General features: G+C 40.6%; 3 protein-coding genes across 14 annotated transcripts in view; all 3 read right to left on the bottom strand.

The window, feature by feature from the left end:
* Positions 1-2,338: 2,338 nt before the first annotated feature.
* LOC103723654 (translation initiation factor IF-2) lies at positions 2,339-5,716 on the bottom strand. Its single transcript, XM_008814628.4, has 2 exons — positions 5,597-5,716; positions 2,339-3,820 (listed from the first exon to the last, which is right to left on the bottom strand). Exon 2 carries the CDS (start codon positions 3,796-3,798, stop codon positions 2,545-2,547), a length of 1,254 nt encoding a protein of 417 aa, XP_008812850.2. The 5' UTR covers positions 3,799-3,820; positions 5,597-5,716; the 3' UTR covers positions 2,339-2,544.
* Positions 5,717-22,176: 16,460 nt separating this feature from the next.
* On the bottom strand, positions 22,177-58,653 carry LOC103724017 (equilibrative nucleotide transporter 3-like). Of its 9 annotated transcripts, XM_039117981.1 has the most exons (12): positions 58,021-58,116; positions 57,779-57,886; positions 56,029-56,092; positions 55,795-55,899; positions 54,384-54,539; positions 54,127-54,270; positions 53,928-54,033; positions 53,180-53,355; positions 52,910-53,070; positions 52,209-52,467; positions 39,560-39,612; positions 22,177-22,515 (listed from the first exon to the last, which is right to left on the bottom strand). In XM_039117981.1, exons 3-11 carry the CDS (start codon positions 56,068-56,070, stop codon positions 39,592-39,594), a joined length of 1,170 nt encoding a protein of 389 aa, XP_038973909.1. In that variant the 5' UTR covers positions 56,071-56,092; positions 57,779-57,886; positions 58,021-58,116; the 3' UTR covers positions 22,177-22,515; positions 39,560-39,591. The 9 variants fall into 9 exon arrangements, with proteins under 9 accessions (XP_038973909.1, XP_038973908.1, XP_038973910.1 ...); XM_039117980.1 differs by lacking the exon at positions 39,560-39,612; XM_039117982.1 differs by lacking the exons at positions 22,177-22,515; positions 39,560-39,612 and adding an exon at positions 49,805-51,639.
* An 8,865-nt stretch (positions 58,654-67,518) lies between these two features.
* Positions 67,519-72,089, bottom strand: part of LOC103724016 (equilibrative nucleotide transporter 3-like) — a 7,927-nt gene continuing 3,356 nt past the window's right edge. For 2 of the 4 annotated variants that reach the window (XR_005507871.1, XR_005507870.1), the window contains 3 exons: positions 69,925-70,081; positions 67,906-69,818; positions 67,519-67,799 (listed from right to left, as the gene is read on the bottom strand). Coding sequence is in view for 1 of the 4 variants with exons in the window: in XM_039117973.1 (XP_038973901.1) it covers positions 68,120-68,165; positions 69,628-69,814; positions 69,925-70,081 (390 nt within the window). In the remaining 3 variants the exon portion in view is untranslated. The remainder of the gene's footprint in view (positions 67,800-67,905; positions 69,819-69,924; positions 70,082-72,089) is intronic. The other 2 variants (XM_039117973.1, XR_005507872.1) reach the window with 2 other exon arrangements.

The following is a 72,089-nucleotide window of genomic DNA, read 5'->3' as shown; positions in this document are numbered from 1 at the left end:
GGCAAAAACTCTCCTGCAGACAACTTCTTCATAGAGGAGGTATTTTAAGGGACAATACGCAGCTTTGCGACTTATGTCCTAATGATATTGAAGACTGCTCACATGTTGATATTATTCATTGTTCATTTGCCCGACAATTTTGGCAGCAGCTATCAAGTATTGTAGGCATAGGTTTCTATCCTAATTCTCTGCCGGCATTGTTACATTTCTTAGCTAATGCCATGCCATGGTAGAGATCCCTTATAGCCTTCATTACTTGGAGGCCGTGGACAGCTCGAAATGAACGACCATTTCAGCATGTTATTACCACCCCGGCCCAGCTGGTAAGGTATTCTTATCTCTATTCGATGGATATGATATCTCTCCAGGCTAATGAGGATTCATAAAGCACATTCAACGCCCTAAAGTAGATTCTCTAATGAGGATTTAAATTAAGTAGCTTAATGGTTTTATTCAATGGCTACCCCCTCCCATTGGTGTCGTGAAAATAAACTTTGATGGGCCCATTCAGAATATGCAGGCTGCAGCTGGGTTTATGATCGATCATTAGAGATGCTTACTATTTGGGCTCCTGGCCCGCGCATGCATTCTACTTCAGCAGCCGCTTGGGAGGGGTCAGATAGGATAGGCTATCCTTCATTTTGAGGCTTCACAAATTTGGATAAAAGTGACTCCTCTACAGTGATTGTTTGGATTAATATAGGTAATAGTTACAAAGGAGCTGCCAATCCATTATTCAAGGACAAAATGCAGTGGAGAAGAGCCTTATTTGCATTCAAAACCCTTAATTCAGGATGCAGTGGACGCATTCTAGAGAACGAGAAGATGTAGTAAATGATCAGAATTCGGCACCATCGGACCTTGGATGTATATATATTACCGGCTTATACTTGGTGTATGTTACACTACTCTTTAATTCAGGATTAGCCTCCGCTTTCGTACAAAAGAAAGTCCGTAGGCCACGACAGCCATGAAGAGGGAAAGAAGCACAATAAATTTGGTTCACTACGGACCGTGCATAGGCAAATTTGTTGCTAGTGGAATTGCGTGATGTTGGCAAAGTCGTTTGTTTCTTTATCTATTATATCCTATACAAAGGCACACGTAAAATTCGTCTCGCATGACGCAAAAGTGGAGAACTCTGGGAGTCATTTTTTTAAACGATACAAATTCTATTGGAGAGAAGATTGATTAAAAAAGTTGAAGCTCAAAATCATTTATAGGAACAACACAAATACAAATATGGATGTTATGTCTTTGTATAAAACCATGGTCATTGCAGGCCTGGTCCTTTTTTTTTTGCCCAAAACAAATACCAATAGGGCCTAGCGGCCATTAATCATCCATGCAGATGAATGGATAATGGAGTTTAGAGTACTTTGAGATCTGTGCATAAAAAAATCTAATGATTGGCTAAGGAAAGAAGAACCACATTCATATACTCATGGCATCATGCTCTCGTAGATAAGAATTTATGCTAGTTATGCCTTCCAGAGTGGAAGTTGATTCGGTGGTTGTTATGTTGATGCGTTGCAACTTGTTTATGGTGGTCCAATGACTTAAATTAGGGGCTCCTGATATACGCACATGATTAGTTCTCTTGCCATGTGGCATCAGTTGGCGCATCTCAAATTATTCGTTGCCAGCGACCCTTCATTGGTGATTGGTGGAAGGAAAATGCTTGGGGATATTGATGAATTGCACGTCACCGTCCATCAAATTGGCCTGCCATGATTGACGATAAATCCTTAAGTTGCACCAATCCTCTTCAGCCACCTGGTAAGAGAATTGTCCATGCTGAGAGCTTTATAGCATTGCTCCGTGCACTCCATGATGTACTATTTTTGATTTTCTTAGCTGTGTCTGTACACGTTATGTATGATACTTTCGTTTTCAACCAAAAAAAAAAAGTGATCCTGATCGGATGATCCTTCCTTTAAGCTGGTGCGATAGATTTGGCCTTCGGCTTGGCCAGCACTCCTAAAGGGCCCCGGAAGCGCCAGGGGCTTTCAATAGTAACGTAGCGATGTATGTAACATGGTGTTGTTCTTTGTTAAGCCGAACTGGGAGGTCACCTAGGAACCGCCCGTTAGATCAAATGAGCATAATAGGCATTCGTTTGCCATAGGAATATCAACAACCAAGTGAGCAAATGGTAATCTCAAAGTCCATTTAACATTGAACTATATATTTTTTCTGAAAAAAAAAAGAATTCCATCGTATTTAGCTCTCACTTTAGTAGAAGCAAGGAATTATCATTGTACAATTGGAACAAAATACAGAAGCTTTGTTAAGAATGCGCCACTGATGCTTCTAACGCGATTCATTTTATTAAAAATTTAATCAATATTATATCATAGTATTTATTAATATTTATATTGATTTACAATCAGTTCTCCATACATTAGATATTTGCTTACAATAAACAAAGAAAATAGAAGCATATAACCAATACATCCATCACCACATAGTTACTTGTTTACCCCAAAAAATAAAAAGAAAATCACCAAAGAACAGAATAAGGAACACTCTGACCATAAAATGCTACTGGGAAGCCCTTCCAATTCTCCCGCTGGAACCGGAGGAGTCTCCTCCGACTGGAGAAATCCCCGCCGTTGGATACACCGGGGTCGCCCCAGGATACCTCATCAAACCTCCGCCTGCCGGCACGTCATACCCACTGGCCCCCACTGGATACTTGTACCCCTCGGTCACCGCCGGCCGTCCCGTCGGTGGACCGTCCACGTAAACCGTACCAGCGTGAACTGCATTAGCCATGACCCGGTGAACCGGTTGCTGATACCCGACCGGAATTTGTCCTCCAGGCATTGGTGCTACAGGGTGAAGGTATGGAGCGGGCATAGCAACCGGCCCGACCGACAAGCTCCCTCCACTGACCGGACCAGGCACAAAGTAAGCCGGAACCGGCTCAGGCATGTACTGCCAGGCTGGGTTGCTGACGTATCCTCCCGGCTGGTTGACCTGCGGTTCGACCGGAACGTCCCGATTTTCCTCGCCGTCCGGTTTCGTCTTGACCGGCGGGATGGGTGGTGCGGACGAGGCGGAGCGGTAGTGAGGGGATGGCGTGGCGGGAGCGGGCGAACCGGGGTCCGAGGCGTTCTCGTAGGCCGTCCGGGTTTTGTATGTAGGCGCCGGCTCGTCCGAGTTGGTCTCGAGGCCGAAGAGGTAGTCCGGGACCTCGGAGACGACGGAGGAGGCCTCGGAGCGGCTGCGCTCGAGGCCGTTGAGCGCGTCGACGAACCAGTGGTGGCGGGCGGGGCCGGGGCCGTCGATGACGGAGCCGAAATGGCCGGAAGAAGGGTCGGAGGGGGAGAAGAGGAAGAGGCGGAGGCGAGGGGTCCTTGAGGAGGCGGCGGCGCCGCCGCCTGGGGAGGAGACGGAGAGGCGGTCGTACTCGTCCATCATATTCTCGACGTCCTCGTCGGAGGAGACGGAGATGAGGGCGTCGAGGTCCTCGTTGGGGAGCTGGTACCTGACAGCGAGTAGGTGGGGGTCGCCGCCAGCAAGCTTGGAGAGCTTGGACAGGAGGGCAGAGAAGGTGATGGAGCGGGGGACGGCGACGATGCGGGTGTCTCCGCCGACGTAGCGGAGCAGGTGGTCGTGGGGGCGGGGGAGGATGCGGCCGCCAAAGCTGCACATGAGGCGGACGCGGGGGGCGGAGGGGTCATCGAGTTGCCACCGGGACGGGGGTGGTTGCCGGGGGTTGCCGGACACCGGAGTGGAGGCGGCGGAGCCCGCGGCGGAGGAATCGAGGTCTGACGGGTAGTGGGAGGTCATCGATCCGCTGGAGGAATAGGTCCTGTATTGTTCCCACAAAAAGCCCTTGTTAGATAAAAAGAATGACGTGAATGCTTTTTTTCCCTTTTTTTTTTTGGGGTGCTCCTTTGGATGACAAGGTATGATGGGGTTGGTGTCGGCGTAAAACGAAGTAATAGAATATTTTATTCTTTTTATAATGATTGGAGGCATCTTTTGTGATGATGAAGCCGCTTTCCCCTTTGTTGTATTTTCAGGTTCTCACATACTAAAAGATAAAAATGTGGTTTCCGTTGCATTTGCAACGATAAGCGAAGGGGGAGTACTTGATGGAGGCTTGGATTCCATCTACCTATGTGAGATTGGATATGCCTTTTTCACTGCTAGATTTGTTTGATAATGTTTTAAGTGCACTCGTATAAAGAAATGCTGTCATGGCTCATAACAAGAATAATCTTCGCAATCGACCTACAATTCTTATGTGAGCTCGCAAATTCAAATGTGGGCAGCTAAATGGCTGATAAGTTTTGTTGACGAGAATTCTTAAATTAATACATTTGTCAAACATTGTTCATTACAATATAATTATGTGCATGCATGTAATTAACAAACACAGAAAAGGATTTATAAATGATCATAACACATTCTTATGATGATCTCCTATTGGTGATTAATAATATAATCAGTTCAACTTTTCTTTTGAGAGTGATACAGAATGTGATTATAAATCTATTACACAATTATCTCTGGCCTTTGATTTAAGACAAGAGACCTATTTTGTGTGTTTTTATTTTTATTTCAAAATGCTCTACCGTCATAAGTAGACTAATCAAATGATTTGTAGATAAGGTGTGGACGCAATTAAAACCTCCTTAACCATCGCAATACAATAAAGGTTCCTGCCATAAACGATGCACGCATGGCTTATTAATTTTGTAGTATATGACAATCTGATTGAGATCAAATCGAAATCAACTTGCAACTTGATGCTATTTTGGTTGCTATATATAGCACCAGAATTTAATTTTATTATATTTCATTGATACGTTACATGGTAGGTAATGCTATGATTGATAAATAAATTAACTAATAAATAGTTTAAGCATGCAAATTCTACTGTATTTGATTTGGTAGGATAGGAGATGTCTTGAATTATTACAGCCGGCATGCTATCCTCGGATGTATTGTAGCAGGACTGAGCTTAGTATCCCTCAGGTATTACTCTCCTTAAGCCCTATAAATTCTAAGGTAAAACCTACTGTGCTTCTTCTACAGGAAAATCCAGAAGAGGCTTAATTTTGCTGGATCCAATATTCTAGTATTCAGGTAACTAAAATGGAAGATCAATAAAACATATTGACCCCCTTACCCAGCATGATCTCTTGATGGTATAGCTACCTATTTTTGGATCTTATCCACACCCCTGCAACACAAGAAACCCAAACCACAGAAAAGACCTGATATGTTGATGCAAAATACCATGATGCCAAAAAAACAAAATATAATATTTCCACCTCCACTTAGAATAAATACTAAAGAACATCAATTATGTGCAATTTATAGATATCACTGAAGAACCTTAAGAGCTCTCCAAAAAAAAAAAGGACTCCTCAGGAAAATAAGAAAAGATGAGAAACAGAGGAATCAAAAGCATATGAGCAGCTTTCGGAGCCATTAGTATATAGAACAATCAAACCAGAAGAGGAAATTTTTTATAATCATGCTTCCCTCTACGGAGAAAAGAAATCAAAAATCAACTTTATATATGGAGCTATAGATACCTAAAACTTTGTTTCCAAAAAAAAACCCTCAAACTTACTTGCAAGAGGTTGAACGGTGGCTCCTCTATGATTTGAGCTTTTGCAGACACAAACACAGAGGCAGAGAGAGAGAGAGAGAGAGAGAGAGAGAGAGAGAGAGAGAGGTATGATGAGAGTGGAGGGTTCTGCTCTGGCCTACTTTAGGAAAAAAAGGCAAGTGGAGAGGAAAAGGTTAAGAGATGGACGGCTGGCTGGTGCGTGGAAGTGGGCCCTATGCCCTTCTAAAATATCGGGCATCGTGACGTGGCGTCAGTTGGTTTGCCTTTTGTGAGGCGGTACGGTGGGGCCAGTCCGCTCGTGACTTGCATGCGTGGAGTCCTACTGGCTTTCGGATTTGGACGTGACCGGGGAGCTCAGCGTTCGCTAGTCTAAACTATAACCGACCGGTGGATCGGCCTGAGTCCTTTTCCATTAACCCCGGCCGACCCGCAGAAAGAAGAACAGAGCAGTGCAGCTCTAGTTGAAGAGATGTGGCGCGCCTAGAAATGGATGCCAACGCATTTCAAAAAACAATATGCAAGATTCTCAAGTGAGAAATCTCACTCTGTAGGATGTCTCACAGCCTTACCTGGGTCTCACAGTTTGGTTTCCCTAGGACATCTCTGTTTGACTATAAGATCGGTTAGTCATATTAATTTAACATGCTAAGATTTAGAATTACAAATAATACCGTATTCAAGTTTAAGGGATATACCGGCGGAAGACATATTGAATACGTTCTTCAATCACCTGGAATAATAACGGCTGGATCTTCCCTTCCTTGCTCCTCACAAAAGATAGCCGTCAATGGGGCAAGCTATCAACCATTATGGAGAGGAGAGGGGGACCTAGCCTATATATAGGAAACATAGAGGAGCCTTCCCATTAAAGGCTCCAAAACCCTAATTGGGTTTCCTGGCCTACATACCAAAAGTACCACAATAAATAGGACTCAATCCTATACATCCAAGGTGCACCAAAAGCCCATAAAATAAAATGATCACACATCATATTGGGCTTAACCATAGTACCATTCTGAGTCATACGTCTAACCCATTTTATAAAACAAAAATACGCAATCAGTGTAAGCCCATATTTTGAAATTATTCTAACATTCTCCCACTTGGGCGAACACGGATTGTCATATTAATTTAAAAACTTTGTTTTGAAAACGACTCTCGGGTTAGACTACAAAAGTGGCCACACATATAGCTCAAATGATAATCACCTTGGATACATGATCCGGTCCAACAAGAACATCAACATTGAGCATGGAAGTCGTTACACCATTTAATCGATGTAAGACCACTCCACAGCTACAAATGCTAACATCCTTATCGACATGGATCCCCATCCTCCAACCAATGTGGTGGTATGTAGTATAAAATTAGCACCAAAATGTGATCAAAGGTGTGCTAATTCATATCGGTCCTCATAAATACTTCAAAAGAAGCCATATGTCTCAAAAGAGACTCACATCATGTCTTTATGCATTATATCTCGAGATCAAAATGATATCATAATAAAAGACATATGTGCAATGCATGATCAAACATAATTATAATTTCTGTGCACAAAATACAGAATTATAAATAGGAAGATAAATATTTTTTTTATAATTGGAAGAGGCTGTACCCGAAGCATATGGGTTGCCTACGTACCTCGTAAAGAGGATCAAGCCAAAACGTAGTTCTTTTACATAAATAACTCCCACTAACCCAAAATATCAAAAGTTTCCACAATGCCCATATTGGCAATATGTGTCTTAAAGACTTTCGGTGCGAGTCCTTTAGTCAATGGGTCTGCAATCATTACCTCTGTATTTATATGCTCTATTTTTGTCTGCCCTTCTTTAACTTTATCTCTGACTACCAAGTACTTGATGTCTATATGCTTAGAGCCACCAGAACTCTTGTTATTCTTTGAAAAGAACACCGCTGCACTATTATCACAGTAGATGGTAATTGGTCTCGAGATGGAATCAACAACTTTTAGTCCAGAAATAAAATTCCTTAACCAAATGGCTTGGACCGTAGCTCCATAACATGCCACAAATTCAGCCTGCATAGTAGAAGAAGCCACTAGAGTTTGCTTAACGTTTTTCCAAGAAATAGCACCACCAGCCATCATAAAAACATAACCTGAAGTTGACTTCAGATCATCTTGACATCCTGCAAAATCAGAATCTGAGTAGCCTACCACCTCAAGATGATCTGTACGCTGAAAGGTAAGCATATAACCTTCAGTCTTTTTCAAATATCTCATAACTTTCTTAGCTGCTTTCCAATGCTCATGTCCTGGATTCGATTGAAATCTACTAAGGACGCTTACTGCATAGGCTATGTCAGGTCTAGTGCAAACTTGAGCATACATCAAGCTCCCTACAGCACTTGCATAGGGTATGTTCTTCAAAGATTCTCTTTCAAGTTCATTTCTTGGACACTGGGCTTCGCTAAACTTATCCCCTTTTACTATAGGTACATCACCGGGTGCACAATTTTGCATATTGAACCTCTCTAGGATGCGTCGTATGTATGTCTTCTGTGAAAGTCCCAACAAGCCACAGTCTCTATCACGCTGTATCTCAATTCCAAGTACAAAGGAAGCTTCTCCAAGATCTTTCATTTCAAAATTAGCAGATAACATTTTCTTTGTCTCATGAAGTAACCCTAGGTCACTGCTGGCAAGTAAAATATCATCCACATACAAAACAAGAAAAATGAATTTTCTCCCACTGATCTTGAGATAAATGCATTGGTCCACTGTATTTTCAACAAAACCAAGAGAAGTCACAACTTCATCAAATTTCAAATACCATTGTCGGGATGCTTGCTTGAGTCCATATATGGATTTGTTCAACTTACACACTAAATTTTTCTTTTCCTCTACGACAAAACCTTCAGGTTGCCTCATGTAAACTTCTTCATAGAGATCTCCATTTAAAAACGCTGTCTTAACATCCATTTGATGAAGCTCCAAATTATAGTGTGCTACAAGTGCCATGATAATTCTAAAGGAATCCTTGGATGAAACCGGTGAAAAAGTCTCATTATAGTCAATGCCCTCTCGCTTAGTGAACCCTTTGGCAACCAGTCTAGCCTTTTGTCGTTCAACATCCCCTTTTGAGTCTAACTTGGATTTGTAAACCCATTTGCAACCTATAGCCTTAACATGTGGTGGAAGTTCAACAAGTTCTTAAACTTTATTTCTCTTCATAGAAAGCATTTCATCTTCCATGGCATTCAGCCATTTATCTGAGTCAGGTCTTGTTAATGCTTCATTAAAAGAAACAGGATCAATATTATGCCCAATATTAAAATCACTCTCCAGTAAGTAGACAATATAGTCATTAGGCAAGGCAGATTTTCTTTCCCTTTGTGATCTCCTAACTTGTGGTTCAGAAAATGACTCTACTGGTGTTGGAGGAGGAACGTGAAGTTCTTCTTGATGCTCAGGTTCTTCATTAACTATTGTAATTGGCTGAGAAATAACTTTTTCTTGTACAACAGGAATTAGAACCACAACTTGATCCGGTTCAGCAAAAATTTTATTTAACACGGAGCTCTCACTATTACCAACATTATTTCTAAAAATTTTGCTGTAATGGACTCAACAATTCTGGTGCCACGATTAGAACAATAGAACTTGTAGCCTTTTGATCTATCTGGATACCCAATGAAAAAACCAGGTGTGGATTTGGGGTCTAATTTCTTTTCATAAGGATTATAAATCCTAATCTCAGCTGGGCAGCCCCAAACTTTAAATGGGCTAAACTGGGTTTACGACCTGTCCATAATTCAAAAGGAGTTTTCTCAACAGCTTTACTAGGAACCCTGTTCAGAATGTACATGGCAGATTTCAATGCTTCACCCCATAAGAATTCTAGCAAATTTGTTCTACTCATCATACTCCTGACTATATCCTTTAGAGTCCGATTACGCCTTTCAGAAACACCATTTTGCTCAGGTGTTCCTGGCATTGTGTATTAAGGGACTATCCCACTTTGCTGTAAAAATCTTGCAAAATCACCCATGTTCTGACCAGACTCGTCATACTTACCATAGTATTCACCACCACGGTCAGATCTCACAACTTTGATACTTTTCTCACATTGTTTTTCAACTTCCATTTTAAATATCTTGAATTTTCAAGAGCGAGGGATTTATCATTAATTAAGTAAACATAACCATAACGTGAGAAATCATTAATGAAGGTTATAAAATATTTGTTCCCACATATAGTAGAAGGTAACGGTCCACTAATATCGGTGTGAATTAGATCCAAAGGACCATCGCTTCTAGTGGATCCCTTTCTTGTAGTTTTAGTCAGCTTTCCTCTTATGCAATCTATGCAAGTGTCAAAATCCGAAAAATTTAGAGAGGGTAGAATCTCAACTTTCATCAATCTCTCCATTCGCTCTCTTGAAATGTGCCATAAACGCTTATGCCATAATATAGAGGATGATTCACTAATTAAAGCCCTTTTCTTTCCAACTTTAGTAACACAAGAGATTTCATCAACAGGAGCCAAAATCAATTTGTATAAACCATCACACAAAATGCCATGTCCAACCATACGAGAGTCATAAAATAGTTCAATCATTCCATTACTAAATTTAAAAGAAAATCCAGTCTGATCAAGCTTTGACACAGAAATTAAATTCCGTCTCATCGTCAGTACAAAAAATATATTTTCCAAAATAAGAGAAAAACCAGACTCCAAGGATAACTTCACTGCTCCTATAAACTCAACTTTAACTTGAACTCCATTTCCAACGCATAGGTTCACTTCATTCTCACTTGGCCTCCGTCTCCTTATTAATCCCTGTAAGGAATTAGTGATATGAATACTTGCACCAGAGTCTATCCACCAAGAATTTAAAGGTACATCTATCAAATAAGACTCAAAACAAACCAAAACCAAGGAGATACCTGATGAAGTCTTCTTCTTCTCCAACCAAGCCTTAAACTTAAAGCAATCCTTCTGCCAATGACCATTCTTTTTGCAGAATTTACATTTGTCATTCTTTTTCATAATTCCTTTAGGACCACCAGAAGTCTGCCCACCAGATCCTTTGTTCTGCTGATTGTAGTGAGGTTTGTTGCCCTTATGGAACTTGCCCTTACGATTATGAGAAGACCTCTTGTTTTGAGAAGGCTGATGCGTCAGTTGCACAGTTTCAACAGTCTCACGACGTATTCTATACTCCTCTTGGGCACACACAGCAATCAAATTATTCAAATCCCATTTGTCACGCTGGGCATTATAAGCAACTTTAAGCTGATTAAACTGGCTAGGAAGGCTATTAAGAATATGATAGATAAGAAAAGGCTCTGCAATGGGAACTTTGAGGGCTTCCAATTTAGAACTTATGTGCAGCATTTTCATGATGTACTCCCTAACTCCACAAACACCATCATATTTCATATTCATAAATTTATCCATTAGGTCCCCAGTCTCAGCCTTATCGGACTCAACAAATCGCTGTCCTATAGCATCCAAAAAATTCTTAGCATTGTCGTGGTCCGGTATAGCACCCATAATGGAATCAGATATGGAACGCTTGATAATCTTCAAACATAGCCTGTTAGCTCTTTCCCATTTGACATACTCAGCCTTGTATTCGATAGTGCTCTTATCTGTTGGTTTTGAAGGCTGCTCCTCCAAAGCAAAATCTAAACCCAAGAGACCCAGTGCTATGTCTATGTCTCGTTTCCAGTCAAGGTTTGAACAGCAGACAATTGGCTTGATAGGGAAGAGGCATTCAAGACTGCGGAAACGACATATTTTATTTAATATCATCCAAAAGTGATGCATGCAATCAATGGATGATAACATATCTATCTAATCAACTTGGGCTATTAATTAGATAGTCCGTAATCAACTTGAAAAAACATATAAGTCTAATTACGGTAAGAGCCTCGGTGCATCATTGTAGAGTCGCCTTTGGGCTAACAACACAATACGCTATAAGGTACTCTTAAAACATATCATGAAGCTAATTAACAAAATCACATCAGCTTTCGAAACACCATCACCTTTGGGCAGAAGAATGATTCTAAGCTAATGCAATCCCATTAATCACTTCATGTCATTTTTCCAAATCATCATACACAATAACACCTTCGGGCAAGATATTGCATTCAATGATTTGGCAAAATGCAATGCTACCCTCCTTTTTTTTTGTTAAGAAAATCAGATAAATATCAGTGAATGTGCCACTTTGGTGACTACCACCCACTTCAATTTCAAAATATTCTCTTAATGGGAAAATAAGGATAGTCTTTATGCCCAACAAATTTTAATCACAAAATAATAGTTATGTGACAAAATCATAACCATTAAACATGCTATAATCATAATCAAAATCACATGTGATTTAAACAAAAAATGTTACTCACAAAATTCAAGGCATATATGATAGCAAGAAATGTCCAAAATTTAACAATTTAATAATTAATATGCATGAGGGCCTAATTCAAATTATTCAGTATTTAAACAATAATTAAATGGGTTACTAACTCTTAGCCCGGGTCCAAAATTCATTATGGTCCATTAAATAAAATTGGGCTGGTTTATAAAAGAGCCCAACCTGCAACCATGGACCCATTCTGGTCCATTAAAATGCAAAATGAAATAAACATGGGCTGACTAAATAAAAGGGCCCAACTTGCAATTATGGACCTATTCAGGTTAGGCTTAGTAGGACCAAGCCCAATCAAGGGAAAAACCCTAAATCCCTTTTTTTTTTTTTTTTTTTTTGACCTTTCTTCTTCCTCTGGCCGCCGCTGTTCCCCTTCCTTTTTTTTTGTGTGGGAAGCAGCCCGTGGCTGTCCCATGGTGGCAGCCCGCGGCTGCCACCCATGGCCGCCACCCACGCCGGCCACTGCGAGCGGCCGGCGAGGCTCCCCGGGCCGCCGCGCGGCCGGCTGTGGGGTGGCCCGGGAGAAAACCCCCAACTCTGCGAGGCCCCCACGGCCTGCGGCCGGCCGTGGGGTGGCCGGAAGAAAACCCCCGATGCCGAGAGGCCCCCACGGCCAGCGGCCGGCCGTGGGGTGGCCGGAAGAAAGCCCCACGCCAAGAGGCCCCCACGGCCTGCGGTCGGCCGTGGGGTGGCCGGAAGAAAGCCCCCACGCCGCGGGACCATGCCGTCTGCCTCCCGGGGAGGCCGAACGCGAGTCCGGGGAGGTCGGACGCGAGTCCAGGGAGGCCTTGCCTCTCCTTCCCCCACCTTTTTTTTTGTTTCATGGAAGAAGAGCTCACGGGAAAGAAAAGGAAGAAGATGAACAGTGAAAATCTTTTTTTTTTTTTTTAATCCGAAAACAATATGCAATCATGTTCTGAGAAATTTAAATTAAAATCAAATCAGATATTTGATTATCAATGAAAAATCTCTGTACGCAGATTTATGCAGAAGATCCATTCACCAATGCATAAAATTAATCCGTAAGTCTAGATGAAATCATAATTGTGTATGAAGGATTCTAATCCTAGCATGGAGGCTCTGATACCAATTGTTAGTCATATTAATTTAACATGCTAAGATTTAGAATCACAAATAATACCGTATTCAAGTTTAAGGGATATACCTGCGGAAGACATATTGAATACGTTCTTCAATTATCTGGAATAATAGCGGCTGGATCTTTCCTTCCTTGCTCCTCACAAAAGATAGCCGTCAATGGGGCAAGCTATCAACCATTATGGAGAGGAGAGGGGGACCTAGCCTATATATAGGAAACATAGAGGAGCCTTCCCATTAAAGGCTCCAAAACCCTAATTGGGTTTCCTGGCCTACATACCAAAAGTACCACAATAAATAGGACTCAACCCTATACATCCAAGGTGCACCAAAAACCCATAAAATAAAATGATCACACATCATATTGGGCTTAACCATAGTATCATTCTGAGTCATACGTCTAACCCATTTTATAAAACAAAAATACGCAATCAGTGTAAGCCCATATTTTGAAATTATTCTAACAAGATCGGCATATACTCTGTCCCAAACATATGAGGGAAATAGAAGATTCATGCTAAGCAATGCATGATATAAATGATGGAGTGGTGATGGAACTGTGGACTCGTTTGGCTCGTAGAAAAAAAAAGAAAAAGTGGGTCAACAGGAATTAAAAAAAAAATTCTTATTTGATTTAGAGTTTTCAATAGAGAGATATAAAAAAATAGCATTTCCATACAAAATAAGATTTCTATATTGCATGAGAAAGAAAAACGATATACACGGCTCGTTTTCTTCGAGCCCTGCTTCTCCCTTCCCCCTCTCCCCAGGGACCGACCGTATGGAGTATAGCCAAGTGGTAAGGCATCGGTTTTTGGTAAAAGCTACTTTTCCACGGGCTAGTGTTGGGATCTTTTTTTCCAAACTACCTTTAAACCATCAAAATCCATGAATAAGGTCTTCTTTTTATTAAAGGTATAATAAATATTTTATGTAATTTTTTTAAGAAAGTAGATACTCAACCAAATATAAGCTATTCTGAGGTGTACCACTATTTCATGGTGAACAAAACATGCCAAAATCATTTTTCTAAGCATCATATTTTTAAAAATCAGTTTTCTAAAAAAAATATTTTGGTGAAGAAAAATTGAGGAAAACAGAGGAGGTTTGAGAAAGCCTCCTACGCCGTTGTTTGCGAGTTGACTCGGAGACAGACGTGGGCGAAGGTTCGTCAATGATTAGCCTGTCCCCAGCCCCTCCCTTCCCGAAAGGAAGAACGTGAAATTCTTTTTCCTTTCCGCAGGGACCAGGAGATTGGATCTAGCCATACAAGAGTGACGGGAAGAAAAAACCAATTGACAGGATTAGTTTAGTTCAATTGAAAGTTCTTGATTCATCAGCTGTGACATCGATCGGCCGAAACTTCTAATTCTTATTACAAGTAGAACTTATGTCATCAAAGAAAACACCATTCATTTTAGTTTTTTTTTTGAAAAATTAGATTATTCAGGAATACACATTGAATGCTGAGATTACGCATTGAATTTCTGGTAGTAGATCCATAATAAAAAAAGTTTTTGTGATTGTTCCAGAAGAAATGAAACAAAAGATACGGTAGAACTAGGACAGTTATTGTATGAGGTCTACCCAATGGGGAATTGAACCAGTGCATGGTGGATTCACAATCCACTGCCTTGATCCACTTGGCTACATCCGCCCCTTATCTAGCTAAAGGATTTTCTCTTTTTTTCCATTCATCATTATTGTATTTATTCTGACCTCCATACTTAGATCGAGATAGACATAGAATGCCAATCTTTAAAATGTAAAAAAAAGGAGTAATCAGCTGTGACACGTTCACTAAAAAAAAATCCTTTTGTAGCTAATCATTTATCGGGAAAAATTGAAAAACTCAACATGAGGGAGGAGAAAGAAATAATAGTAACTTGGTCTCGGGCATCTACCATTATACCCACAATGATTGGCCATACAATCGCTATTCATAATGGAAAGAAAAATTTACCTTTCTACAAACCAAATAAGTCCAAGTCATATTCAGAAGATATGCTGATATGTTTTGATTTTGTGGTCATACAAGATGAAAATTGCTATTGTTTATTTTTTTTTTTTTAATGTGCAGGCATGTTTTTTATTTTATTAAGTAGAAAATTTAATTAGTCATCAACTAATTTCATTTCTTCGTTTATAGGATCAGAGAATTGACTTTTTGCCATAATATGAATTAATTTATGTATCTGCTTTATTGCAAACCTAATTACACCAATATGGGACAGTAGAGGAATTGATTTGTTGGTAAAGATCAGTTGGATTAAGCGGGGCCATTTAGTTTCCTTCTGTAAAATGGTTCGCAGATGGATCCCGCCTCATCATAATTGACCTTGGCTAGTAGTATGTAAGGCTCATGATTGTGCTTTAATTCTGAATCAGTTAAACCACTCCTTTGTTACATCAGCGCTAAGAATGTTTTCCGAATTAATATGTCGTCCTATATTGTTAGATATCCATGTTGGGCTCTTATGCCCAGAGCTGATATTTTTCGCGATATCCAAATTTGGCCAACCGGTTTTCGTCATCTGTTAAACCTTCAAACCACCCAACCGCCATCCTTTGGTAAAAATATCTGTTAGATAGTCATTTGTGGAAAGTGAAAACAAATTAATTTTTTTATCTGCAATTTTCTCTCTAATGAAGTGATGATAAACCTCAATACTCTATTTTCTTGCGTTAAATAACGGATTTCTCGTCAATCAGATAGCACTCTTATTATCATAATATAGAGGATACGATGTTAGATTATTTGACTTCACCTTGCAAGGTTAAATTTTTTGACCAAATTTTCCATGTCTATGGCAATTCTCCTTGAATTTATTATTTTTCTTCTAAATAGGATTTTTTTCTTCTCAAATTCTTCAAGGAGTCTTTTTTTCTAAATTTTCAAAATTATTATCAAAAATATTTTTCAATTCTGCTAATGTAATTATTTAGCCCACCATAAGTATCATACTCTTTATTGAAGCCATCAATCAACAATCTCCACTATTTATTTTCATCATATCGAGAATTTTCATCAGGCATGCCAAGCTCATCAAATAATTTCTTTGCTTTAAGAAAATATTGCAAGATTATAAGTATATCTTGTTTGAGAGGACCAATCTTTTTTTCTAAAAATTGAAGCCGAGCCTTATTAGACTTTGAGTAAATAGACACAGGAATATCCCGTGCTATCTTTGGATCCTCTATATCTTGAATATATTGATAATTATCTTCATCCACATTGATTTGAAAAATATGCATAGCTATTCAAGCTTTGATTCTCTTTCCATACTTCTATATTGTCAGGAATTGTATCGGTCCCATTCACGATCTTCCGCAAATCTTGTCCAACTAAATAAGACTTGATGTAGGACCTCCAATAAACATAATTGGTGCTCTTCAATTTTTTGATTTCAATGAAAGAGATGATAAGAGCAATGATTATTATGATTCACTTATGAATCATAGAAACAAGAGCCCATACACTTGCACTGCCGCATAATGAATTATTAAAATCTCTAATTAATTCAAACAATAGTAGTGGAAGAAAAATTTAGAGAGAGAAAAATAAATTTATTTTAAAAAAGAAAGATCTAAACAATGAGTTCGGTTTTCTCTCACAACGATGCCTCACCCAAAATGTTCTCCTCAAGAGCTGCTATACTATCTTTCTCCCTTAAACTCTCACTAAGAGATGCAAGAAACCCTAGTAACTTTCTACACATCACTATGTTGGATTTTATGGACCACATGCAAGAGATTAGAACACAAAAAGGCCATAAATCAAACCATAAAATTCAACATATGGTATCAGAGCTAGAAAGTCATCAATGAAAATAATAAAATGCCTACTACTATAAATAGTAGGATCTAGGGGCCCACTAATACATGTATGAATGAGTTCTAAAGTTTAATATTGTATGTGGACTCTTTTCTTTTAGATTTCGTAAACTTGGACCTAAGGCAGTCAACAGAAGTATGAAAATCACCAAAATTAAACGAAAACAGAATTTCATCATCAATTAACTTTTGAATCCTCTCTTTAAAAATGTGACCCAACACTTTTTAGAGACAATACCATCTACATGCATGGTTTTTTTCTTCTCTAGTTATCTTTTATGCTTGAAACATTCAAATATCTTATGACCCTTCCTTTTACAAAAGAAGTACTTGAGAGCTTTCTTAATAGCAGCTTGTAGGCCTCTAGAATTCTAATTTTACTTCAAAACTGTGAGTCCAACCATCTCTTTTGGAACTATTTTTCTTTTTCTTATTATGTGTGAGATCCTTAGGGCGTGACTGATACACCAAATTAACACTCTCACCCATTTTCCTAAGATAGTTTTCTTCCTCTTAAACACAAGCAGAATAAGTTCGTTCGCATTTCATTTATCCCTTTGCAAACTATTTGTAGTTTTTAGCTAGCTAAATTGCACAGGAAGAGAATTAAAAGCTTGATGCACAAGAAAATTATTAGAGATAGGAATCTCATTACTATTGATCTTAGATGCAATACTTTCTAGTTTCATGATATAAACCCTAACACCACCAGTACCATCGTACCTCATATAATTAATTTATCTATTAGCTCCCATCCTCATCGTAACTGATGGGGGGCAAAATGGATCGTCCAACCCACAACTAAAAAGCCGCCCAGTTTCGGCCCGATAAGCGTCAAAGCCAAATCGGTTGAACTTTCACTTCGGCCCAGAGTTAGCTTGACTTCGAGACTCCGCCAAAAGCTCCACTAACTTCAGATATTCGCCGACTCCCCCGACTAAGCTCGAGATCCTTCCAGTATTCACCGACTCCCCCGACCAAGCTCGGGGTGCCTTCAGATATTCGTCGACCTGCCCCGACCAAGCTTGGAGCGCCTACCTCAACAGTAAGCCCTGACCTTCGAGCTCGGGGCGCTCCACTGAGCACACCTCGGAATCCGAAAAGCCGAGCTGCTCTCAGCACCCGTCAAGCCGACCTCGCTAACGCATGATGCAACCTTTCAACGAGTTCGACCTCGGCAACGACCACATCCATGTGCACGCCTATGCCCACCTACGTGGTCTTACATTACAATACTATCATGCCATGTCTCCATAGCCGGCCTTCAACAGTCAGGCGACATCTTGATTACTCCGGTCATACCCTGTTGTGACTGTCAACACCCTACCGTTCTTAAGAACGGATAGTACTACACGCCACCAACCAGCCTAAGCTGCGCGCCATCCGGCTCAGAGCCACGCCCCCTCATGATGAGGGCCGACAGTGCCTTTGCCATCTAGGCCACTCCACCAGGATTATAAATAGCTCGGTGAGGTAACTTCGAAGGGGCCCTTTTTTTGGCTGGACTAAATTGATCCCACTCTAACTTGATCGTTAGAGGGCCCTCACCGGAAACACCGTGAGGCTTTGTGCAGGTGTACGGCAGTCGCGCAGGAGGTGGCTCCCGTCTTCTCCTTCCAACCGCCGGCGGCTCCCTCGATTCCTCCAGCGTGGTCACCCTCGGGCCAAATTTGAACCACAACAGTAACCATATTATACATACCTCTTACTTATGATGTCAAAGAATTGTCTAGTATTATCATTATCAGGTATAGCATCTAGAATTGAATCAGATATGGATCTCTTCATGATTATCAAGCTAAAACAATTCGCTCTCTCCCACTTTTCATAGGCAGCTTTATTTTGGAGTACTCGCACTAGTAACCTAGGGAATCATCCCTAAGTGCAATATCTAAATCCATCAAATTCAATGCTAGCTCAATGTCATCTTTTCATATTTTGTAGTTTGTTCTAGTCATAGTTTCAATAAGAGTAGTAGTGTTATTCACAGTGAAGGTTCTAACTGCTAGATAACCTTGATGTAGTTAATTAACCTTGATGTAGTTAATTAATTAACAAATCAAGGTAACCAATATGCTTGAAAATCTTTATAAGCATTATTTTAATGAGAACCCTTGGTACAATGCCACAAACTTATTTTGGAAAAAAAGCAACCCACATAAGGTACCCTCTCAAACGTAAAGTGGAACCAACTAATAAGCTATCATCAACTTTCAAAGGTCCATCTACTCTAGTAGAATGAATTTCTAGACCATGCATACTCACTAGCCAAAAAAAAATATTTCACTTAAGAATTATAACATGCAATAAACTCCCTTTGATGATTATGTGCAATAATTCGTCAATACTTCCCAATCCCTTTCAAAATATCAACAGAATGATCTTACAAATTTTAGTGAATGAGCCGCTTTCCATTAAAATCCATAACCCTCCAAAGAAAAAAAAAAAGGGATTAACAAGCCATGCCCATAACTTCATTCATCAATCTTGATCTACCAATGGCATGTAATTTATAAAAAATTAATAACTCTTAATCCCTTGAAACACCAAACACATGGATCCTAAATTGAATACGCCACTTTGGTGGTCACTGTCCATTAAAACTTATAACTCTCCAAAAATAGGGATCTTTATAAAACATATCATTATTTAGTCCAAATATGAGAGTACATAAAATTTGTAACAACATAATGAAAGACCTTTATGAAATAAAACATATGATAGGGACCACAGCGTAATTATCAGAGTACCATTGGACAACATAAATATTTGGGAACCTTTTATGAATAAACTTCTATGATAGGGATTAAAATGCAATTTCCTAAAGACTCTTATGAAATACAATACTTCATCAGGGGCTAAATTGAAACGTATCTCTCTTTTTTGCTAATCGGATTTGGATTTCGGTTTGAAACCCAAAAAGCTGAAACCCAAAGTCGCCGTTCTTCCTCACGATCGGGCGGAGGATGCCGAATCCGGCGGCCCGTCCTCGCCCAAGTAACCGCCGGAGGCTGCCGAAATCCTTTGATCGGCGGCCCGCCGCCTTCTCCCCGCAACTCCGACCTCCGGTTTCCCGGATATCGAGAGGAGAACCGCCGGTGAACCGGGATCCGGCGGTTTTTTTTTCTTGAAAGCTGATGGGAAGGAGGAAGGGGAATCGCGCGACGGCGCGGCCGCTCGCCGGGCTCACAGTCTGCCCGTACTGGGCGGCTGGCGGAGGCCGAACTCGCCACGCCGATGGGAGGAGGAGGAGGAGGGCATGGCGGCAGGGAAGGTGAGTGCCGCCGTCCCTTCTTCTTCTTCTTTTTCATCTTTTTTTCCCCTTCCTTGCGCCGCTTTTCTGATTAAGGTAGCAACAATACCTGTGGAAGATGAAAGCACAAAGATGCGGTAGATCTTCCTCTCATTCTCCAAAAAATGCTCGAATACTGAAATCGTTTGAAATTTATAACAGACTAATTTAGAAAGAAAAAAAGCTGCACCAGCAGTGTGGCAATCAACTAGTCTCTTCCATATCACTGGCCTGGCTAGTCTTTAGCCTCACTGAAGTTGATCCAAGCTTCTATGGATCTCGAGGTAAACTAGATGTGGAGATGTCTTTAGAAATTTATACTATTCTATGTCCAGTTCACTCAAGAATTTGGAACGCATTATCTCAACTGGCCAGGTAACATCAGTTTCTTTCTGCCGGCTGGCAAGATTGCATGACCTTCCTCCTCTGATGTACAGCTTCTTCAGGGCCCTCATTTTCCTAGGACTAAGCCAATCTGGTGCCATGTTTCTCGGAAAGCATCTTAGGTCTAGCTCTTCAAGTTCAGCAGGAGGGTTGACTTGCATGATGCTGGCCACAGCTCTTCATGGCCTCAGCTTCCCTCAATTCGATAGCGGTAGGACCACTCATGTTATTTGAGTGATTGGGGAGTGCCCCAGACCTTGAAGCACTTGGAGAGTGCTCAAAGGAAGACAAGTCCCGTTGAAAAAAGGAGACTACAGATCAATGGTGTTGTAGTTGTATGTCAGCAAAAGATTTGCTGGAGTAGAAGGAAGAGATGGAAGATAACAGGAATTTTTTGATGGAAGATGAAAAGTGTTGTTTCTGTAGAACTGTCGTGGTATGTTGCAAGTCACTGCAGAGGGTACTACCATGTCAAGCCGCTGACTGTTAGGAGAGAGCTGCCTTCCTTGATGTGGTTTCTCTAAGACATGATAGAGACAAACTCGGTAGAGAAATAAGGCTGGAATAATTGTATGCTATTAACATAATTTCTACTTCTAATTGACATCAATGTTTCTCACAAGGTCTCGAAATGTTGAGAGTTTTTGATAGGTCGTCTCCATTTATGTAGAAAAAACAGAACTAATAATTTAAATTATAATATGTGGCAACAGGTAACACTGTTTCCAGATCGTTGGCAACAAACAGTTAAAAAAGAAACAAAAACTTCAAGATAGAATGGTTGGGAAACTCTTAGCCGAGGGTTAGATGCATCTATTTGCAGCTTGTTTAGTGTACTTGAAGGATAAAAAAAAAGAAAAGTTTATTAGTAAATCTAGTTTGCTCCTGAGAAGTTTGACCAGAGAAAAAGAGAATGACAAAAGGTTTATCCAGCTGATTAGAAAAGAGTTAGCTAAATCGCAAGGGAGTTTCAGCCCATAAATTCAAGAGAATTTTTGATTAGTGATTGATTTAAAATCCATAAGAGTACACATTGAGCATGTTGCAAACTAATTTTAGCGTTTGGTAGTATAAACAAATTTTGAGAACGTTAAAGTTGGGAAATTTACATTAAAGAGCTCCAGTGGCTTAGAGAGGGAGTAGGATATGAAGAAGAGAATTGTAGGTTCAAAGTAAAAGAAGTCTTGCAGAAAAAAAAGGATGGAACTTTGATATATGGTCAATCTGGGTGATTTTTATGCAGGAAAGACTTGAAATTTCAATGAGGCAAAATGCTAAATATTAAATACTCCGTAATTGTAAACACCAAATACCACATCCTTACAAAACAAAGACACTACTGCATTTTTATTTCTCTGCATGACAAATTCTGCATGATATCCAGTCAGATATGCCTATCAATTGTCGTCCTGCAAGCTTGTTATAAACTAGACACAAGAATTTCTAGTGACTTTTTATCTGATGAAACAATTTGTGTTCTGATTTAAATTTGAATGAACCATCCAGTTTCTTTAGTGTGTTCGATCAAGCTGCAGAAATTCAAACAAGAAGTAATGCTATATATGCTATGAAGTCAAACACAGCATGAAAATTTTAACTCAATGAATCTCAAAAGAACACTTCCATTTTTGTTTCATGTTTTGAGGAAGAAATAAAAATCATGCACCAGTCACATGTGACATTGAACTACAGAAATTTAATGTCGGACTCATAAAAATAACATAAAAAAGACTGTATTAATTCTATACAAATAAATAAGCTGTCATCCCCAGATTTCAAGTGTTCTTAGAGCTGCAGCATCACCAGCCTTTGCCTATGAGCCACAACCAATCAAGTGCAACTCCTGAGAATATACCTCCTAGAAGGAATAGCACAAGCAAGTTCCCCAGTGCATTTTGCTCAGGTCCCTGCACAACCAAAACCACTCACTCAATGTTCAAAATAATTGCCTGCAATAATATTTAGAGATTGTTTTTGCAAATGACACTCAATTTTTATCAATATCATATGTAAAAAATCGATGCAGAAAATGTCAATCTAAATTACAGACAATCCCTTCTATTGGCCTTATTGTGGAGTGATTGAGTATTCCCTAATTGATTTTGATGAGCTCAAAGCATTGGCGTATGTCTTATGTTGTTCTAATGAATTCAATCTAGTGTTTCAGGCAAATCATTATGAATTTCTGTTTAAATGCCTCGAGCTTTGGTTCAAAGTATTTTGGTTAAGTATTTGACTCAATTTGAACCAAAGTCTGCATCACGAGTCGACTCTGGAACTTTACGAGTCGACTCCGGGACACTTAAAGTTTCTGGCACAAGCTCGAGTCGACTCTGGGACTCTCCGAGTCGACTCCAACTGATAACAGACAGAAAGACAGAATGATGAACTTTAGACCCTGTTAGCGAGTCGACTTCAAAAGGTTTCAAGTCGACTCCGATGCTTGGCGAGTCGACTCCAGATGGTCCCGAGTCGACTCCAAAGGGTAACAAACAGAAAGACAGAACGATGGATTTTAGACCCTGTTACCGAGTCGACTCCAGAAGGTTGTGAGTCGACTCCGACGCTTGGCGAGTCGACTCCAAGTTTGTCCGAGTCGACTCCCAGATGAAAGCTGTCTGAAAGGCATAGACTCAGTTTCGGAGACCCTGTGAACGAGTCGACTCCAAGTGTTTCAGAGTCAACCTTCAAGATTAGACGAGTCGACTCCAACAAGGCCCGAGTCGACTTCGATGCAGAACAGCTCAAAAGACAGAGAATCAGTTTTTGCGGTCTCTGAGAATGAGACGTCTCCTGAAGATCTCGAGTCACCTCTCAAGTCAGCCGAGTCGACTCCAAGAAAACCCAAGTCGACTCGAGGAAGAAAAACAGAAAGTTGAGTTTCTAGAACCCTGAGAACAAGCCGACCCCCAAGTGCCCAAGTCGTCTCCAGCTATTGACAAGTCGACTCCAGTTTGGTCCGAGTCGACCCTAGGACGAGGCATGCACTTTAATTCAAATCTGAAACAGCGGGCGAATCGTCTCCAGTAAAATGCGAGTCGACTCCAGTAACAGCCAAGTCGACTCCAGATCGCATGAGTCGACTCCGATCCCAACGGATGCATTGTTAGGATGTGCAGACGGGACAGAACGGCTCCAAATCACTCTCTAAGGGCTACTTTTCAAAAGGAATCACTTAAATAGCCAGAGTGAACAGTAGTAGACAACAAGAGAGCTTTTCCATTTGAGCATTAAAGCATTTCAACCAGCAAGAGCTTCTGTAGAGTGAATCCAAGAAAAAGAAGGAAGAAGTGCATTCAACTCAAACCAAAAAGTACTTCCTTCGCATTCAAGGCTCTACTACTGTCCTCCATCCTTCGGCACATTCAAGAGGAGACTCAGAAATCGAGAAGCCCCCACTTCCTCATCTAAAATCTGTTTAAGGGCTTCTAACTCAACTTTGTTTATATTGTCTCACACTTGCTTTTTTAGAAGCTTCTTCTTGTGAACTTTAAACTCTTATTTTGTATACTTGATTCAATCAGGGGATTGAATCAAGGGTTGTAAGGTTTGTTGGTGAGCCAAAGATAAAACCAACGGTGTAAAGTTGTGGTTGGTGAACCCGAAAAAATCAACTGGATTTGATTGTGAACCCGGAAAAACAATTGAGTGGTTCTAGTCGGTGAGCCTGTCAAAACCGACCGAGTTCGTTGTGACCTCGTGAAAACAACAAGTTGAGTTGTGAGCTTGTAGAACAACCGGCTGTAATCCTAGGAATTATAGTGAACTCCCAAGTGCCGCTTGGGGAGTGGACGTAGGAGCAAGAGTTGGCTCCGAACCACTATAAATCTCTCTGTGTTGTATTGCACCTTGTCTCTTTCACTCTCTTCACTCATTACATCTTGTGATCTAACTAATTCATTTGCAGTAGGTTTAGTTAATCACTCACCTTATTTTTAATTGGTCAATAATTAATTAAAACCCAATTCACCCCCCCTCTTGGGTTGTCTCCTTGGGCAACAAGTGGTATCAGAGCAGGTGCTCTCATATCGATTGGTGTTCCAATCCTTAAAAAGAGTAAAAGATTAAGATGACAACCCCTTTTGGATCTTTCCTTAGTGAGGGGCAATCCACCAATAGGCCTCCATCCTTCAATGAAGCTAACTGTACCTATTGGAAGGCTAGAATGAGGATATTTATCCAAGCCCAAGATTATGATGTTTGGAGCATCATAGTTAATGGACCGTATATTCCTTCTATCTATGTTGATAACATTGTTATACCCAAGCTTGAAAAAGATTGGGATGATAATGATAGAAGGAAGGCATAATTAAATGCCAAAGCAATAAATGTTCTTTATTGTGTCTTGGACCCTAATGAATTCAATAGAATTTCTACTTGTAACTCTGCAAAAGAGATATGGGATAGACTTGAAGTGATCCACGAAGGCACAAATCAAGTTAAGGAATCTAAAATCAACATGCTAGTTAATAAATATGAACTATTTAAAATGGAATCTAATGAAACCATCTCTTGCATGTTCACCAGATTTACTGATATTGTCAACGGCTTAAAAAGCTTTGGCAAAAGTTATACTAACAGTGATCTTGTTAGAAAAATTCTTCGTTCTTTACCAAGGTCATGGGAAGCCAAGGTCACGGCAATCCAAGAAGCACAAGACTTGAACAAGCTACCACTCGAGGAGCTCCTTGGATCTCTAATGACGCATGAGCTCACAATGAAACAACACAGCGAAGAAGAATCCTTCCATAAGAAAAAGGTAATTGCCCTCAAGTCTACTTCTTCTAACAAAGATCTTTCTTGCAGTAGCAGTAGTAAAGAAGAAGACAATGAGGAAGATGAAGAAGAGGCTCTTCTTGTGCGAAAATTCAGAAGATTCATCAATAGAAAGAAGCATTTCCATAAGAAGAGAGTTCCCTCGAGTTCCTTCAACAAGGATAAAGGTAAGAAAAAGGAAAGTGAGGGAATCAGATGCTACGAATGCAAGAAGCCAGGTCATTTCAGAGCCGACTGTCCCTTGCTGAAGAAGGGAAACAAGTACAAGAAGAAGAAAGCTCTTGTCACCACCTGGAGTGACTCCGATAAGTCATCATCATCATCGGAAGAGAAACAAGAGAAAAGAAGGCCAATTTCTGCTTTATGGCAAACGAAAATGAGGTAATATCTGAAACAAATTTAGATTTTACCTTTGAAGAATTGTATAATGCCTTTAATGAACTAATGGATGAATATAGGACAATAGTCTTTAAAAAAAAAAAATGAGCTAACTAATCAATCTTACAGTCATAAAACTGAAAAACTGATTAAGGATAAGGACTCTATTATTAAAGAAAACTTAGAACTTAAAACAAGCAACCAATTGCTAACTCAAAAAACTGATACACTAACTAAAGATAAAAAAAGACTAACTAAGGAAATTTCTAAACTTAAAAACAATAACCATACTTTAAAAGATAATTCAATTAATAATGTTAAATCATTGAATGAATAAAACTTGAAATTAGCTAAAGAACTTGAAAAATATAAACCTATTGTTGAGAAGTTTACCTATAGCTCTGAAAAACTAGAAATGATTCTTAATAGTCAAAGAGCTATGTTTGATAGAGCCGGGCTAGGGTATAAGCCTAAGAACAAACAGAAATTTTTAAAAACTTCTTTGTAAAAGCCGGTGAAAGTAAAGCTAAAAATGTAATCTGTTTTTGTTGTAATAGAGTAGGACATAAAGCTAATGTATGCAACTATAGAAAAACAGAAGCTAAAAGAAAGATTAAAAAGGTTTGGGTTCCAAAAAAAACTAACATAGCTAACCTAGAAGGACCCAAGAAAACTTGGGTACCTAAGACTACTTGATTTCTTTGTGTATAGGAGTGTCTTGCGGCCAAGCTCAATAAACACTGTTGGTACTTGGATAGTGGCTGCTCAAGACACATGACGGGTGACAAGGAGCAATTCTTCACCCTAGAATCTAAGAAAGGAGGTGTAGTGACTTTTGGAGACAATAACCAAGGTCACATCATCAGTATCGGTAAAATACAAATCACACCTTCAACCCTTATTGATAATGTTCGGTTTGTAGATGGTCTCAAGCATAACTTACTTAGCATTAGTCAATTATGCGATAGAAGTTTTGACGTTTTGTTTAAGCCATCTATGTGCATCATAACCAATTCATTTGACAATAGCTTAGTTTTCAAAGGACTAAGACGTGGCAATGTTTATGTAGTAGATCTTGATGATCTTGCTAAAAACAGCCGCTGCTTAGTAGCTAATTATACTAAGCTCAATGAGGCAAGTTAATTATGGCATTGTAAATTAAGTCACGCAAGCATGGACACACTATCTAAATTAATTAAAAGAGATTCTGTGACTGGTTTACCAAAGCTGAAATTTAAGAAAAATAAAATTTGTAGAGCATGTCAATTTGGCAAACAATCTAGAAGTTCTTTTAACTCTATAAATTGTGTCTCTACTACTAGACCTCTTGAGCTACTTCACATTTATCTTTTTGGACCAACTAGGACCACAAGCTTTGGTGGAAACAAATATGGTCTTGTCATAGTAGATGATTTTTCTAGATACATATGGGTCATGTTTTTAGCTCATAAAGATGAAGCATTTCTAGTGTTTAAGAAATTCCATAAGGAAGTAACTAATGCAAAAAATACTTCAGTTATAGCTATTAGGAGTGATCATGGAACAGAATTTGAAAATCATCTATTTGAAAAATTTTGTAGTAAAAAGGGGATAACTCATAATTTTTCTGCACCTAGGACTCCACAACAAAATAAAGTGGTGGAAAGAAAAAATAGAACCCTAGAGAAAATGGCTAGGACCATGTTGTGTGAAAGTGATCTCCCAAAGTATTTTTGGGGTGAAGCTATTAACACATCATGTTATATTCTAAATAGAGTTCTATTGAGACCAATTATAAAGAAAACACCTTATGAACTTTGGAGAGATAGAAAGCCCAAAGTTAACTACTTTCATGTTTTTGGTTGTAGGTGTTTCATTCATAATAATGGTAAAGATAACTTAGGTAAATTTGATTCCAAATCTGATGAAGGTATCTTTTTGGAATATTCTACATCGAGTAGGGCATATAGAGTCTTCATAAAAGAACTCTTGTTATTGAAGAATCTATTCATGTTGTTTTTGATGAGACTAATGATGCTTCCTCTAGCAAGAGAGTAGCTTTTGATGATGATGCAGGGATACTTGAGGAAAAGATGGACGACATGAACTTACAAGAGGATAAACCGAAGCAAATTGAAGAGAATTCAACAAGCCAAGAGGTAATTGCTGAACATGGGCTTACAAAGGCTTGGAGGTATGCTCACGGTCACCCTAAAGAGTTAATCTTAGATGATCCATCTCAACCTGTTAGAACTAGAGCCTCCCTTAGAAACTTAAATAATTACCTTGCATTTGTATCACATTTAGAACCTAAAAACATTGAAGAAGCTGAAAATGATGTAAATTGGATAAATGCTATGCAAGAGGAACTAAACCAATTCACAAGAAACAAAGTATGGAACTTAGTTAAAAGACCCTCTGAATACTCAATAATTGAAACTAAATGGGTGTACAAAAATAAACTTGATGAAAATGGAGTTGTGGTTAGGAACAAGGCTAGACTAGTAGCAAAGGGCTATAATCAAGAAGAAGATATAGATTTTCATGAGACCTTTGCTCCTGTAGATAGACTCGAGGCAATTAGATTGTTACTAGCATTTGCATGTTTTAAAGATTTCAAATTATTTCAAATAGATGTAAAAAGTGCTTTCTTGAATGGGTATATTAATGAGGAAGTTTATGTAGAACAACCTCCTGGTTTTAAAAATTATCAATACCCCAACCATGTTTACAAATTAAATAAAGCACTTTATGGTCTAAAAGAAGCCCCTAGAGCATGGTATGAAAGACTTAGCAAATTTCTATTAGACCATGAATTTTCTAGAGGGAATGTTGATACAACCTTGTTTTTGAAAAAAAAAATAAAGATATGTTAGTAATGCAGATTTATGTCGATGATATTATTTTCGGTGCTACTAACAATTGTCTTTGCGAAGAGTTTGCTGAATTAATGCGGAGTGAATTTGAGATGAGCATGATGGGAGAGTTGAACTACTTCCTCGGACTACAAATCAAATAATCTAAGGAAGAAATTTTTATCAATCAAGCAAAGTACATCAAGAAAATGCTAAAGAAGTTTGATATGGATGGAAACAAGTCAATTGGCACCCCCATGAGCTCATCATGCAAACTAGACAAAGATGAATCAAGTAAGTCAGTAGATCCAAAGCTGTATAGAGATATGATCGGATCATTATTATATCTTACAGCAAGTAGACCTGATATTATGTTTAGTGTATGCATGTGTGCTAGATATCAATCTAATCCTAAGAAATCACACCTAATTGCAGTTAAAAGAATTTTCAAGTATCTAATAGGAACAAAAGATATAGGGTTATGGTACTCTAAAGAATCAAGCATAGATTTAATAGGATACACAGATTCTGACTTTACTGGTTGTAAACTTGATAGAAAAAGCACCAGCGGATAATGTCAATTCTTAGGAGAAAACTTAATCTCATGGTTTAGCAAGAAACAAAACTCGATTGCACTATCTACGGTGGAGGCCGAATATATTGCTGTCGGAAGTTGTTGTGCTCAAATCTTATAGATCAAGCAACAACTTGAAGATTGTAGCATTAAGCAAGATAAGATTCCCATAAACTGTGATAATACAAGTGCCATAAATCTAACTAAAAATCCAATTCAACACTCAAGAACTAAACACATTGAGATAAAACATCACTTCATAAGAGATCATGTGTTAAATGGTGATGTGATGCTTGAATTTGTTTGTACTGATGATCAACTTGCTGATATCTTCACAAAACCCTTGAGTAAAGATCGATTTTGTACTCTTAGAAGAGGGTTAGGAGTGATTGATCCATTTCTTTGATTCTTTTCTCTCATTCATTGATTTTGATCATAATTTATGTTTGATAGAGTAGTCCACATCTATGATCATCAAATCATTCCTTGAGCTCTAAAAATTACCATATCTCTCTTTTGGCACGGTATTAACTAAGATTTTGGTTATGTGCCAGAGCTCGAGTCGACTCAGATGATTCTGAGAGTCGACTCGTGGGCGAGTCGACTCACGAATTTTCAGGAGTCGACTCGAGGTCGGAAATCCGTTTTTTAACCTTAAACGAAATGACTTTTCCCAATCTTTCTTTTCGGCCGTCACTGTTCCAAAACCCTCGAATCGTCTCCCCCGATCGTCTCCGCCTTCTCTCTCCACTTCTCCTCCATTTTTTCCTCCCTTTTCATGTCTCTCCATCCTTGGATAGGTCAAGATGCCTAGGAAAGCCGTTATCCCTAGCCGGAAGAGACCTCTTGCAGCGAGCGGCGCCGAAAGACGGTCCAAGGCGCGGAATGAACCTGTGAGGTCACCACCTCCGATTCCCTCTCCGCCTCGGTCGACTCCCTCACGCTCGTGCGCCGGGAGGGTTGTCTCAACCGGAAGGAAGGTCAATATTGACTTCCTCTCCAGTGAAGGGTTCACTCTAGGGCATCGTCTTAGGATTCAAGGTTTAGAGTACTTTTGTTCCTTTGACCTTCCTACATATCCTGGGTTAGTCCGGAAATTCTATGGCACCGTCACACGGGGTGGCAGTGGTATTCAAGGGAGGGTAGCCAACATTCCCATCTGCATCTCGGAGGACCTCATTGCACGAGTCCTCCACCTCTCTAGAGAGGGTATAGCTCCCACTCACCCTACTGATAGGTCTGAGGCCCTTACGGCCATTTTAGGGAGAGTAAATGTGGAGTGATAGATTATACCCCTATTTGATTTTGATGAGCTCAAAGCATTTGAGTATATTTTATGTTGTACTAATGAATTCAATCAAGTGTTTCAGGCAATTATATGAATTTCTGTTTAAGTGCCTCAAGCCTTGGTTCAAAGTAATTTGGCTAAGTGTTGAACTCAATTTGAAACAAAGTCTGAGGCTCGAGTCGACTCCGAAAGATTACGAGTCGACTCCATATGTTTCAAAGGTTCTGGCACAAGCTCGAGTCGACTCCGGTACACTACGAGTCGACTCCGACTGAGAACAGATAGAAGGATAGAAAGATGAATTGCAGACCCTGTCACCGAGTCGACTCCAAAAGATTTCGAGTCGACTCCGATGCTTGCCGAGTCGACTCCCGACAGTTCCGAGTCGACTCCAAGGAGTAAGAGACAGAAAGATAGAGCGATGGGATTTAGACCCTGTTACCGAGTCGACTCCAGAAGGATGTGAGTCGACTCCGACGTTTGGCGAGTCGACTCCTAATTATGCCCGAGTCGACTCTCAGAAGAAAGCAGACTGAGAGGCAGAGAACCAAACTCAGTAATCGTGTAAATGAGTCGACTCCAAGAATTTCAGAGTCGACCCTCAAGTCAGCCGAATCGACTCCAACAAAGTGCGAGTCGACTCCGAGGCAGTTCAGATCAACAGACAGAGGATCGGCTTTTCGAACTCTGAGAGCCGAGTCAACTCCAAGAGAACCCGAGTCGACTCGAGAGAGAAAAGCAGATAAATGGATTTCTGGAACCCTAAGAACGAGCCGTCTCCAAAAGTGCCGAGTCATCTCCAGATATTGGTGAGTCGACTCCAGTTTGGTCCGAGTCGACTCTAGAATGGGACAAGCACTTTAATTCAAATCCTGAACAGTGGGTGAGTCGTCTCCTATAAAGGACGAGTCGACTCCAGTAACAGCCGAGTCAACTCCAGATCGCACGAATCGACTCCGATCCCAATGGGCACATTGTCAGGATGTGCAGACTGGACAGAACGGCTTCAAATCTGTTCCTAACGGCTAGTTTTCGAAAGAAACCCCTTAAATAGCCATAGTGAACAGTAGCAGACAATAAAAGAGCTATTCCATTCAAGTAAAAGGCATTTCCACCTACCAAGAGCTTCTTAAGAGTAAATACAAGCAAAAGAAGGAAGAAGTGCATTCAAGGCAATTCGACCAGTACTTCCTTCGCATTCAAGGCTCTCCTGCTGTCCTCAAATCTTCAGCTCTTTCAGAGGAGACTCAGAAATCGAGAAGCCCCTACTTTCCAATCTAAAATTTGTTTGAGGGCTTCTAACTTTACTTTGCATTTATTGTTTTCACATCTGCTTGTTTAGAAGCTTTCTCTGTGAAATCCCAAACTCTATTTTTCTTACTTGATTCAATCTGGGGATTGAATCAAGGATTGTAAGGTTTGTTGGTAAGCCAAATATAAAACCAACGGTGTAAGGTTGTGGTTGGTGAACCGGAGAAAACCAACTGGGTTTGATTGTGAACCCAAAAAAACAATCAGGTAGTTCTAGTCGGTGAGCCTGTGAAAACCGGCCGAGTTCGTTGTAATCTCGTGAAAACAACAAGTTGGGTTGTGAGCTTGTAAAACAACCGGCTGTAATCCTAGAAATTATAGTGAACACCCAAGTGCGGCTTGGGGAGTGGACGTAGGAGCAAGAGTTGGCTCCGAACCACTATAAATTTGCGTGTGTTTGTATTGGCTGCTGTCTCTTCTCTTTCTTCATTCACTTCATCTAATAAATTAACTAATTTGATTACAATAGATTTAGTTAATTACTTATCATAGTTTTAATTGGCCATATTTAATTAAAACCCAATTCACCCCCCTCTTGGGTTGTCTTCTTGGGCAAGACGTGATATTAGAGCAGGTGCTCTTATATTAAGAGAGTAAAAGATTAAAATGATAACCCCTTTTGGATCTTCTCTTAGTGAGGGACAATCCACCAATAGGCCTCCATCCTTCAATGGAACTAACTACACCTATTGGAAGGCTAGAATGAGGATATTTATCCAAGCCCAAAACTATGATGTTTGGAGCATCATAGTTAATGGACCATATATTCCTTCTATCTATATAGATAACATTGCTATACCCAAGCTTGAAAAAAATTGGGATGATAGTGATAGAAGGAAGGCACAACTAAATGCCAAAGCAATGAATGTACTTTATTGTGCCTTAGACCATAATGAATTCAATAGAATCTCTACTTGCAATTCTGCAAAAGAGGAATTGCAAAAGAGATATGGGATAGACTTGAAGTGACCCTCGAGGGCACGAATCAAGTCAAGAAATCTAAAATAAACATGCTAGTTCATAAGTATGAACTATTTAAAATGGAATCTAATAAAATCATCACTTGCATGTTCACTAGATTTACTGATATTGTCAACGGCTTAAAAAGCCTTGGCAAAAGTTATACTAACAGTGACCTTGTTAGGAAAATTCTTCGATCTTTACCAAGATCATGGGAAGCCAAGGTAACGGCGATCCAAAAAACTAAAGACTTGAACAAGCTGCCACTCGAGGAGCTCCTTGGATCTTTGATGACACATGAGCTCACAATGAAGCAACATAGTGAAGAAGAGTCCTCCCACAAGAAAAAGATAATTGCCTTTAAGTCTACTTCTTCTAACAAGGATCCCTCTTGCAGTAGCAGCAGTGAAGAAGAAGAAGACAATGAGGAAGATGATGAAGAAGCCCCTCTTGTGAGGAAATTCAGAAGATTCATCAACAGGAAAAAGCCTCTCCATAGGAAAAGAGTTCCCTCGAATTCCTTTAACAAGGATAAAGGTAAGGAAAGGGAAGGAGAGGGAATCGGATGTTATGAATGCAAGAAGTCGGGCCATTTCAGAGCTGACTGTCCCTTGCTGAAAAAGAGCAACAAACACAAGAAGAAGAAAGCTCTTGTTACCACCTGGACTGACACCGATAAATCATCATCATCATCGGAAGATAAACAAGAGAAAAAGGCCGACTTCTGTTTTATGGCGAACGAAAATGAGGTAATATCTGAAACACATTTAGATTTTACTTTTGATGAACTGTATGATGCTTTTAATGAACTAATGGATAAATATAAGACAATAAACCTTAAAAATAAAGAATTAAAGCTAACTAATCAAACTTACACTCATAAATACGATAAATTAAGGATAAGGACTCTATCATTAAAAAAAACTTAGAACTAATACTTTAATTAAAGATAACGAAAGACTAACTAAGGAAGTTTCAGAACTTAAAAACAGTAACCGAACTCTAAAAGATAACTTTACAAAAGATCTAAATTTACTAAAAACAGAAAAACTGAACTTAACAAAAAAACTTGAAAAATATAAATCTATAGTTGAGAAGTTTACCTTTAGTTCTGAAAAACTAGAAATGATTCTTAATAGTCAAAGAGCTGTATTTAATAAAGCCGGTTTGGGGTATAAGCCTAACAACAAGCAAAAATTTTTTAAAAACTTTTTTGTAAAAGTCGGAAAAAGTAAAACAAAAAATGTAACTTATTTTTGTTGTGGTAAAGTAGGACATATAGCAAATGTATGTAACCACAAAAAAAATGAAGTTAAAAGAAAGATTAAAAAGATTTGGGTTCCAAAAGGAACCAACATTACTAACCTTGAAGGACCCAAGAAAATTTGGGTACCTAAAATTGTATAATTTTCTTGTGTAGGAGTGTCTTGCAACCAAGGTCAACAAACACTGTTGGTACTTGTATAGTGGCTGCTCAAGACACATGACGGGTGACAAGGAGCAATTCTTCATCCTAGGGCCAAAAAGGGGAGGTGCGGTGACTTTTGGAGACAATAACCAAGGTCACATCATTGGTATAGGTAAAGTACAAATCACCCCTTCAACCTTTGTTGATAATGTACGATTTGTAAATGGTCTTAAGCATAACTTACTTAGCGTTAGTCAATTATGTGATAGAGGTTTTGATGTTTTGTTTAAGCCATCTTTATGCATCATAACCAACTCAATTGATAATAGCTTAGTATTCAAAGGAATAAGACGTGGCAACATTCATGTAGTAGATCTTGAAGATCTTGCCAAAAATAGCCGTTGCTTAGTAGCTAGTGATACTAAGGTCAATGATGCAAGTTGGTTATGGCACCGTAAATTAGGTCATGCAAGTATGGATACAATATCTAAATTAGTTAAAAGAGATTCTGTAATTGGTTTGCCAAAGATAAAGTTTGAGAAAAATAAAATTTGTGAAGCTTGTCAATATAGCAAACAATCTAGAAGTTCTTTTAAATCCATAAATTGTCTCTACAACTAGACCCCTTAAACTACTTCACATGGATCTATTTGAACCAACTAGAACCACAAGCCTTGGTGGAAACAAGTATGGTATTGTCATTGTAGATGATTTCTCTAGATACACATGGGTCATGTTTTTAGCTCATAAAGATGAAACATTTTCAGTATTTAAGAAATTCCATAAGGAAGTAACTAACGCAAGAAATGCTTCAGTTATAGCTATTAGAAGTGATCATGAAATGGAATTTGAAAAACATATATTTGAAAAATTTTGTAGTAAGAAGGGGATAACTCATAATTTTTCTGCACCTAGGACTCCACAACAAAATAAAGTGGTGGAAAGAAAGAATAGAACCTTAGAGGAAATGGCTAGGACCATGTTATGTGAAAGTGATCTTCCAAAGTATTTTTGGGGTGAAGCAATTAACACATCATGCTATATACTAAATAGAGTTTTATTGAGACCAATTATAAAGAAAATACCTTATGAACTTTGGAGAGATAGAAAGCCCAAGGTAAACTATTTTCATGTTTTTGGGTGTAGGTGTTTTATTCATAATAATGGCAAAGAAAACTTAGAAAAATTTGATTCCAAATATGATGAAGGTATATTTTTAGGATACGCTACATCAAGTAGGGCATATAGAGTATTCAACAAAAGAACTCTTGTAATTGAAGAATCTATTCATGTTGTTTTTTATGAGACTAATGATGCCTCTTCTAGCAAGAGAGTAGCCTTTGATGATGATGCAGGAATACTTGAGGAAAAGATGGATGACATGACATTACAACAGAATGAATCGAAGCAAATTTGAGATACTTCAACAAGCCAAGAGGTAATTGCTAATTATGGGCTTACAAAGGCTTGGAGGTATGCATACGGTCACCCCAAAAAATTAATTTTAGATGATCCATCTCAACCTGTTAGAACTAGAGCTTCTCTTAGGAACTTAAATAATCACCTAACATTTGTTTCACATTTAGAACCTAAAAACATTGGAGAAGCTGAAAATGATGTAAATTGGATAAATGCTATGCAAGAGGAACTAAACCAATTTACAAGAAACAAAGTATGAAATTTAGTAGAAAGACCCACTGAATACTTGATAATTGGAACTAAATGGGTATACAAAAATAAACTTGATGAAGATGAAGTTGTAGTTAGGAACAAGGCTAGACTAGTAGCAAAGGGTTATAATCAAGAAGAAGATATAGATTTTGATGAGACCTTTGCTCTTGTGGCTAGACTTGAGGCAATTAGATTGTTACTAGCATTTGCATGTTTTAAAGACTTCAAATTATTTCAAATGGCTGTAAAAAGTGCTTTCTTGAATGGGTATATTAATGAGGAGGTTTATGTAGAACAACCTCCTGGTTTTGAGAATCATCAATACCCCAATCATGTTTACAAACTAGATAAAACACTTTATGGTCTAAAACAAGCCCCTAGAGCATGGTATGAAAGACTTAGCAAATTTCTGTTAGACCATGAATTTTCTAGAGGGAACGTTGATACAACACTGTTTTTAAAAAGAAAAAACAAAGATATGTTAGTAGTGCAGATTTATGTAGATGATATTATTTTCGGTGCTCCTAACAATCGCCTCTGCGAAGAATTTGCTGTTTTAATGCAGAGTGAATTTGAAATCAGCATGATGGGAGAGTTGAATTATTTCCTCAGGCTTCAAATCAAACAATCTAAGGAAGGAATCTTCATCAATCAAGCTAAATACATCAAGAAGATGCTTAAGAAGTTTGATATGGATGGAAACAAACCAATCAGCACACCCATGAGCTCATCATGCAAATTAGACAAAAATGAATCAGGTAAGTCAGTAGATCAAAAGCTGTATAGAGGTATAATAGGTTCATTATTATATCTTACAGTAAGTAGACCTGATATCATGTTTAGTGTATGCATGTGTGCTAGGTATCAATCTAATCCTTAGGAATCACATCTAATTGCAGTAAAGAGAATCTTTAAATATCTAATAGGAACAAAAAACATAGGTTTATGGTACTCTAAAGAATCAAGCATAAACTTAATAGAGTATACTGATTCTGACTTCGCTGGTTGTAAACTTGATAGAAAAAGCACCAGCGGGTCATGTCAATTTTTAGGAGAAAACTTAATCTCTTGGTTTAGCAAAAAGCAAAACTCGGTTGCACTATCCATTTGGAAGCCGAATATGTTGCTGCCGGAAGTTGTTGTGCTCAAATCCTGTGGATCAAGCAACAACTTGAAGATTATGGCATTAAACAAGATAAGATTCCCATAAATTGTGATAATACAAGGGCCATAAATCTAACTAAAAATCCAATTCAGCACTCAAGAACTAAACATATTGAGATAAGACATCACTTCATAAGAGATCATGTGTTAAATGGTGATGTGATGCTTGAATTTGTTTGTACTGATGATCAACTTACGGATATCTTCACAAAACCCTTGAGTGAAGATCGATTTTGTACTCTTAGAAGAGGGTTAGGAGTGATTGATCCATTCTTGTGATACTCTTCTCTAATTCAGTGATTTTGATGATTAGCTTATGTTGGATGTAAGATTTCACGTCAGTGATTATCAAATCATTCCTTGAGATTTAAAGATTACCATATCCCTCTTTTGGCACGGAAATAATTGAGATTCTGGTTATGTGCTAGAGTTAGAGTCGACTCGAATGAATGTAAGAGTCGACTCATAGGCGAGTCGACTCGTGCATATTCTGGAGTCGACTCGAGTTAGAGTCGACTCGCGCCTTACCAGAGTCGACTTGAGGTCGGGAATCCGTCTTTTAAACCCTAATCGAAACGTCTTTTTTCCAAACTTTCTTTTCGGCTGCCACTGTTCAAAAGCCCTAGAGTCGTCTCCTACATCGTCCCCGACCCATTTTTGGCCCTTTCTCTCATGTTTTCTCCCATTTTTCTGGTCCTTCCCTCGGTTTTTAGGTCAAAATGCCTAGAAAAACCCCGTTGTCCCGAGCCGAAAGAGACCTTTCACCGCGAGCGGTGCCGAGAGACGGTCCAAGGCACGGAACGAACCCGTGAGGCCAACACCTCTGGTTCCTTCTCCGCCTAGGTCGGTTCTCTCGCGTCCGTGTGCCGGGAGGGTTGTCTCTATCAGGAGAAGAGTCAACTTTGACTTCCTCTCCCGGAAAGGGTTCACCTTAGGGCATCATCTTAGGGCCCAAAACCTAGAATATTTTTGCTCTTTTGACCTCCCTACCTACCCAGGGTTAGTTAGGAAATTCTATGGGACCGTCACACGGGGTGGCGGTGGTATTTAAGGGACAGTAGCAAATGTCCCTATCTTTGTCTCGGAGGATCTCATTGCTCGAGTCCTCCACCTCTCTCACGAGGGGATTGCTCCCACGCGTCCTACCGATAGGACAGAGGCCCTTACAGCCATTCTAGGGAGACCACCCCAATCCCCTATAGAGGAAGTGTTCGCAAATCAGCTTTCGGCTGAAATGCGACTCCTCCCAAGTATCATCTCTAGAACTCTCTTTCCCAAGACTGGTAGGTTTGACTTCGTTTCAGAAAAAGACCTAGCTTTGATGTTCTATATTTTACATGACACCCTCCTGAACTTTCCCAAACTCATCTATAGATATGTCTGTGAACCCCTAGACAAATCTAGGTTGAGTCTCCCTTATGGCATGCTTTTCACACTCATCGTTAGGGAGTTAGAAGTCCCTATCCCTGAGGGAGAACCCTCTCGCTCCCTTAGATACACTGACCACATCGGTGAGGGGACTCTCCACCGAATGGATTTCCACAAAGTGGAGGGTGTCTGGGTTAGGAGGACATCCACATCCACACCATCTGACCCCACTACTCATCACTCACCTAGCTCTGATCATGACCAGGACCACTCCACAGATCCTTCCACCTTCCCATCCACATCTGGTCCTTCAGTCCCTGCTGAGCCATCTACTTCAGCTGGACCCTCTACCGTACCACCACCTCAGCAGCCTCTAAAAGTCAGGATTAGCCCTGAGCAGCTCCGAGAGCTGAGAGGTTCATATAGTGCACCTTCCACTGACGTCATTCCCTCCACAGCAGCGAGGTATCCATGATGATTGCAGAAGTTAGGGAGGAGATGTCAAACATGAGGAAACTAGTCCAGGGTCAATACTTGAGCCTTACAGCCATAAAGGAAGACACGAGGCAGATGCGAGACAACATCAGAGAAGAGCTGGGAAGGCAGAGTCAAGGTGCGGAAAGGCTTGCAAATGCCTTAATCTTCAAACTTGACACCATCCAGGAAAGTGTGACCCAACTAGTTGAGACACAGGCTAAGGCAACCTTAGAGATCATCACATAACTAGGAAATGTATCTGAGGGGATGAGCCTGGTCCTCCGATCTCAGCGACTAAATTTGGGAGCCTCATCCTCCTCAGTGACTAGACGACCCTAGTGTATTTTTATTTTTATGATGTACAGTCCTTTGTGGACTTTCTGAGATGTATTCCATCTTGTACTTAATACAATGAATAGAGATTTACTTTTAAAAAAACTGTGCAATTTGACTTGTTATCTCTTTCTGTGTTATGTGCTTTTTGCTATGATGACAAAAAGAGGGAGAAAAATGTAAAGGAATATAAACAAGAAACATACTTAAGCAAAAAAAAAACACTAAAATGTAAAGGAATATAAACAAGAAACATACTTAAGCAAAAAAAAAACACTAAAATGTAAAAGAATATAAACAAGAAACATACTTAAGCAAAAAAAAACACTAAATTGTAAAGGAATCTAAACAAGAAACATTCTTAAGCAAAAAAAAAATTAATGTAATTTGTTCTTAGTGGATTCAATACCTCGAGGCTGATTATTTCTCTGTTGGGGTTCCTTAAGGAGTAATCTCCAGAATCTATTCAAGGGATATTCGGAGATTAGTTGAATCATATTAAAGAACAAATTGTCAGATTTTTCTTCTCTAATTAAAAGAAATTTAACAAAAATCTGAACAAAGTTCAAACAGAAGAGAATGCAAATATTGAGGGGGAGAATCTAAAACTTTAAGAAAGCAATATAAGCCAAACAATTGATTGCATGATTTGAAGGCTTATATAATTCCAAATGAAAAGAGGAGCTTTAATTTCAGAGTTTACTGACTCATACCTTTCAATTTTGGATAAATTAAATGACTAGACATTTGAATTCATTTCAAAACTTCGCAATGAATCACTTCTTGGATGAGTAATTCACTTTACAAATACTTAATATTTTGTCATCATCAAAAAGGGAAAGATTGTGGAGTGATTGATTATACCCCTATTTAATTTTGATGAGCTCAAAGCATTTGAGTATATTTTATGTTGTACTAATGAATTCAATCAAATATTTTAGGCAATTATATGAATTTCTGTTTAAGTGTCTCGAGCCTTGGTTTAAAGTAATTTGGCTAAGTGTTGAACTCAATTTGAAATAAAGTCTGAAGCTCGAGTCAACTCCGAAAGATTACGAGTCGACTCCATGTGTTTCAAAGGTTCTGGCACAAGCTCGAGTCGACTCCGGTACACTACGAGTCGACTCCGACTGAGAACAGACAGAAGGACAGAAAGATAAATTTCAGACCCTGTCACCGAGTCAACTTCAAAAGGTTTCGAGTCGACTCTGATGCTTGCCGAGTCGACTCCCGACAGTTTCGAGTCGACTCCAAGGAGTAACAGACAGAAAGACAGAGCGATGAATTTTAGACCTTGTTACCGAGTCGACTCCAGAAGGATGCGAGTCGACTCCGACGTTTGGCGAGTCGACTCCTAATTATGCCCGAGTCGACTCTCAGAAGAAAGCAGACTGAGAGGCAGAGAACCAAACTCAGTAACCCTGTGAATGAGTTGACTCCAAGAATTCCAGCGTCGACCCCCAAGTCAGCTGAGTCGACTCTAACAAAGTGCGAGTCGACTCCGAGGCAGTTCAGATCAACAGACAGAGGATCGGCTTTTCGGACTCTGAGAGCTGAGTCGACTCCAAGAAAACCCGAGTTGACTCGAGAGAGAAAAGCAGATAAATGGATTTCTGGAACCCTGAGAACGAGCCATCTCCAAAAGTGCCGAGTCATCTCTAGATATTGGCGAGTCGACTCCAGTTTGGTCCGAGTCGACTCCAGAACGGGACAAGCACTTTAATTCAAATCCTGAATAATGGGCGAGTCGTCTCCTATAAAGGGTGAGTCGACTCCAGTAACAGCCGAGTCGACTCCAGATCGCACGAGTCGACTCCGATCCCAACGGACACATTGTCAGGATGTGCAGACTGGATAGAACGGCTCCAAATCTGTTCCTAATGGCTAGTTTTCGAAAGAAACCCCTTAAATAGCCACAGTAAACAGTAGCAGACAACAAGAGAGCTATTCCATTCAAGTAAAAGGCATTTCCACCTACCAAGAGCTTCTCAAGAGTAAATACAAGCAAAAAAAGGAAGAAGTGCATTCAAGGCAATTCGACCAGTACTTCCTTCGCATTCAAGGCTCTCCTACTGTCCTCAAATCTTCAGCTCTTTCAGAGGAGACCCAAAAATCGAGAAGCCCCTACTTCCCAATCCAAAATTTGTTTGAGGGCTTCTAACTTTACTTTGCATTTATTGTTTTCACATATTCTTGTTTAGAAGCTTTCTCTGTGAAATCCCAAACTCTATTTTTCTTACTTGATTCAATCTAGGGATTGAATCAAAGATTGTAAGGTTTGTTGGTGAGCCAAATATAAAACCAACGGTGTAAGGTTGTGGTTGGTGAACCAGGAAAAACCAATTGGGTTTGATTGTGAATCCGAAAAAATAATTGGATGGTTCTAGTCGGTGAGCCTGTGAAAACCGACCGAGTTCGTTGTAATCTCGTGAAAACAACAAGTTGGGTTGTGAACTTGTAAAACAACCGGCTGTAATCCTAAGGATTATAGTGAACACCCAAGTGCAGCTTGAGGAGTGGACGTAGGAGCAAGAGTTGGCTCCGAACCACTATAAATTTGCATGTGTTTGTATTGGCTGCTGTCTCTTTCTCCTTCATTCACTTCATCTAGTAAATTAACTAATTTGATTGCAATAGATTTAGTTAATTACTTATCATAGTTTTAATTGGCCATATTTAATTCAAACCCAATTCACCCCCCCTCTTGGGTTGTCTTCTTGGGCAACAGTACCCCAATCCCCCATTGAGGAGGTTTTTTTGCAAATCAGCTCTCTACTGAAATGCGCCTCCTACTTAGTATCATCTCTCGCACCCTCTTTCCCAAAACTGATAGATTTGATTTCATTTTTGAAAAAGATCTAGCCTTAATGTTCAATATCTTACATGACGTCTCTCTTAACTTTCCAAAACTTATTTACAGTTATATTAGTGAACCCCTAGATAAACCTAGATTGAGTCTCCCCTACAGTATGCTCTTCACCTTGATATTTAGGGAGTTAGAAGTTCCTATCCTTGAGGGGGAACCCTCTCGTTCACTCTATTTCACTGACCATATGGGCGAGGGGACTCTCCACCGAATGGGTTTCCACAAGGTTGAGGGTATTTGGGTTAGAAAAGATTTCTCTACAATACCATCTGATCCCACTGCTCCTCTCTCTCCCACTTCTGAACATGAACCGGATACCTCTGCAGATCCCTCCACCTTCCCATCCACTGCTGGCCCTTCATCTACTGCTGGCCCTTCCTCCACTGTGCCACCATCTTAGCAACCCCTTGAGGTTAGGATTAGTAGTGAGCAGCTTCGAGAACTGAGGGATGACATTGTGAGGGAACTCAGAGGTACCACTAGTACACCCTCCACTGACTTGACCCCCTCCACTGTAGCAGTGTCTGTCATGATTGCCGAAGTCAAGGAGCAGTTGTCCAGTATGAGGAGTCTTATTCAGGGTCAGTATATGAGATTCTCCAAAATTCAGGAAGCTACCAAGCAAATGCAAGACTCGGTGAGGTCCTTGCTACTGAACCTGAATCAAGGAGTAGAAAGGGTAGCAAACGCAGTAATAGATAAACTTGATACAATCAACGACAGCATAACCCAACTGACCCAAACCCAAGCTAGCACTACTTCAAAAATTATTGCGCAACCGGGGAATGTCTCTGAGGGAGTTCGTCTGCTTCTGGAGTGTCAGCGTGGGAATATTGGAGCTTCTTCTTCTTCTTCTATATGTCCTTAGACTTGTATTTTGTTTCATTGTCATTTAAAGTCCTTCTGGACTTTCAATAATTGTACTCAATTTTGTAATACTTACAATGAATTGAAAAGTCTTATCTTTATATCAGAATTTGTGTATGCTTTCTGTGTTTTGAGTACAATGTACTTCTATGTCTCATCTTGTATGTTTTGACTTTTGATACTTCACCTTTTTGCTATGATGACAAAAAGGAGGAGAACATATGATATATTGTAAATAAAGGAAATCACTAAACAAGAAAACCTTTAAGCAAAATGTGATTTGTTCTTAGTGGATTCGATACCTCGAGGCTCATTATTCCTCCATTGGGGCTCCTCAAGGAGTAATCTACAGAATCTATTCAAGAGATATTCGGAGATTAGTTGAATCATATTCAAGAACAAATCGTCAGATTTTTCCTTCTATAATTAAGAACTTGAGTTCAAGTTTACAATATTAAGAGAAAATTTAGAAAAACTTGAACAAAGTTTAAACAAAATTGAATGCACATGTTGAGGGAGAGAATTTGAAATTCTAAGAAAGCAAATTCATTAAAGACATATAAGCCAAACAATTGATTGCATGATTTGAAGGCTTATATAATTCCAAATGAAAGGAAGAGCTTTAATTTCAGAGTTTACTGACTCATACTTTTCAATTTTGGATACACTAAATGACTAGACATTTGAATTCATTTCAAAACTTCACTATGAATTACTTCTTGAAAGTGCAATTCTCTTTACAAATACTCAATGTTTTGTCATCATCAAAAAGGGAAAGATTGTGGAGTGATTGAGTATTCCCTAATTGATTTTGATGAGCTCAAAGCATTGGAGTATGTCTTATGTTGTTCTATTGAATTCAATCTAGTGTTTCAGGCAAATCATTATGAAAATCTGTTTAAGTGCCTCGAGCTTTGGTTCAAAGCATTTTGGCTAAGTATTTAACTCAATTTGAACTAAAGTTTGCATCACGAGTCGACTCCGGAACTTTGCGAGTCTGACTCCGGGATACTTAAAGTTTTTGGTACAAGTTCGAGTCAACTCCGGAACTCTCCGAGTCGACTCCGATTGATAATAGACAGAAAGACAGAACGATGAATTTTAGACCCTGTTAGCAAATCGACTTCAAAAGGTTTCAAGTCAACTCCGATGTTTGGCGAGTCGACTCCAGATGGTCCCGAGTCGACTCCAAAGGGTAACAGACAGAAAGACAGAACGATAGATTTTAGACCCTGTTACCGAGTCGACTCCAGAAGGTTGCGTGTCGACTCCGACACTTGGTGAGTCGACTCCAAGTTTGTCCGAGTCGACTCCCAGAGAAAAGCTGTCTAAAAGGCAGAGACTCAGTTTCGGAGACCCTGTGAACGAGTCGACTCCAAGTGTTTCAGAGTCGACCTTCAAGATTAGACGAATCGACTCCAACAAGGCCCGAGTCGACTTCGATGCAGAATAGCTCAAAAGACAGAGAATCAGTTTTTACGGTCTCTAAGAACGAGACGTCTCCCGAAGATCTCGAGTCACCTCTCAAGTCAGCCGAGTCGACTCCAAGTAAACCCGAGTCGACTCGAGAAAGAAAAATAGAAAGTTGAGTTTCTAGAACCCTGAGAACGAGCCGACCCCCAAGTGCCCGAGTCGTCTCCAACTGTTGACGAGTCGACTCCAGTTTGGTCCGAGTTGACCCCAGGACGAGGCATGCACTTTAATTCAAATCGGAAACAGCGGGCGAATCGTCTCCAGTAAAATGCGAGTCGACTCCAGTAACAGCCGAGTCGACTCCAGATCGCACGAGTCGACTACGATCCCAACGGATGCATTGTCAGGATGTGCAGACGGGACAGAACGGCTCCAAATCACTCTTTAACGGCTATTTTTCAAAAGGAATCACTTAAATAGTCAGAGTGAATAGTAGTAGACAACAAGAGAGCTATTCCATTTGAGCATTAAAGCATTTCAACCAGCAAGAGCTTCCGTAGAGTGAATCCAAGAAAAAGAAGGAAGAAGTGCATTCAACTCAAACCAAAAAGTGCTTCCTTCGCATTCAAGGCTCTACTACTGTCCTCCATCCTTCAGCATATTCAAGAGGAGACTCAGAAATTGAGAAGCCCCCACTTTCCCATCTAAAATCTGTTTGAGGGATTCTAACTCAACTTTGTTTATATTGTCTCACACTTGCTTTTTTAGAAGCTTCTTCTTGTGAACTTTAAACTCTTATTTTGTATACTTGATTCAATCAGGGGATTGAATCAAGGGTTGTAAGGTTGGTTGGTGAGCCAAAGATAAAACCAATGATGTAAGGTTGTGGTTGGTGAACCGGAAAAAATCAACTGGGTTTGATTGTGAACCCGGAAAAATAATTGAGTGGTTCTAGTCGGTGAGCCTGTCAAAACCGACCGAGTTCGTTGTGACCTCGTGAAAACAACAAGTTGGGTTGTGAGCTTGTAAAACAACCGGCTGTAATCCTAGGGATTATAGTGAACTCCCAAGTGCTGCTTGGGAAGTAGACGTAGGAGCAAGAGTTGGCTCCGAACCACTATAAGTCTCTCTGTGTTTGTATTGCACCTTGTCTCTTTCACTCTCTTCACTCATTGCATCTTGTGATCTAACTAATTCATTTGCAGTAGGTTTAGTTTATCGCTCACCTTATTTTTAATTGGTCAATAATTAATTAAAACTCAATTCACCCCCCCTCTTGGGTTGTCTCCTTGGGCAACACTTATGTTGCCCTAATTAACCATGGTCACTAGTTAATTTAATCCGAGATGGTAGATGACTATTGTGCTTGTGGTTACTCGGGTCCCTGGACACAAACAAACTCGTCCCTGCTGCAGATCACCTCCTGGATGGCCGCATCCTTGTACCTGCACTTGATCCTTGTACAGTTCCGGCGTAGAAAATGGTTCGCTGCTGGAGATGGAGAAGAAGAGAGAGAGAACGAGCGGGGGCCTCGGCCTCCATCGCGCACCCCACCCCCCGGGTGCCGCCCCGCGGCCCTCCATCGGCGTCCGCCGCTGCTTCTTCTTCCTCCCTTCCCCGCTCGTTCTCTCTTTCTCTTCTCCTCCTCCATCTCTGATAGGTTTTCTCTCTCGATATGGCCCGTACCGACTCATGCTGCCGAGCAACCGATACGATGCCCGGTACCGACACAGTAGACCTTGGGCAATAGTGATGATATTGGTGGTGGGGGCAATCGAGGTGGCGATCCTAGGGCTATCAAGGGGGTTGAGGGGGTGGCAGTGGCAGCAACCACAGCGATGGAGATCGCCGTTGTCCCCCATCATGCCAAAGTCGAACAGGTAAGACGATGTGAGAAACCTGAAAAGCCTAAGGCACATCGTAGATGCATGCACAAGCATAGGATGTGTGACAGCACCAAGGTGACGGGCCGTGGCCCAGTCTCGTCCTGGACCACGTTTGGGACCATTTTTTCTATCATGTTTTCGTATTAAGCAACGTGGCTGATGGCAGAAAGTTTAAATTTGAGGGTTAAAGAAGGATAGAAAGGTAAATCTAAGAGATAAGGGAATAAGGAAAGAATAGCGTTTATGCTTAGCTCTACTCCCCCTAAACTTCAATGGTCCCACCAAACACTAGAGAAAACAACCGTCCATTGATCAATTAGAGTTGATCTAATTTAAGGTGTTTGTTGCAATTTATATTAACATTTTCTGGATCAGTTTATAAATAATGGTAAAGGGAGGCTTTATATATAATATAAACAAAATACTGGACGTGCTTTGTGTTAGCCTAGATGCATAAATATTATTGATAAATCAATAATTAAATATTTCTAATATTCAAAAATAGTAAATAAGAAGAATAAACTAGTAAATAATTAACTTGACAATATAATAATAAAATGAAGAAAGAGAGAGAAGATGGCCTATGGATCGAAGCACGTTGATGCGTTGTCCCAGGAAAGTTTATACCCCCATGCACGGGTCTGCTGGCATAGATCTCTTAGAGACACGACGACCCAATACAGAATCACGTCTTCCCCGTCAGTGCGCCTCCAGGAAAGAAAGAAGAGCACGTTCACGCTTGTAGATACCTCAAAAGAAACTTAGAAAAATTATGAGGAGAAGAAAAATTTTCTTTATTTCTTTCCTCCCTAATGATCCCTAGAGCCCTTTTTATCTAGACTCTTGGAATAAGGAAAAGAGAAAATTTTGATTGTGGTTTGAAATGATCCCTAGAGCTCTTTATATAGGCTCAGGCACGTCAAAAGAAGAAGATTCCCCTCCTGCAGATTGATGACGTGTCTTCTTGTCCTCCTTTCATTCTTCGGCTTATTGCATCTTGGTCGTCCATGTTTTCTTCCTTCTTCGAGGGACCTTTTCATGCTTGCTCTTGCGCTGGATGCATGACACTTGTGATGGCCTACTTCCTTTGGGAATTTTTCCATGTTTGCTCCCTTGCTTGTGTGCGGATGCTTGCCACTTGGCCGTTGACCAATTTGGTTTTTAAAATTTTAAAATATTTGATTTAATTCAACAATCCCCCACATAAATTAAATATTTAAAAAATTTAAAATCAAAATAAAATTAAAAAAATCAAAATAAAATGCTGAGTATCTTATATTATGTAATAGGTGTAGGTACCTTTTAGTTTGAACCTGCACTTAGTGACAATTGATTATCTCTGTGGAGCCAAGGTGGACTATGCCTTAAACATTGGTCCATGGCTCAGATTTCATCAACAGCACACATAATATAGCATGAACATGCTCGAAGCGGGTTTGCGCTTTACGACCATGCGCAGGTATCTCTTCATGTGTGTTATTAGGAAACAGCCCACTTTCCACAGTCGCGGCCTCACGACTACACGCATATAGGTGAATCCTAAAAAGGGTACAAGCAAGTAGGTACCCTGCCTCATGGGTCTCGGATTCATTAAGAATAAAAACTTAACTTAACCCTTGCTTTTTATGAGCACTGTTGCCCTAAGGATGGGAAAAACAAATAGTGCTCCTCATTAGTCACCTATCTAGCTTGTTTCTACCCATTGAACCTTTTCAGGTTGGGTTACCACCGTGGTGACTTTACTTATGGGCTTAGCCCCATCCCCTTCGACAACTCTAGAAGCACTATTCTAGACAATCCTTTGGTAAGCTGATTAGCTAGATTCCTTTCGTATCTTACAAAATTTAGTGCAATCAAGTTATTCTTTAATTTGCATCTCAATGATTTATGGCACACTTTCAAGTGCCTATTCATTTTCACATTTGCATTTTCTTGATTGCATTTATCCATAGCAGATCTACAGTCACAATGAATAGATATAGAAGGTAATGGTGAAGTCACAAGAGGTAAATCTATCAGTAGATCTCTAAGCCACTCGACCTTAATGCTAGTGGTATCTAGGGCAATCATTTCAGATTTCATGGTGCTCCTAGCCACAACAGTTTGTTTGATAGACTTTCATGATATAGCTGCACCTCCTAAAAGGAAGACAAAACCAGTGGTGGATTTGGTGTCAACTGTATCACTGATCTAATTGGCATCACTATAGCCTTCCAGAACAGCAGGATAACCACAATAGTGTAATCCCAGAGATATGGTACCCTTAAGGTATCCGAGAATTTTTTCTAGAGCAGTCCAATGATCATTATTAGGATTGTGAGTATATCTACTGAGTCGGTTCACAGAGTATGCAATATCAGTTTTGGTATAATTTGCAAACAATCCTAAAGAACCAATGATCTGGGCATACAAGCTTTGATTGACTGGATCACCTAAGTTCTTCTTTAGATGAAGAGATGGATTATAGGGAGTAGATACAGGATGACAATCAGAGTAATGAAACTTTTTAAGAATCTTCTCCACACAGTGGCTTTGGGACAAAGTTATTCCATCTTCATTCCTCATAATTTTAGTATTAAGGATTAGGTCTGCTTCTCCTAAATCTTTCATATCAAATTTTAGAGATAAAAATTGTTTTACTTCATTAATAATTTCTAAGTCTATTCCAAAAATTAGGATATCATCTACATATAGACATAAGATTATAATTTTGTTATTCTTCTTTTTATAATATACACATTAATTTGTGTTATTAATTTTAAATCCATTAGTTAAGATTATTTCATCAAATTTAAGGTGCCATTGTTTGGGGGCTTGTTTTAGACCATAAAGAGATCTAATCAACCTACATACCTTTTTCTCTTGACCTGGGACAATGAAACCTTCGGGTTGGTTCATGTAGATCTCTTCATCTAGGTCCCTATTCAAGAAAGCGGTTTTAACATCCATTTGATGTATAACCAGCTAATGAATGGAAGCGAAGGCAACAAGGATCCTAATGGTAGTGATTCTAGCTACAGGGGCATAAACATCAAAGAAGTCAATCCCAAATTTTTGAGTAAAACCTTTGGCTACTAATCTAGCCTTATATTTGACTACAGTTCCATCTGGTCTAAGTTTCTTCTTAAAGATCCATTTACACCCTATGGGTTTACTTCCTGGGGGTAGGTCTGCCAATTTCCAAGTGTGGTTTTGGATTATGGATTGCATTTCATTATCTATTGCTTCTTCCAGAAGAAGGCACCTAGAGATTTCAAGGCATCCTCTAAAGAAGTAGGAGAGTTTTCTATTAGAAATATGTAGTAGTCTTCTCCAAAGTTCTTTTCAACTCTAGTTCTTTTACTTCTTCTAGGTTCAGTTTTGTTCTTCTTCTTCTCTAAATCTGGTTCTGCTAGAATTAGTCCCTAAATTATTATTGGTATTTATTTGATCATTTATCCTTATTTTAAAGAAAAATATACTTTCAAAGTTGATTGCATCTTTTGCTTCCATTATGGTGTTGTTATTAATTTCATTTATTTGAGAGTTAAACACTAAAAATCTATTAGCATTACTCTCAATTGCATATCCTATAAATATTGCATCTACTGTTTGGGTCCAATTTTCTTTCTTTTATTTTCTGAAATTTTTACTTTAGCTAAGCACCCCCACACTTTTAGGTATTTTAAGTTAGGTTTTTTATATTTCCAAATTTCATGTGGAGTTTTATCATTATGTTTGAATGGAATTCTATTCAAGATATAAGATGCAGTTACTAGTGCTTCCCCCCAAAGATTTTCTGGTGCACCTGAACTAATTAACATAGAGTTAACTATATCCATTAAGGTTCTATTCTTTCTCTCAGCTACTCCATTAGATTGGGGTGAATAAGGAGCTGTCACTTCATGAATTATCCCATGTTCTTCACAGAACTGGGTAAGCTCAAATGAGGTATATTCACCTCCTTTATCAGACCTTAAGATTTTAATCTTTTTATCTAGTTGGTTTTCAGCTTCTGCTTTATAGACTTTGAATTTATTTAAGACCTCATTTTTAGTTTTGATAAGATAAAGGTAACGATATCTAGAAAGGTCATCTATGAAAGTTATAAAATATTTGTTTCTACCCCTTGAGGTTCTTCTTGAGTCACATATATCACTATGTATGAGTTTAAGAAGATCAGAATCTCTACTTACAGAGTAGAAGGATCTCTTAGGTAATTTGGCCTCTACACATATCTCACATTTGTCATTATTCTTAAGTTCTGATTTTGGGATTAAATTCAAGTACATTAAAAAGCAAATATAATGATCGAAGATATTTTCTCACAAAATGCCTATGACACTCTTGTATAGACCTAAGACTTATGTGCCATACATGGCTTGTTTGCGGGATAATTGAAACTACTTCCTAATCAGCCACATGGGGAAGAAATTCAAACTCAAACTTCTCTCATGCAGGGCACATGCTGAAAATCAAATGAGGAAGGTAAGCAAATGGGTTAGACCCATGACTGACTTTAGTAATGCTCTCACCAATGGCTGAAATCAAGCCTAGGGTGGTGAGCCAGAACCGCATTTGATTCCGCCACCTCCTAAAGTTTTGACTATTAAACTTTTTAGGTTTAGCACTAAGGTTTTCAGATGTGTGGGAAGCCATTGATAGAAAGAGATTGATTTGTAGCTTAACAAAGTTTTGACACATGAAAATGAAAAGGTTTATTTCAAATTATTGCACCGATATCTAATTTAAACTTTAGATGTCTGGTTGAAAAATCTAAAGAATAACAACCAGATTAGCTCCAGAACGGTGGTGGAGCACTTGGCTCACTTAAGTACCAGCCTTTCTTAGGCACGTATGCCTTTTTGACAAGCTTTTCTTAGACACCGTTATTCAATAGATAATATCACTAGATATCGTTCAATTTCATCCTAAGTGCAATATTAAGCTAGCTCCTATGAATTAACCAATTTCCGAATTTTCATTTGAATGAAATCTAGAAATTACTCCATGAGGAGTCCAAATGGAGGTATTAATAAACCTCTTGGAGGTTAAGCAATCTAATATTTTGCTTTGAAAATTAAGTACTAAAGTAAAGCTAGCATAAATGTGTAACAACTAAAATATAACAATTTACAATTATGTAGCAAAATATATAATAAATGTTACAATTTAAAATCTCGTGCTACCAGTACATAAATTTTCCTGGATTGTTAGTCTAGATGCATAAATATCATTGATAAATCAATAATTAAATATTTATAATATTCAAAAACAGTAAATAAGAAGAATAAACTAGCAAATAATTAACTTGACAATATAATAATAAAATGAAGAAAGAGATAGAAGATGGCCTGTAGATCGAAACACGTTGATGCGTTGTCCCAGAAAAGTTTATGCCACGCACGGGTCTGCTGACATAGATCTCTTAGAGATACGACGACCCAATACAGAACCACGTCTTCCCCGTCAGTGCGCCTCCAGGAAAGAAAGAAGAGCACGTTCACGCTTGCAGATACCTCAAAAGAAACTTAGAAAAATTATGATAAAAAATTTTTTTTTATTTCTTTCCTCCCCAATGATCCCTAGAGCCTTTTTTATCTAGACTCTTGGAACAGGGAGAAGAGAAAATTTTGATTATGGTTTGAAATGATCCCTAGAGCCCTTTATATAGGCTCAGGCACGTCAAAAAAAGAAGATTCCCCTCCTGCGGATTGATGATGTGTCTTCTTGTGCTCCTTTGATTCTTCGGCTTATTGCATCTTGGCCGTCCATGTTTTCTCCATTCTTCGAGGGGCCTTTCCATGCTTGCTCTTGTGCTGGATGCATGACACTTGTGATGGCCTACTTTCTTTGGGAATTTTTCCATGTTTGCTTCCTTGTTTGTGCGCGAATGCTTGCCACTTGGCCGTTGACTAATTTAATTTTCAAATTTTTAAAATATTTGATTTAATTCAACACTTTGCATTGCAGAAACTTTAATGCATATGATATCAATATGGAGTTTACTGACATTCTGTTTCCTTTTGGGGAAAAAAATTACTTACCTTGTATCCTTTGGGGGCTGCAGTAAGTACACAGACAGTAAGGTAACCATTGCTGAGTCCTAAAAATGATGTCAACATAATCATCCATCCTTGGTCTCCATACTTTGCTGTGAAGTAGAATGCTGGAATGAATAAGAATCGTGAAAGAATTGCGACCATGAGACCTTTCCGTGACGTCAACTTGAGCCATTTTAAAAGAGGTAGATATCTCCCTATGAGGTCCCACACGTTATACATAGCAATCAAGACAAGAGCATACCTAAATGACAAACAAGATAAATAGTGAGCAACATCAGTCAGCCATAGTAGATAAAGTTTGAAGGCTTCATATTTCATAAACTACATGGAACATACTAAGATCCTTAAGTTTTTCCTTTATTCTGACCTCCAGGTTTTGAAAAGGTAGCAAATCAGAACATCATTAACTCAGCATAATATTTCACAGGTCAATTTCGTTCCAAAGAAAAAAATATAATTTTCCAGGCAAATGAAGATCCTAAAGTGTTGTAAGAAGCATTATGCTGAAATGCAAGAAAAAATTTGAAAAATATGGAAATGATTGCTACCTGCTCAGAGGTAACACGTATTGCATGTAAACTATAACGAACTATGCAAGCATGGATTTCCCTACATTTATTACCAAATCTCAATGAATTGAAAATATTGACAGATCATGATAGACTACTGATACAAACACTTACCATGAACCCAAGCTGTGGGACCCAGTATCCTCAGACAAGAATCCAGGGAAAATTGACAATGTCAAAACATATATCAGATATACATCAATTGCATAATCTATATTTTGCAATAACAACTGTTTGTTTGTCAAACGCTCGGAGAGTTTGGGGTCCTCTTCAGCCTGCAAGAAATATTTATTTTAATGTGGAAACAAATGTTTTGTTTCTAAGGAAACCAGTTTGCAAATTAAATGTTTTGAATAGCCATGAAACTCTCAACAAGATACGGACTCCTTGATGACGTTGCTTTTGGATGCCAGCAGCAGCAAGATCAGCAGAAACTGTCATAGATCCTTCTGCAGCTGCTTTTAAACGGTAGTACTTCACAATCGGCACCTTGGGGAAGATGAATGCATACAGTAGCACAGAGAGTAGCTCGAAAAATCCTGAGATCGCGAAGAACATCACTGCAAGGGGAAGTTAGATAACAATTATTTATAACATTCCTGAAGACACATATCAACCTTGTCCTGTCAAAAGATACCAGGTGAGACAGGAATTGATATGATAATTAGCTGATATAATCGATGCTCAATTCACGATAAGGGAGCATGATTATCTCATTGAGAGATTTGTGTGTATTGCAGGGTTCATTACCTGAAGGACGTCATGAATCAATTGGTGTTCTACTTATGAAACTTAAGAAACTACTTTCAATAGTATGTGAACTGCAATTAGTCTGAGTAACTTTGAATTCTTAGACAGTTACAGTTGTTACTCCAATAGGAGGTGAGGATTTAATTTAATATAGTCTGAGAAGCCAAATAATAATCCGGGAATTGATTGAGAAAATAACTTTTGGGTCACTAGAGTATGTGCTGTTAAAATTATCTGAATGCCTCATGTAATTTAAACTTACTGAAAAAATTCAAGTTTCAATTTGCAGAACCAAATGGTCTAAATATTAAAGTATAAAATGAAATGGATGATATATTCTCTACTTATCAGTACCACAGATCTGCTAAAAGTCTATACGCACTTGCTCCCTTGCGAAGACCATCTTGGCTGTTCTCAAAAGCAGCCTTTGTTATTAATCTCAAAGCAGAGGTTAGTGCCCCAGATGCGGCCAAGCCAGCCAAGAAGGACTGCAGTTTTACAAGGAGAAAAGGCTCATGAATGTGAGAATGCTGCTCCATATGAAAATTAAATTTGAGAAAGGTAATTTGTAGAAGGATTACCTGATTGAATTCTGAGCACATCAAGAACAGATCACCAACCATTCCCCCCTGAACATGAGCATCAGCAACTCCAAATGCTGCACTGATAGAACATACACCAATAAAGACTCCAATCCCACCTTTTCCAGATGTTGCCACATCCAACTACGATTGAAACATGCTATGTCATCAACTGGATTTGAGAAAACCTTGATGGTAACCACTTAAAATTTGAGGAAAGATCACATTTACTTATTTCAAAAATAATAGATACGTACCACAATTAGGAGCAGAGAACTTAAGAAGAACAGAGTATATCCAATTAGGTTGCGTTTTCTGGTGTTGAGCTTTGCTTCATTATATGCTAGTATTGCAACTGTCCCAAGGGCAAAAGGTTGATAAACAAGTGTAAGCACTCTTGTGGGGTGGTACCTCTGCAATAGGAGAAATCTACAGGTAATTTATTCAAGAATTCATCTATCGCTCATTGATCAGAAACTTTGCATCAGTACTTCATACAGTACATTCTCCTAGAGCATTGAAAAACACATATTTGAGCATAATAACGCAACAACAAAGTCTAATTACAAATATATATACTATTCCTGAATGAGATAATTTCAGCTTCATTACACAAATTAGATGATGGCTTGAGGTAAAACTTCACTTTGGGTAGCTCACCTCGTCACGAAGTTGGACAAAGTCAGGTTTAATGGCACTAGTTATTGAATGTTGAAGTCAGTTTAGCAACAAATATTAGAATCTATTCGGACCGTTTCTGCATAGATTCCCCAAAGCTGACCCAGCCTTCATGGGATTAATACTCAGCTGTATGCATTATCAGAAACATATAGTAAATGTGCTAGACGTGTAGCTTTGTTCAACAGATTAGTGGTAGAAATGGACAAGTTAAGCACAAGCATGTAGTCCCTAAAAATCGTCACAATAACCTAAATCACATATGACCGCTAGAGTGATACAATGAAGAATTGTTCCACATCAACTAACACCTTACACTGTCTGTTGGATAGAATAGATTCACTCGAACTTTGCATGCTAGCATAAATTATCTGGACATATACCTCATGTATTTCTAGCCATGAAAAACAACAATATTTAATTTGCCAATAAATGGCATTCCTTCCTGTCTCCAAACTAAATAAAGCTCGTAATCCATATGTCATCCCCAACAATATACATCAAAAACACTAAACTTTTGGTTTCTGATATGCTAAAATAAGTAAAGCTGGAAAGTTATCTACATACATCATAGCCAATTTGATTTTATTCAAATTTCATAGCTTAAATCCTAGGATTTGATTCTGAACATCAGTTCCTGGCTTGTTATTCCTTCTTCTGACAACTCGTAATGGAACACATTATACAAAGTAAAAACAAATTTAGTATAACATAAAATGATATTATACATGACAAGGATGCCCAATCAGAACTGATTCAAGGGAACATAAAATCAACATACCTTGAAATTGATCAAAACAATAAACATCAACAAATGGGCAGGTATCTCCCAGCAAGGTAGTTTTCAGGAATATGGGTATACCACAAACAGGACAGAAAACAGAACACGGTGCATATAAATGAGAATTATTATATGGCTAGAATGACACAAAAAGACACTAGTGACAGAATGACACAAGGTGATGGTGAAAATGGGAAATAGGTGCTTACGGGGAAGAGGTAAATATAGTAATCTTCAATTGTTAACATGCTATTCCATGCGAAAAGGGATCCGTTTCCCAGAAGCCAGCAGATGATCATTGCTATGTACTTGCCCTGTTCATTTGTGGAAAGTAATTAGTGGTTTCTGCAGAACAATCACTGAATTGCACATTGCTTCCACTTCTTTTTGAGTAGAAGTCGCCTGGAACAACTTAGCAGAAACTTGAGGGTTAGATAAAGCACCTCATTTCTACTGGCTTCACTGGTTTCAGTCTGGTAACTCATGATCGATTCCCTTCAACCACTCCTTTAAAAGCACCAAAAGAAGAAAAAGAGCACAAAATTAAAACAGCATGGCATAACTTTTCTGATAGCATAATGTGGCAGATTGAGAAGAAACAAGGGCTAGATTACTGTCTCCGGTTCAAGGAACTTGCAACAAATAATGCTATTCAAAACCCACATGCTGCTGGTGATAAAATGATGCATATTTCATATACTTAACTAATGAGCATGCTCATAAAGTTGATAATTTAAATTCTAAAAAAAAAAAAGTTGACAAAACTGTAAAAACTACAAATATCAGATTAACAGGTAGGAATTCTTGCATATATAAATTTTATGCTTTCGATTTATATGAAGAATTCTTGCATAAAATATGGCCAGAATTCTATTTCATATCTATATGCCTTTCTTCTACCCAGCCATTTGCTCTCTCTCTCTCTCTCTCTCTCTCTCTCTCTCTCTCTCTCTCTCTCTCTGAGGAAAATATAACACTAGTAGCTATATCAGTGATCACTAAATCGACAGGCATATCAGCATCTGAAATTACATCCTGCCTTCTATAATATCAAATTAAATAATTTAGAAATACTGATTAGGGTAACCTCGTAAAAAGGATGCATGTATCCATATCAAAGTAAAGAATATGAGAGCAGATCAATATCAATGTCCAAAAGAAAAAATATATCACCAAAAATATCTCTGAACTAAAAAAAAGAATAATTAAGTCCTTATTCGTCACATTAGTCATTATTCGTAACCCTAGTCCAACTTCACTCAGAAAGCTTCTCCATATTTAATTTCCTCATGCACTTCAATCATTGTAATATCCACATACACAATAAAATGAAACAAAATTTCGTGTGTAGTACACCAATAAGAGTTTTGATTATCAGAGAGATTCTCATGCAGAAAAACGGGAAGTATACGCCAAAGGAATTATACATTCAGAGATAAAAAAAAAAATTAATTTTGTCTTGCAATTGAAAGGCTCCTTGTAGCCAAAATTCTCGGAGGAAAAACTTAAAAGCAAAGTCAAAAGACTAAGGTGCCACACTGATAAGAGGATTCATAAACTACAAATAAAACAAAAGTTTTACCAATTAAAACAGACACCAGCTGGAAAAAGGCCCCTTTACCGTAAAATAAGTTGAGAACAAGTAATGGACGATGCCCCTAAAAAATATATATATTGCTAATAAAGCATGCATAGCAATATGTGAAGGTTCGAGCCCACTCAACAAACCAGGTCGCGCCTTATTCTATCTTGCACTAAAATCAGGGGATGTTTGCAGAGAAAACCTAAATTTTAAAAACAAAGATACAAAAGGAGTATAATAATTTATACATTAAAGAATGGCTGAAGCAACACTACAAGAATTTCATTGACAGGTTGAAGGGACCCCACGACAAATAAGAAAAATAGCAGAGGATAAAAAAAATCAAGAACTTGAGGAACCGATGAGAGGGAACAGAGGATAAAACAACTGAAGGAATCTTGAGGACCGACCAAAAGAACATCACCGGCAACCAAATAAAAAAATCCAGAATTTTTCATAGCAGAGGATTCTTGAGACAGAGAGTCTGCTCGTATTACAAGAACTTTATCAAACATAAAGATTCAAACACCTAAATGAAGAGACGAGAGGGAAGAACAAAGGAGACAGAAACCTCATCAATCTCTCCGACACCAAAGGAGTAAAAACCGTACCTCTATGCCGTGGCCGCCACTCAAGAACGCAGATCAAACACAGTCTCTCTTCTTCACAAGATTCAAGAACTCATACAAAGAACACCAGGGAAACCAGAGGAGACCCACCTAAAACAAACAACAATACGATCTTTTGTTGCAAAACAGAGGTTTCTCAGAACAAAAAACATGCTCACAGAGAAAATCCAACGAGACCAAAAAAAAAAAACCAGAAAAAAAAACAAAAAATACGAAGTAAATACCAAGGGTTCCCGCAGTCTAAACAGATACAAAGACGAAGGCAACAAACAGTCGAGTGGAAGAAAGAAAGGATAAGAAAGCATACTCTTGGAGAGGTGGAAGATTCCGTCCCGGATTTGAAACGCTACGAGAGTGATTCAGGAATCCTTCTTAAATTAACAGTTTTGGCGAGTCAAAAGGGGAAGGACAGCTGGACAATGCTTACTTTATGGAAAGAAAAAGGATTCGGCATCGAACAGATGGCATGTGAGAGGGATCCAAGAAATGCAAAAGGGAAAGGACAGGGTGGAAACTTCCGTCCGGGATTGGAAACGCTAGGAGAGGGAGAGATTCCGGAATCTTTTTTCTCATAGAGCCAAAGGGGCAAGGACAACTCGAAGATTCTTGTTGTGGTTGAAATTCCTGCCAAAGGGGAGTCGAGGGGACACCGGCCGGACGGAGAAGAGGGCCACCTTCAATGCTCCGGGGTGCCTCCACAAAGACGCCAGCCGGGACGGAGAAAGGGTGCTGCCCTGCTGTCCAGGGTACCTGCACAAATCCTTCGTCGAGGATTTCAACGAAGGCCCTCCGATAGCTAAGTTAGCAGAGTTTTTTGGAGGGTCCTATTTTGGAAGCCAGAGTCTCTTATTCCCTTTGGGAGGGAGAGTATTGAGAATCCTCTGGAGTACCTTTTCATGGCCTTTTTTATATTTCTTACCAGAGTGCCCCCGTAGCGGAGGTATGGCCCCTTGCAGGCAAGATATGGCCCTTAGTAGGTATAGCAGGGTATGACTCCTGGCAGGTCTAGCAGGATATGGCCCTAGTTGACACGTCATAGCGTGGCCATCAAGCAAAGTACGACACTGTGAGGCTGCTGCAGGTGATAGCCGTGGCATATGCTTGGCGAGGTCAGCTCGGTTCTCTGATGGAGGTTGGCTCGGGCCTCATGGTGGGGCCGAGGTCAGCCTGGCTCTTGGCAGGGCCGAGGTCGGCTCGATCTCTGGACGTAGTCAGCTCGCTCGGCGGGGTTTGGGTGGTTCCATGCCAGAGTAGGACGATCCATTTTATCTCCCATCATTTGCCCCTCGACTTTCGAGTTCGAGTCGTTCTTTGGCTCGAGCGAAGCAAGTAATCAAGTCGTCGATCGTTCTGCGATACAGCCAGATGTTTGTGAAGATATGAGGGCTGAGTAGGGCGCACCTCTTAAGTTGCTGGAGCTGGTGGTTTTAGGCCGAGCTTGGGTGGTTTGAGCTGCCACGTCATTCTAAGCTAGCATGTCGTTCCAGGCTGAGGTGATCGAGGGAGCTCTTTAATGCGTTACGTGCACGCTCCCTTTCGAGGCATTACTTAACAGTATACGAGGGGCCAATCATCAATGCCCCGTCTCCCGAAGCGACCATCATGATGACCGGTCTTTAACACCGCGATACAGGAAGATTTGCTGAGGGAGCCTCTAGGCCTGCCATGTGGCAAGATCTGGCCATTCGGCCGCCCAGGTGGGCTGATCAGAGTCGTCGAGGTAGACTAAATAAAACCTTGAGGGGGGCCTTAGGGCCCCTATTCGACCTCCATCACCCTCGCTCTTCTTCTTCCTAGCCACCATCGCCATCGTCCTCAAGCTCTTCTTCGAGCCTTCTTGGTATTTCCGGTGAGTTTCGTGGTGGGTCTTTCTCCTTTGTCTTCGGTTGCCGACGACCCTGCTTTTTTTCTGGTTATCTTTTCCGGCAAAATCTTAGGTAGGTGTCCTCTTCCCTTTTTGGTCGCTCAGAGAGTTAGTCTTTTTCTCTTTGATTCTGTGAGCGAGGCGGAGCCCTTGATTGCAATGGGCTCGCCATCTAGAGCTTCTGAGCCTAGTGCGGGTCCATCCCGAGTTTGGGCTTCTCCGGATGCAGGGGAGGCCGAGCTTGAGGTGGACTATGGTCCGAACAGGGTCAGTTCGAGTCTGATTGAAGAGTAGCTGGGCTTGGTCCGGGCTCAGTTCTTCTTTCCGCGCGAGTTCATTCTTGAACTCTCGGGGCCTAGGGCTCGAGTGTCCGACCCTCCTCGAGGCCAGATTGGAGCGTATGTGGAGACGCTTCGAGCTGGTGTGAGGTTCCCCCTTCATGGGTTTGTAAATGAGCTTCTCGCGACTTATCGTCTTGTTTCTACGCAGCTCACTCTGAACTCCTAGAGAATGATCATAGGCTTGTTTCACTTTGCCTGGCTCACGATTTTTCCACCCGGTAAACGTCTTTTGAGGCTGCTTTGTGCTAAAGGCTAGCCACGCAGACCAAGGATAGTGGTACTTCTTCTTTCGAGGAGGCCACGTACTCTTCCGAGGTGCCCCTTCCTCCATTCATGGGTGAAAGGACAAATTCTTTTTTATTACCTCCGAGCGATTGTGGGGGTTTGACCCGACCTAAGGCTCGCCGCTGGCCGTGGTGAAGAATAAAGCGCCCAAGTTGTCATAGTCTGAGCAAGAAATTCTAGACGGACTGCTCCGGCTGGGAGGAACTGTGAAGCTTCCCGACCTGCTCAGCAAAGGAGTTTTGGTGAATGTCGGCCTAAGCTCGGCTCATCCCGAGGGAAAGGGCGATGCAATCCTTTTTCTTTCTTTTTCTTTCCTTCTTTCTCAAACTTGACCCTCATCTGAGTTTCTACTGTCAGAAATTATAGAAACGGTCTTCAATGACGAGACCTTGATGGCCCGATATAATAAGAGAGTGGTCGCCTCGGGTGGAGCTCGGCCTGAGTCGATGCCAAAGAAGCTGAGGGTCGCACCTTCTTCCAGCATTACGCGGGGCGAGCATGCTCATGAGGCTGAGCTGCCCCCGTCGATTGAAGGAGTAGAAGGAGGAGCCACGGTGGACCAGACGGTTGTTGCAGCTGGAGGCGGCGCTCGGAGGGCCCGCAAGGTTATCTGATTGCGGAGATTGGGTCCTGAGTTGGGGAGCAGACTTGGGGTCCCGGTCTCTTCTAGGGTGTTGACCTCTTCCAGGGCCCCGAGCTCTTCAAGAATTGATCTCGCTCCCTCCGAGCCCGGGAGGACACCGTTCCTACTCGGGCATCAATTATTCGAGGACAATTGGGCCCTTGACTCTGGCAATGTCGCTCGCGAGGTCTTCCGCTGGAGCAGTTGGGGTTCGAAGGCTTCGTCGATCAAGCATACTCTGCGGGTGTCATGGTGAGTAATATCATACTCTTACTTTTATATTTTTCTGATGCTCGACTTCGGCTAGTGTTTTGTTTCTTGTGTCAGCACCTTTATGTGATTGACATGTTGGTGAACGCCGCGATCAACTATCGGATCGGGTGAGGTCATCTTGGTCGAAAGTGGAGGCCACCGAGCGACTGAGGCAAGAGGCCGAGGCCCAAGCAACGGCCGCCAAGCAATGGCAGCAAGAGGCCGAGAAGAGGGCGAAGATGGCTGAAGCTCAGATTGAGGTCGGGCTCGCCTGGATTCTGAAGGCGGAGCTCGAACGCAACCAAGCTCGTTCGACACTCCAATTCGCCGAAGGTCGGATTTTTAAGCTCGAGGCTGTACTGGCTGGCCAGAAGCGCAAAGCCGAGCAACTGCTAGGTCGGCCGAGGAGCGAGTTTGAGAGACCGTCCAGAATTACCGCCAGTCTAAGGCATATCTGGACAAGTTGGAAGAGGAGGCCACTGATGGGCTAATCCAAGGGTTTGAGAACTGCTGCAATCAAGCGCAGCGACTCTGCCCTGAGGTCAACTTCAGCGGCCTTCGTCCGCTTTTGGGTGGAGCCACCGGGTCTGCGGTCACGGCTGAAGTGGGCGAGTTGGCTGAGTTGCACAAGCTCGTTGTCGACGTGGACGGAGATGCTCCTGAGGCTCCTGCTGAGGCCGCCCATGAAGCTGGAGCTAGGGCTGCTGCCGAGGTCGGGCCTGAGACTGCACAGGCCGCCTGAGCTTTACCCTCTATTTTCTTTTTATCTCAACCATTCTTATATTCAATCCGACCTCAAGGTCGGCATTTTTTATACTCGGCCTTTAGCCTTTTGATATCAATAAAGTACATTCTTTTGGCACTGCGTTCTAAAGTTTTGTCAAGTGCTTGAGCTTATCTTAATTTACGTCTTGTATTGGATTTTTGCGCTCGGTATTCGCTTCCAACTTAGATTTAGGATAAGACGGTCTTGTTAGGTCGATGAAGAGCTCACTGTTTCCGAGCTCATCCGCTGGCGCACTTTAGGCGCTGAAGTCGGACATTAGGCCTGCGTCGGGCCTCTACACAGGGACTAAGGTCGAGACCCCATTTAGCCTTCGCATTGTAGTTTGCTAGAGCACCCTTTAGGTAGAAAGTCGTGAGTTTTGATGCCTTTCGACCGTGTAGATCCTTTTAGGCTCCAACTTGGGCGCACGAGCTACGGTCATGGCACCTTCCTTTTTTTTTTGCGGCCGAGGAAGACTGTGGCTCACAGTCGACACTACAGTGCATCCCGAGCTCTAGTCGGGGCGTCATTATACTTGCAGCCAAGGGGAGCCTCTGGCTCGCAGTCAACACTATAGGACTCCTCGAGCTCTGATTGGGGCATCATTGTACCTGCGGCCAAGGGAGCTTGTGACTCACGGTCGATACTGCAGGGCGCCCCGAGCTCTGGTCGGGGCGTCATTGTACCAGCAGTCGAGAGAGCCTGTGGCTTGCGGTCGACACTGTAGGGCGCCCCGAGCTCAGGTCGGGGCGTCATTATGCCTCCGGTCGAGGGAGCATGTGGCTCGCGGTCGACACTGCAGGAAGCCCCAAGCTCTGATCGGAGCGTCATTGTGCCTGCGGCCGAGGGAGCCTGTGGCTCACGGTCGACGCTACAGGGCGCTCCGAGCTTTGGTCGGGGCATCATTGTGTCTGCGGCCAAGGGAGCCTGTGGCTCGCGGTCAACGCTGCAGGGCACTCCGAGTTCTGGTTGGGGCGTCATTGTGCCTACGGCCGAGAGAGCCTATGGCTCGCGGTCGACGCTGCAGGGTGCTCCGAGTTCTGGTCGGGGCATCATTGTGCCTGCGGCTGAGGGAGCCTGTGGCTCACAGTCGACGCTGCAGGGCGCCTCGAGCTCTGGTCGGAGCGTCATTGTGCCTACGGCCGAGGGAGCCTGTGGCTCGCGGTTGACGCTGTAGGGCGCCTCGAGCTCTGGTCAGGGCGTCATTGTGCCTGCGGCTGAGGGAGGTTGTGGCTCACGGTCGACGCTGCAGGGCACCCCGAGCTCTGGTTCGGGCGTTATTGTACCTCCAGCCGAGAGATCCTGTGGCTCGCAGTCGACATTGCAGGGCGTCCCGGTATCCGAACCAGGACATCACTGTAGACACCTGCAGTCAAGGAAACCTGTGGCTCCGCGATCGACACTATAGGGCGTCCCAGTGCCCAGACCGGGACGTCATTGTAGATTCATTAGCGCACTTCCTTCAATGCATAGCCAGCTTTTGAGGGGCGGAGGCATTCAAGGAGTGGCGATGCAACCGACTAGCGGTGTAGCTTGCCCTCGTGCATGAGATACCAAGTTGTTTGGCACTCAATTCGTTTGGCACTCAATTCGTCGGGCCTGCTCTACTACCACTCCATCTGAGTTGGTGAGGATGAGGTTTGCATCGCTGCCCTCCGAGGTCGAGGAGCCATCGACATGCGGGATCCATGGCTCTCAGAGCGTTTGGATCTTTCACTTCAACTCCTTGACTTTCTTATCGAGCTCGGCAACGGGCGGGGCTCCTGTTGCGGCTCGGCATGTGGCTCTCATGCCTAGGGACCGAGCTCGGTGATGACGACGCTCTCTTTTGTCAGCCTATGTGCGTTATAAGGTGGGGGAGTGACACTGGGGGTGCCGCGTAAGGATTCGCCTACGAAAATGCAGGCTGGACTCCCGCTTACTGCAGGCCTTGAATGGCCGCAGTGAGTGTTTGGACTCATTGGGCGAGTAGATTAAGCTGCTCTGGCAAGACCCGAAGGATTTGACCCACCGGTACCATGAGGGGTGGGCTTTGGAGCGAGATGCCGGGAGTTGGTGCCCAGCAGCTCGATGCATTAGAAGTTGTTTGACTTCTCAACTTCATGATCACGACTCAGGCCCTTTCTCTAGCGCCAAATGTTGTGGTTGAACTAAGGGCGACCACGCTGGAAGGGAGTCGAGGGGACGCCGGCCAGGACGAAGAAAAGGGCCACCTCCGGTGCTCCGAGGTGCCTCCACGAAGATGCCAGCCATGACGAAGAAAGGGTGCCACCTCCCTGCTGTTCGGGGTGCCTGCACAAAGCCTTCACCGGAGACTCCGACGAAGGCCTCCGATGACTAAGTTAACAGAGTTTTTTGGAGGGTCCTGTTTTGGGAGCCAAAGTCCCTTATTTCCCCCGGGAGGAGGCAGAGTGTCGAGAATCCTCTGGAGTACCTTTTCATGGCCTCTTTTATATTTCTTACCAGAGTGCCTCGGTGGCAGAGGTATGGCCCTTGGCAGGCAGGATATGGCCCCTGGTTGGTGTAGCAGGGTATGACCCCTGGCAGGTGTAGCAGGGTATGGCCTTGGTTGGCACGTTATAGTGTGGCCATCAAGCAAAGTATGGCGCGGTGAGGCTGCTACAGGTGATAGCCGCGACATATGCTTGGCGAGATCGGCTCGGTCGTCTAGTGGAGGTCGGCTCGGGCCTCTTGACTCGCTCTCTGGCCGTGGTCGGCTCGCTCGGCGGGGTTTGGATGGTTCGGAGTAGGACGATCCATTTTACCTCCCATCAATTTTTATTTTTAATGCAAAGAAAAAAGGATTTGAAATCGAAAGACAGCACGTTGGAAGGATCCCAAAAAGAAAAAGAAAAAAAAACAAAGACTATAATTATGAAAATATCCTTTATACGCTCCGTTCGTATTGACGATTCCAAAGTTCCCAGTTAGCCGTTAACGCCGATCCCAGGGCGTTTTTATTTGATAAGTTTGGCACCGGGTTGGGGGTGCCGTTATTGGAGAGGCCCACTTTACGAGCGCTGAAACACGCAAGCCACCGGTCCCCTTCGTGAAGGGCCATGCATGCACACGCAACACGAAGTGATTCTCTAAATGCTCCCTTGTTTGATGGGTATGTTTCGATTATTTTCGCATTGAAGAGAGAGAAAAAGGTGCATATAAAGACAAGGTTGCGCATTTGTCAATTCATGGCAAAAAGAATCCGGTGGTCTGATGGGATGATAGCCATTCACCTCCATATCTCAAGCATCACACATGCCTTTAACTGGTCCAACCAAGAGATCTTTTCTGATCATTGACGTAACGTTACAACTATAGTCTCCCATATAGTTGGTGCGCTGCTTTCTTTATTTGTCTTTGAAAAGACCGAGTTAAATAAGAAGGGTGCATTTAGTTTGTTCTTTTATATATATATGGGGGTATCTTCAAATGATGGTCAAGCACGAGACGTACAAAAAATACTATCATCTGTAGATAACCACCATCAAGCTGCAGCACTTTGACATATCTGGAAAAATAGAGGTGCAAACTTCGATTTATTCCTGAGATAAATGCAGAGAGAGAGTAAACAAAGGTTTACTAGCTGTTTAAACAGGATTAGTAAGATTGCAAGCAGTTGCAGCCTAAAAATTCAGAACTGATCAGCATTTAGTTGCAGCCCTAAATGCAGACTGAAAGTTCAGAACTCATCAGCAGTTGAACAAACATACCAATCAGAGCACTTAGCGTGTTTAGATCCCTTCATTAAAATGCCATTGCTTGTGAAAACTCGACATCAGAGAAAAAAGCTACACCTTTTCTTTTTTTTGCAGGTGATTGGAGGGATTTTTAAAATGGACATACTGAAAATCCATTTTTCCCCATATTTTGATAGGAATCTTGCTATATGATCAGTTTGGAAGAAGTTTATCTAGGATTTTACATGCTACTTGAATGAGACAAAAGGCTAAATGTTAGAAATACCTAATCTAAAAGCTAGCATGTAAGCTCAACTTGGAATGTGAAAACCAAACTCATCCACTCAGCCAATGGATAAAAGAGAATTGATGACAGAGAGGGAAAAAAAGAAGATATCTCTTAACAAAGAGCACAATGTGCCCAATCCTTATAGGACACACACACTTAGAGGTGCAAATTGGTCGGATTGAACTTAGTCATGAGTGACCCTGACCCAAATCGATTTATTATTTGGATTCTAATGTTGGACCCAGACCCAACTTGGTTTATTATTCGGATTCTAATGTTGGACCCGGACCCAACTCAATAGAAAATCGGATCCATAGTTAAAATTTCTAACCCAACAGGTCATTCAGGTTGGGTCGGGTCCATGGATAACCCCGCCCTAACCCAAAAAATCGGATCCAGATCGGATTCGGATTGGGCCAGGGCCAGGTTAGATCTCTGTACTTATCATTTTCTATTCTTAGTTTCCTTTGCAATAAGTGAAAACTACATGAAGCAGATTATGCAGGACCATATAAGTGAAAGTGCCTAAGCATCAATAATTGATGCCATTACAAACTAACCTAATAATGATAGGCTCAATTTTGTTAGCTACAAGAAAAATTTTCGATTCATGTATGCAATATTTTTTTTATTTAAAAAAAAAATGCATCTATGCTAATCCTTTTTATCCTTTTTATTCAACAGTGACATCTTCTGAATTTGTTAAAATGCATCTACTATTATTTTTTCTAAGCATACCACTAGAAAAGCATGCATGGGCTAAGATGAGGAATATAATTTTGATAATGGCACATGACAAAGTTCAACAACTGCAAAGGACTCATCATGAATCCATCTTCTTCCAATGGCAAAATTATACTCTATTTTGCCTTCATTAGTCTGAACTTCCTTCTTAAGAGAATAGTATTTTCCATTTAATGTAACCAACGTAAGCCTTAATGTAAAATTCATGTCATTCGACAATACACAAAAGACAGTCTTTTTTATTTCTCTCATCCTCAAACACAAGAAGAGATTAGAAGACTAGAAAGTTAGAGACCTTTAAGCACCCATGCAGGCCCTAATGATATACCGGGTCCGGGTTGGGGTTAGGTCGGGCTGTAGGGTAAGAAACCCAAATTTTTTTCAAAAACCAAACGGGTCAGGTCAGGTTAGAATTTAGTAAACCCGACCCGACCCGACCCAGAAAACGAAATGGCTCCAATTTTAGAACCCTGCTCGGCCCCACAGGTCCTTTAAATCGAGTCGAATCGAATCTAAGCGAGTCGGATTGGGTCATGGGTCAACCTTAAAGCTGATCATGAATGTCAAATTTTATATAGGCCCGACTCCAAGCCCGATTAAAAATGAATAGAGTCCAGGCCCGAGGCCCGACCCATGATCAACCCTGGTCAATCTGACCCATTTGCAGCCTTACAGACGCTACTTTATTTGCACTATTTTGATTGAAGCCTTATCTATGAAATCATGTCAGATGTGTGTGTATGTAATCTTACCATGAAGGTGGAGACAAGAAACTTGCATTGAATTTTTATCTCATGAACAAAATTTCAATGCCAAATAAATTTGAATGAACAATCAGGTCTCTTTAGCGCATTTCAGATAGCTGCTTAATTTACTGAAAAATAACGAAGTCAAAGACCAAGAACAATTTTAATTCAATGGAGCTCAAAAGAACTCTTTCAATTCTATAGTCTAACATAGATTATAGAAAATGTAGAATAAAACTGCAGGACAATTTTTTATGTGCAAGTAAATAAACTGTTTAGCATAGACTTTAGTTGTTGGTGCGGCAGCATCACCAGCCCTTCCCTATGAGCCACAACCAAACAAGAAAAACTCCTGAGAATATACCTGCTAGGAGACAGCACAAGCATGCAAGTTCCTAATGCACTTTGCTCAGGTCCCTGCACAATCAAATCCACTCATATCAAAGTGAAAAAAGATAGCAATTACTTAGAACAATATTTGATTCCTACTGATAGATACAATATCAAGGTCAAGTTCACCAACCCAGCTGTATCCTTCGGGCACTGCAGTAAGAACACAGACAGTAAGGTAATCCTTGCTTAGTCCTAAGAATGATGTTAACATGATCATCCATCCTTGGTCCCCATACTTCACTGCGAAGTAGAATGCTGGAACAAGCAAGAAACGTGAAAGAATTGCAACCATTAGGTCTTTCCTTGATGTCAGCTAATCCATGTCAAAAGAGGTACATATCTCCCTATGAGGCCCACAAATTATACGCCGCAGTCAAGAGAAGCGCATACCTGAATGAAAACCAAAATTAATGATGCATATTGTCGGTTAGCTACAATGGAACAGAATGTTTTGATCGCTTTCTTATATCTTGATCCACAACTTGAAAGATAGGAAAGGAACATCATTAAATCAGGGTTCTACATTTTACAACGCTAACACTAAAGTACTATGCAAGCATGAGTCGTGCAATAAAATATTGCTGGCATTTATGAAAAATTATAAAGAAACTGAAAATATAATAGAACATAATAGTCTGCCAACAAGCACACTCACTATGACCCCAAGCTGTGGGATCCAATATCCTCAGGCAAATCCTGGAAAAATTGATAAGGTCAACACATACATCAGATAAATATCAATTGCACGGTCAATGTTTTCTAATAACAACTGCTTGCTGGTCAAACACACTGAAAGTTTTGGGTCCTCATCCTGCAACAAATATGTATGTAAACAAGAAGACCTATCTTTGCTTTTTCAAAAAAGCACTTTATATGTTTACAAATTTGGATTGTTGTAAAACCATCAGCAAGACATCAACTTGATCATGCTGCTTTTGAGTGCCAGCAGCAGCAAGGTCAGCATAAACTGTCATAGATCCTTCTGAAGCTGCTTTTGAACAATAATACTTCACAAACAGCAATTCAGGGAAGATAAATGCGTAGAGAAGAATACATAGTAGCTCGAAAATTGCTGAAACTGCAAGAAACATCACCTCAAGGAGAAATTAGAAGTGACGCTTAGAGACAGACTAAAGATTCAAATTTATTGTTAAAAATACTAGGGAATAGGGATAAGAATTGATATGAGAATTCTCAGGTGTAATTTATTCATGACAGTGGTTTACAAGGTCTCAAAAAGAGATCAATAGCAAATGGCAGGGTTCATTATCTGAAGGGCATTATGAGCAGTCATTTGATACTTCTTATCAAGCCTAGGTAACAACCATGGTGGTGTGGACATCGAAATCAATCTGAGGTATATTCTTATATGTTTAAACAATTACAAATTTTTACTTCAATATCTAATGAGAAGCTGGGAGCTTCAGCCATCAGAACTCATCAAGGTAACTTTAAGCAAGTGCTTCATTAGAATACATCAACAAGTCATTCCATTCACACGCACAAACAGATATTCTAATGTGTTAATACGTATACCAAATTCGAGGACATGCTGCTGACTAGTGAGGTCAGAGTTAAAGAAAGGAGAATAGTATAATCATGCAGGTGGGTCAAAGCTCTCAGCATCCTAGGTGCACATATCATTTCCTTTAGAAGTCTAAAATGCAATCCACAGTAAATATTCTACTTCAGTGCTAGCATGAACCGACCATCTTGGGTGTGCTCAAAAGCTGCCTATGTAATTAACCTCAAAGTAGAGGTTAGCGCCCCTGCTGCCGCCAATCCAGCCAAGAAGGACTGCATTTTTACATTAAACAAAAAAAATTCATGTATGTGACTATGATGTACTTACAAAAAATTTAAAAAGAGTAAGTAGGATGCCATTTGCCAATGTCCAACTTGAATAAATTTCGGGCACATCAAGGACAAATCACCAATCATCCCCCCTTGAATGTGGGCATCAGCAACTCCAAATGCTCCAGCAATGGTGCATATAACAATAAAGTCTCCAATCCCACCTTTTCCAGATGTTGCAACATCTAACTATGATGGAAAGATGGTATGTCATAACTCGTCTTGATTTAAGAAATCCTTAACAGTTACAACATTAAAAATTTTACATAGATGATTCAAAGTATAACTGAGATACCTGCCGCAATTACTAGGAGAGAACTTAAAACGAACAGAGCATATCCATCTTTGCGGTTTCTCCTGTCAAGTTTTGCTTCATGATATGCTAGTATGGCATGTGGTGCAAGGGCAAAAGGTTGATAAATAAGTGTCAATACTCTTGTCGGGTGGTACCTCTGCAATAGGAGAAAAACTCAGGAAATTACTCAAGAATTAATTTAATATTTGTTGATCATGAATTTTGTATCAATACATTTCACAGTGCATTCTGTTATGTTGCTGAAAAAATTGCATATTTCAATTTAACAACATAAAAAACAATTCTTTAAAGGAATACAAATTCCATTTATGGTGAGCCTTTGATTGCTCGAGCCACTTGGAACTCTACCTTTGCTCTTGTAGCATCTCGATCGGTGTTCGTTATCTGAGAGCCCTGACCTCCGAGTTTCCTCAAGGTTAATTTTGATGAATGCGTGTTGGATGGCGGCAAGAGGGGTGGTGTAGGTTTTGTGATTAGAGCCTCAAACTCTAGAGTGGTGGCAGCAGGTGGAAGTCTGATCTTTGACATCTCGGTTTCCGAAGCGGAGTTGAGAGCTGCTTAGGCCGGCCTCAGCCATGCTCAGTGCATATTGAGACCTGACGCCATTTTGTTGGAAGGCGACTCAGCTATAGTGGTTGGTTAGATACAAAGGAATGCAAGGGAGGTTCGGATCCATCCCCTGCTTCGGGATATCTGAAGCTTGGCGAGAAGATGTGTCTCCTTTGAAGCTAGGCACATCTACAGGAAGGTGAATGGTGCCACTGACCGGATGGTCTCCTTTGTAGCAGACCACTCTAGTGGGGTGCTCTAGACGGAAAAGGCACAATTGCCGAGGGCCTTGTAGGATATGGTGTTTACTGATTTTTTTGGATGTATTAACGCTAGAGTGGTGTGAGTCGCCCATTGTAGCAAAAAAAAAAAAGGAATACAAATTGCATCCAGAAATGAAAAAATTTATTTGCCCTTTGTAAATAAAATTTACAAAGGGATTGGACTCTCTCCGCAAGGTGTGTTCCAAACATATGACCCAACCTAGCCTCGTCCCAACCTGCCCCGCTAGGGTTGAGGAGGTCGCATACCCGCAATCCCTCCATTGTCTCGACGTCAACCATAGTCGGCCAGAGTCTCAAAGGGAGGACGCCCACCCACGAGTCACCAGCCACATCGATACTCCGTCCATCACCTATCAACCATCTAGTGTTCTCCACAACTGTCGGCAGGTACCTCGCGATCTCTCGCCACATAAATGGGCATCTGCGCCCACTCCGAATCACCCCCACAAGGCCCGTCCGACCATATCTAGCCGCCATGGTCTAACTCCAGAACCTCTACGGCTCCAGCATGAATAGAACTGCATGTTGGACAATCAGTGTCTTCCCATTTCTCTTTCAACACTAGCATGAAAATATTTGAATACATCGAGCACCTAGACTTTAAATTTTAAACCAAAGGCCCATATTTTTCTGAAATGATCATCAATAAAAGTAACAAAATATAAAGCACCACCAAGAGTCCTAGCATCCATAGTGCAAACATCACTGTGAATTAAATCCAAAATATGTGATCTTATATGTGGAGGGGATTTATGAAATGCAACTCTATGTTATTTGCCAGCTAAACAATGAGCACAAGTCTTTAGGGGCATACCTTTTATAGAAAGGAGTTTTTTTTTGGCCAAAATATTAAGTTTCTTCTCCCTAATGTGTCCAACCTGCTTATGCCATAATTCAACAGAGGAGTCTTCAACTACATTCACCTTCCCATTGCACAATTTTGCTTGCATCATGTAAAGTGTGCTTAATTTCTTTCCTCTTGCTACCACTAGGGAACCTTTGGTAAGCTTCAATTTTCCTTCACCGAAGTAGTTGCGGCAAGCTTTATCATCAAGTACTCCAATAGAGATCAAGTGGATGCGGATATCTGAAACATGTCTCATATTTTTCAGCAATAGTTGACACCCAATGTCGGTTTCCAAGCAAACGTCTCCCATGTCCACAATCCTAGTTACTCCATCATTTTCCATCCTGACACCGCCAAAATAACCACTAGTGTAGGATGTGAAGAAGTCCCGTCGAGAAGTAACATGAAAACAGCCATCTGAGCCAACAACCCAAGTAAAATCTTGGCATGTAAGGTTTACATAG

The sequence above is a fragment of the Phoenix dactylifera genome, unplaced genomic scaffold, assembly GCF_009389715.1.
Source record: "Phoenix dactylifera cultivar Barhee BC4 unplaced genomic scaffold, palm_55x_up_171113_PBpolish2nd_filt_p 000294F, whole genome shotgun sequence".
Lineage (NCBI taxonomy): Eukaryota > Viridiplantae > Streptophyta > Magnoliopsida > Arecales > Arecaceae > Phoenix > Phoenix dactylifera.
Note: the sequence above shows the minus strand (reverse complement) of the source record. Positions and strands in the feature narration are given on the sequence as shown.

Coding starts and splice junctions, on each gene's coding strand:
- LOC103724017 (XM_039117975.1), bottom strand. CDS start 56,070: ATGAGTTACCAGACTGAAACCAGTGAAGCCAGTAGAAATGAG. Junction 54,034..54,126: donor TGTGCTCAGAATTCAATCAG/GTAATCCTTCTA, acceptor GTAAAACTGCAG/TCCTTCTTGGCTGGCTTGGC. Junction 52,077..52,208: donor CAGCCCCCAAAGGATACAAG/GTAAGTAATTTT, acceptor AAATTAAATTAG/TCAACGGCCAAGTGGCAAGC.
- LOC103723654 (XM_008814628.4), bottom strand. CDS start 3,798: ATGACCTCCCACTACCCGTCAGACCTCGATTCCTCCGCCGCGGGCTCC.